Raw genomic sequence first — 59,940 nt, 5'->3', positions numbered from 1 at the left:
CTGGCAGAGACTAGGACTCAAACAACAGAATAATCACACAGAGGAAGTAGGCAGCAGGTATGTCTTGGTATTGCTCACTTGGAGATACAAGAGGTTTGAACTAAAGAACTACTGACTACGACGAGCTACCTATATACACATATTGAAACTGAGATCGAAACTGAGTATGAACTAACTAACTAATCAGATAATTAAAGGTATCGTACGATTCTATATATAACTATGATGTCATAACATGTGCCGCAGCCGCAGTAAGACTCTGGAACATTCCAAGAGTGTCGCGAGGCATGACATCAACATCTTCGGCATTGTCCGATAGATCACGTGATTCTGGTAATTCTACAATAGACGCAATAATAGGAACTTCTTCAACAGTAAACATATTCTTAGGAACAGGCGCTGTGACTGGGCGCTTAAAGGACTTAGAATTAAGGAACGAATAATGGTTGTATTGGAACTCGTGACAGCAGGACGTCAACAAGTGGAAGGGCAGAGTTGCCCAGAGAAGAAAGAAACACGCCATTTTCGTCACAAGGTCGACCTTTAAAACAAAAGCAGACATTAGAATTTATTTTATGAAGTGCACAACATCACTCACCATCAAGACCTTTATGATAATTTCGATAAAACTGATTTTTGGTCCATAAAATTCTGCATTGACATCAGCAGGTGGAGACAATGGCCTAGGGACTTCATTGGCATTGAAAGGAACATCATCTTCACACTGCTGGTCATTTTCCTGGGTCAAGAGTTCAGGAGAAGGTGGACAGGGAGCTAAGACAGGTTGTGGGATTATTGGATGTGCTGAAAGCCTATGTTTCGTCCTTCCAGCAGCAGTCTTGAAATATCGCTGGCAACTCGGATGGCCGCAAGGAAGCTGGAGGGTACTGTGGTCCGGACGAGGACGGGAGTTTGTTGCATTGGCAGGCATTATAACAGAGTGAAAATGACAGAAATAAGTGTCTTGGGGTGTAGGAATGGTGTATGTGCAGTGGCAGGTACTTCACGTCCTCAAGTTGATTGAGAAGGCCTGCGAAAATACAATGTTTATTTGGTCATGAACCATACAAATTTCATTGAAAGTCAAATCTACTAACTTGGGCTTCTCCCATCACCAACCGTATCCCTCACTATCTGTATCTTGCTTCTACCGACCCCAGCAAAATGTCTTCAGCAGCCGGAACCACTGCTCATAGAACACGCGCGAAAAACGCTGATGCTCATCCTGGTCAGGTTGTGCTCAATGCAACTAGGAAATGACATACCAAAGCTGAAATAGCTGCTGACAACAAACGTCTCAAAGAAGACCTCAAAACAAAGGAACTAGCTGCCCTGCAAGGTATCGAGCGCCTCGCAAATATACAGGCCGAAATGGAGCAGGCACAGGCTTCCGAGGCGGTCAGAAAGCCAAAGCCAGTTAGACCACGTCCGGTTGCAGCTAAGGCAATGTCTTCATCACAGCCTCAACCAGCAGCCGCTGTGCAGGGTGGAGGACATGGGGATCAGAGAGAAGGTCAGGAAAAGCAGGGCCAACTGACGGAAAATATTGGGGAGGATGACATGAAAGTTGAAGCATTTGAGGGTGTTTCAAAACTGAAGCCTGGAAAGAAATCACTCAGAGATGCGGTTAATGCGCGCTTGAAATCAATGAATTCGAAGGCTGCTGAGCTTGCACATGTTGATCTCGCAGACAGGAAAGGAAACTCTTTACCAATGTATGTTATCTTCTTAACTCCCATGTTACTACTCTCTGAGTCGACACTCTTCTTCCTTAATTTGATGATGGAATTCAGGTCTGCTGTCAAATCTTCATATAGTGGCCGTATCAAGGCCTGGGCTTCAGATGTGCCAAGTCCTTCAAGTTGTTCATCCGAAAATGGCGGCTCCCAGCGGTTGATTTCTGTTTTGAAAGCCTCTGTCCCTCCATCCACTATATTCTCCCACTCTGTGACAACGGCTACTTCAAACGTGACTAGCATAAGCTCCAAAGCCATTCCAGCAAAAGGTTCTGATGTGTCTGCCATTCCTATCAGTGATCTGGTTGGAGGATTCAGCGATGAAGACATCGACGACTCATATGAACGCCAGGCTGCATCTGAAGTGATGAAGACAGGAAGACAACCAGTTGAGGTATGTTATTTTCTACTCTAATTCATCAAACTAATGCTTTTCAAAGCCTATCCTCCAGTTCAACAATGTTACTGACTCGGAGTCTGAAGACGTCGAACCTGGCAGCAAGATATGCATTTTTTTTGGTCATTAAAATAATATTTGACCATTCATTGTCGTTTGGGGATGCATAGTTACATCCTGGGCCAAAATTCAGTGACCATCCCCCACTGTCATCTCAACTTTGTATGTTACAGGCTGCTTGCTACTTGGCTGCAGAAAAGTCAAATGGCATTCCCCCACCGGCTACTCAGCCTCGCCAACCTCACACCACCCAATTCGCAAGTGGTATGAAATGGAAATTGGCGTCAGGGCCCAGCCTCGAGACCGTGGAGAGTTTTGATGACCTGGAGGAGTCTTCACTAGCTAGCCTTAGCTTTGTCGGTGACACTGGAATGTTGATTGACTCAGACGATCTGCAGGGAATGCAGGAACCCATAGTTGTCGATATCAAGAAGGCCCCACGAACGACATCCTCAGTGCGTTGTTTTTTCACATACAGATCAGACTTAACTTATATTCTCCAGACTACTGTTATGACTACTGATGCTAAGGTACCACCTGCAAAGAAGGTCAAGACCATGTTAAAGGTCAAGACCGAACAAACGGACCTGTCAGACACTCCCTTGGCGTCCACACAGGTGGATGATGGCCCTTGGGTTGAAATGATCAAGGCTCGGTCGTCCTACCAGAACACAGATCTTCCTCCCGCTTGTCAGGACAGATGCTGGCCAAAAGTATTTCTTCCGACCATCTATTTGTGGGCAGGAAGTCAGCCGAACCTTTGGAACATTAGTGATGACGCCCTCCTGGAAGCTATTAACCATATCTTTCAAGTTGTCTATCCAGAGGTCAAGTACGCACCCTCCTTGCAAGGCTCTGTTTTTGGTGTTGTATGCTCGTCTACCATTCATTTTTCCCCCTCTCACGCACTTAATTTTAGACCAATCAATGCCTCTCTGAGTGGCACAGCAATTTTGGCTCTACCGCCATTGCCATCATCATTGACTTTATGGCTTGGAATGATGATGCTAACCCCAGTGACCTCGCTGAGTATCTTCTTTCAGATTTCGCGTTCCTTTATGAAGACCCGGATGTCATTGACAAGATGAAGACTTTCCGGTCCCCGTTTATGCTCCAGCTGGTGGCCACCGGCCACCTCCAAGCAACAATTGGCCATGCCAATGTTCCGGCACTTAACACTGAGGCTCTCACTGCGAGTGGAATTAGTGGTGTTGTTGGGATAGCTGCTGCTGCGGTAAGTTTTTCTTTCTTTGCTCAAAAATGAAGCTAATTTATTGCAGTTGGAACATGCCCTCAAGCTCATCAAAGACAATGTAATTAATATCGAGGATGTACTTGCAGCTCCCCCGGCACAACACAAGCTCATGGTCAAAACACCGAAGGTGTTGAACAAGGCCACCGGGAAGGAGACCTCGACTGCCCATGCATTTTCGGTAAACAATTGGGGCCCAGCTACACATTCATTTTCAAAGTTGGCTTGTCTGAAGGGCAAAGATATCATGAGTGATATCACCTTGATGTCCTGGAAGCTTCTCAAGAAATCCAAGTCCGAACTTGAAGACTTCATTTCTGACGACAACTCTGAAGAACTCGATGTGTGCCTCTTGGTTTGATAACTTAGCTTTCAGTATTTTCTCATTTTTTGCGTCCAAACGACTCCCATTAACAGAGCTTGTGCAGATCGTCCTCATGGTACTACTCATCCGGTGTTTACCCTAGGCTGCTTTTCTGTTGGTTTTGGAGCTGTGTCTGCGTCTTTCTGGTTTGCGTTTTTGCTATTATCTTGCACTGCGTTTCTCTTTGTGTCTGCTTGGACTCAAATTTTTTACTACTTTATACCATGTTTTTACACATTTTTTTGACTTTTAATAGATGGCGCAATGGTTTCTAAGATGCTGTTCTCTCATTTATAATGTCTGAAAAATGGCCATCAAATAAGTATAAAGGAAATTTAAGTCGAAATCAGAGGACGAGTGGCCTTTTGTGACTTTTCTCGCATTGCTCTGAATTTTCATTTTTGGTCCCTTAAATGTGTTTTAAGTTACTATTAAGTCATAAAAATGAGTCTGTTATTTTCCTGATGTAGCTGGTACATTATATGAAGGTAATAGCACTTACATCTCAGTATCTGGGAGGAAGACTGAGATGCCTAATTCTACGAGAGACTGTTTTTATGTGCAGGTAGAGCACGAATGAATGAAAATTAATCTGAGACCTTTTGATATGATGTTTGGCCGATGATGAGCAAATGTCCGAGAAACGATGCACTTGCACCTAATCTGATGTGTCCGATGCGCCTCTCAACACTACTCTTGTGCTGTCCATCTCACTTTATGATCATCCTTGGGAGCTGAAAAACATGCTGTCAAAGGCCTGTTTGCAGTACAATACAGCAGGAAAGACTTACAACAGTCCTCATCTTGGTTTCACCCACTAGGATTTGTTGAATGGCTTGTTGTCGTCCGAATCATCTGAGTTGAAGAAGACCAAGAGAGCTGATGGCAAGGCATGAGATGTCAAATAGAGAGTGCAAGCACAAGGGGAGAAGGGGCAGGCATGAGGGAGAGCTGACATCGGGCCCGAAGCTGCACATGTATCAAGTTTCATTCTAATATAGCAAGAAAAACACTCACAGTATAAAGTCTAGCGCCCACGCAGACTCGGATGAGCGTCTCAGTTCTGTTTCCAGAGACTAAGATGTGAGTACCTATACCATACCTTATTGTAAACATATGCTGACACGACATAGTCTTACCTATCAGGTACATGTTTTGTTAATAAAGAGTTCTGTTTCCAGAGACTGAGACTCTTACCTATCAGACTCCTCATGACCCTCTCGCTCGTTATAAATGCCTTTATGGCATGTATAATATCTGTTCTCAAAGTTCTTGTCTTCACTATTATTGACCTGCATCCTTGGAACAACAGATGACTTAATAGTAGATCTAGAATAATAAACTAATGTTTGGTTAGAAAGAATGCAAAGCAGCATGCAAAGACTTGCCTGCCCAAAAGCAGAAGGGTTCCAGAAATCCGGCCGAATCCGGACGTCACGTGACGGTAAAACGGCGTAAAAGTATCTCACACTAAAATTGAAAATTCCAAAAACAACCTGATACGTCTGGGCAACGGTATTCATGATAGTGAGTTCTCTCGCATAAATCACTCACTTAAACCGTCTCTGGCAGCACTCCACTCTGTGCAATTCAGAAATACAAATTTCTCCAGTCTTGAAAGAACAACCGGTTCATTCTGCGACCTGGTGTCCACTGCCTCATTCATTTTGGCCGGTCGTGCCTGCCGCGGACGTGACATGACTTGCAATACCAACTTCACTAAAGATTAATTGATATTGATCTGTAAGTATCGGCGACTAGTGCTGTACTTCCCGTTGATAAGAAAAGTCAACTGATCTCTTGAAAGTGCGGACAATGTGCCATGATTGGCAAACATTTCCCGCAAACGAGCATTAGTGAACTTCTCTTGCAATGGAAGTACTATGTAGTCAATGCCGGGACAGTTGCGCATGCCAAATTCGACAAGTGCGGACAATGTGCTGCGATTGGCAAACATTCTCCGCAAGCGAGAATCAGTAGACTTCTTTGACAATGGAAGCACTAAGTGTGTAGTCAATGCCGAGACATCGAGTAATGGCCCTGCCCCGCGATCGATGAACATTCCTAGCAAGCGAAATCAAGAAACTTTTGAATGTTTGTAAAGCCATTTGGGATTCGCCGCCGTGGGAGTCGCTAGGCTGAAAAAGCGACTGATCTCATTGTAACGCCATCGAAGAACATTCCTGGCAAGCGAGCACAGAAGTGCCAGGGCGTCGTATGTAGTCACCGCCGAAAAATCAATGATAAAATGCTAGAAATGGTGCTCGACTCCTTCGGCAATGAAAGTGAAAGTGTTGGGATGAGGTAAATTCATCGACAAACATTCTTCATAGGAGGAAACGAGGAATGATCGATAGCTCCTTTTGCAATGACAGTTCCAGAGCAGCGGTCACGAGCCAGCGAGTTGCCATCGCGCTATGGTTTGGCACCAGCATTGAGCTGCTCGCACGATTCAGGAGTGCGCGTGGTGCTCGGGACGGCAGAATGCCGTGCCCCGTCACCGAGTCTACACCCTGAGGAGTCCGCATATAAATGATGTTGCGACCACAGGTTGAAGACCAACTCACTTCTCGTATTCTCTTTCTTGCCTCACAAACAACAAATCTCATTCATCATGGCTATCAGCGGTGTCCTTGTAAACGTGCACGACCCTGCCCTCGTGTTGGCGATGACCAAAGACGGCAAGGTCGAAGGTCAGAGCTTCAACCATACCGAAAATCAGAGGGTCAGTAGACGTCCAGAGATACGTCTAGAGATGAAGTTCCGACCCTAACGCTGACGAGTGACATCATCAATAGTGGATCGCGCAGTTCAAGTATGACAGACCAACGGAGACGCGTCTGTGGTCGGTCCAGAACAAGGATACTGGAAATTTCTTGTCGTGGAACGTAGGTGTCTGCGAGAAGCGATTCAGATGCCAATCTCACCACTTTGCACCAACTTGCAGTCGAGCATGCAAGTCCTCATGAGCGACACTCAACACTGGTGGAAATTGGCCGTCGTAGGCGCGAATATCGGGTGCGTATCATGCGTGATTCAGGCCAGGCCTATCGACTGACGATGAGGTGCAGATTCCAAGTCCCCCATGCGTCCAAGGATGATCAAAGCTACTACACTTTGGAGCTTGAAGACAATGCATCGGTGACGTGGCCCGTTGACCGTGGTACCATACTGTTTTCTGACGCTCGTTGCAGGTCACCCTCAAGAAACAGGCGGGGGAGCTCATCAGCAGGCAGCTGTGGCATACCCTGGATGAATGAGCGTGCGCCTGAAGGATTTCGTTTGGCTGTCTCGCGAATGTGTTAGTCTGTATGCTTGTTGACGAACGTGACATTCAACTGTCGCGGTGAATGGACCGCAGTTCCTGTTTTTCGTGTCTTTTGTACACGTATGCATTGTTGTCTGCCGCGGCACATAGCACGCGTGTGGTTGGTTCCGTGAGCGCGAGGCAATTCTCAACCAGCAACATTGAAAAACATGCATGTCTTCGATACTCGTACGTGCCGTGCGTCTGATGATCCGAGTGCGGTATAGTGGGCATTGACGGGACGAGGCGTGCGCTAACTCAGAGAAGGTGTGGTACATCTCTAGATGCTCTGGATGCCGCATAAATTAATAAGCGACCCCGCGTGCGAGAGAACGGGAATACTCGCCCGCAATCCACTGTAATTTTTGCTTCCTGATCCTGGTATATCGCGCTCTGCGAACGTTGTCTTACGCGTAGAAGTGTCGATTGAGAAAGAGGATGTATCTTGACATTACATAACATTCTCGGCGAGGTCATCCACGTGGACGTCCTCTGGCTCTGTTTTGAATTATATGATTAGCCTGTCCGCCTCAACTAGCTCCCCCGATTCTTGTTCCTTCCTGTCTTCTACTGCCGTTCTCTCCTCCTGACGTGCGCCACGAGTTTGCAAGGACGTCGGTAGGCAGGCGCGGGCGTGCATCAAAACATGAGAGGGACGACGAAGACATAGCTGACGGTGGATGACCGGAAGGTACAACTCTTGCGACTGAGATCTGACGGGGATACGTTCTGTACGTATTGCTGAACCGGACCAGACGAATGAAAGGGACGGGCGACTCAACAGGAACAAAGTTTATCACTAGACTTCAATATTACAAAAGGGAGGCAGAATGGTAGACATAGAGATATCCAATCACCCGACATCGAACTTCAAAGGTCGGCGTAACTAGATCTAGAATGTGCAAGTATCTCGTGGTCAAGAGATGAGATTCCGCGTTTCTCACAATGTGAAGTGATTCGCATGACACAAATCTTAGCCTGCCTAGATTTGATTACTGTTCTCAAACTTCCAGGTTAATGCTTTGACCAGCCGCACCTATAAAGCGCGTGAGCACAGAACTGACGAACAACCAACCCACTCTGGTCTGAAATATATAGCCCTTTTTACGGTAAGTTTCACCTCACCAACAATATACGATGACACTGATGCGGTCTAGATGAGTTTGTTGACGATTATTATCCTGGCATTTACGGCTGGTGGTCCTCTTTGTGCACGAGCCATGCCCAGCCCCGAGACCACCTACACCCCATGCATTTGGAGAACGCCGTGTGGGGAAACGTGCGCTCAATTGTATACAGTGGACACCAGAGTCTGCAATAGTACCAATGGCACTCTCGCAATTCAGTCTTGCTGTGCATACTAGTATCGGGAAAACATTGTAACGCAAATGAGGGGTCCGGGTATGTCGGCGGCGAGACTCTTTATCAGAACACGTACTAAGCACAAAATAGAGATGAAAACACACACGTTGCAAAGTCCAATAAAAGATCTGCGAAAGATTTCTCGTAGATTGTATTCTTAATTGCTCTTGTAAGGACTTTTCTGTCATGCACTTGTTGATCATCGTCAAGAAATCAAACTCGTTCTTCATGAATGCTGTACGGACCTAATGATCGTTTCGGGAAGGGACTACCCTGCTCAAGACAAGTCCGATACCAAAATTTAAACGGGACGACACCCATCCAATATTCGTTGTTTGGTGGTGAAGAAAAACTGTGACTTTTATCTCACTTGGTTATTCCGGGGAAAGGAAATGAACACTACCTGAAAGATAGCCAAATCTCAGAAGCACGCAGTGCGGTGTGGGCCGGTGTTCAGGGTAGTGCATCCCAAGTTCGTGGGATCAACAAATACAATGTCTTGTGGATGTGTACATGGTACTGTAAGCGATGCAGAATATGTTTTTCCTGGGATCCATTCGCCGCAGGTCAAGAACAGTGCGGGTCAGGGAGCTTGAAAACTACCGCCGGTGTTTAGAAACGACCTGGAAAGAAACGATGCTACTCACACCGAAAATGCCACGAGCGAAGTTTACCTGGTCGCTCAAGCCCTCATATTTTGCATCAGCTGCAGGACGACCCTACCTGTCAACCTTGTGAAATTGGGAATGTGAACGCACGTGCATGTTTGTATGCACATCCGCAATCTGATCAGCAACGGTGTTTAACGCCAGCAGGCGTCAAACGTATTGATACCAAATTTTATTCAAGGCAAGGGGCATAGAGGGTGATAGTCTGCCTTGATGGGAAAGGCAAGCTGCACTGCCTACATGTCCTCATAATGCTAAGTATGTTGTCTGTCCACAGGGGAAAGCCACGATAGGTACCAGGGACGCTGTGATTGACACGGTACAAAGTCACAAGTATGCAACGTTTACTTCCGACCGGCTCTCCACTCTCCAGTCGCATACAGAGCTTGCTTACCAGCGAACACGGTTGGAATGGCAAGGATACCTCCGTACAGAAGCACCTGACCAAGCTTGAGATCTACCCAATACCAGACAAGTAGCACTTCAAAGGCGCCGAGGAGGGCAGTAAAGGGTATGATACTGAGCGAAAAGAGGTTTGGGACCTTGACGCCAATTTTACTCCACTTTGATAACAAAGTCCGTCAGCTGAGGATCGATTTGATGCAAAAAACGTACCAGTCCGATCAACACGAGCCAAGGCGACAGTACAGTCGCTGCAAATACGGCAGAGACAAACTGAGGAGGTGACTTTTGTTCAGGGCGGAAGGTATGCTTGATGGCGGGGAGGACATGGAACGACGCTTCATCCGGGTGTTCAGCAGGAGTGTGGGAGGCAGGTAGGTAGAGGTCAAAAAGGTCGTATTGTGCAGGTGCGTGCACGAAGGAGCCCAGAATAAGCGAGACCTCAAGGGGGTTGTGCGTAGTTGGCGGGATGGACGCAGGTGGGCGCGCCATGTTCTAACATGGCGATTAAATCTAACTCGTTTAGCAATAGCAAAAGTGATGCAACGCACCAGCTCAAATTTAGCCTTTCCTCCTGGGGTCACACGAACAGGCTGGATGCCCTCCTCGCCCGACGCCTTGTCATAGAATCGGAGGAAGGTTTGGTGCGGTTGAACTCCTTTGCCCTCATCACTTTCCGTTATCTGGAACGTAAGCTTAAGAGTGTCAGTTGGGCCAAGAGTCAAAGGCTCTGGTTTTTTGGTCAGGGACAGGCTGTATGGCATATGAGTTATACTACAGCAGGAATGTGATTAGTGCATACGTGTCCGAGCGCAGCTGGGTCGCATCTGGCGTGCTAATTGTGAAACGAGGAGACTGAAGGGACAAAGAGGCCGCTTGGACAGTTGCTGCAAGAAGCAGCCAAGAGAATTGCCATACCATGGTTTTGGCTAAGATGTTGCAGTCCCGGTTTGGATGACGTGTTAAGTCTTCAAGCTCAGCTAAGTTCTACAAAAATAATAAAATCAATTTATTCCTGAGAAGCAAAAAAGACCCCACCGTGGTTCGAACACGGGACCGCACGATCTGCAATCGTGTGCTCTACCACTGAGCTATAGAGTCGATACCGCACTTTGCCCACCTGAATGATTTATTACCGTCTTCAAGACTTACATAATACTGACCCATCAACACAGGACGCGTCACTGACTCACCGCGTCATTGACTATCCTTTGCATCATGCCCGACGTCGAGATTGTGAAGGCTACCGACAAGAAGGACGAAAAGAAAGATGAAAGGAAGCCAGAACCACCAACACCGATGCAGGAGATTAAAGCTAACATCGCGCTCATCGACCGTGCTATCAATGACCTCGAAACCCGGCTCACTCATCGCGTCTTACGTTCACTAACTGCGCTGCGAAAGCGCATAAATGACAAGGTTCTACGCGATGCCATCGAGGAGAATTATCCCAAAGGTGTGTGGTGCATTCACACCTTCTACTCGTATGTTCAACTTTGCGCAGACTCTGCTGTCAAGAATTCTCTACTATCATGGCTTCCTCCTGCTCCTCCTGTGGAACAGTCGATGGAAGTAGATACAACATCAGGGACAAATGCTACTGCATCTTTGCCTCCTTCATCGAAGCCAACTTCTGATCCTGTACCAGAAGCTGAGATTTATTTCCGTCTGCTCATCATTCATCATCTCCACACGTCCAAAGACACATACTCCAAGTCCATAAAGCTTTCTCACGAGACTGTCGACAAAATGCAGGCCATGAACCGTAGAAGTATGGACCCAATAGCTGCCAAGATATGGTTTGCCGTGGAGCGATCATATGAACTCGGTGGAGAGTTGGCAGATGCCCGCCCGTGAGTTCAGGTCCATGTAAATTTGGCATGGTCTTGACTTGTCGTTTTCCAGAATGTTCCTCGCTGCGCAACGCACCGCGTCTCTTCGTCACGATGATGACACGCAAGCCTCGCTGATTAATCGCTTACTTCGGGGTTATCTCCACTATAATCTTTACGACCAGGCTGACAAACTAGTGTCCAAGACTACTTTCCCTGTCTCAGCGAGCAACCCGCAGTATGCCCGCTACCACTATTCTCTTGGGCGCATCAAAGCGGTGCAACTGAATTATACTGCGGCACACACGAACCTGCAACAAGCTATCCGTCGTGCCCCTGCTGCAAAGACTGCGCCAGGGTTCTACCAGGTCGTGCACAAACTTTTTGTGATCGTTGAACTTTTAATGGGCGACATTCCGGACCGGGGTCTTTTCCGGCATCCGGTATTAGAGAAAGCCTTGAGTGCTTACTTTGACATCGTGAAGGGTAGGAAAATTTACTGCTGTCCAAAGCAATGCAATTGCTGACGCGTCCCCCTAGCTGTTCGGACAGGCTCCTTATCGGAGTTCCAGACAACTTTGAATAAACATGCTGCACAATTCGAGGCCGACAAAACTTATACCCTGATTGTCCGGCTCCGGCAAAATGTTATCAAGACCGGTATTCGCAGGCTCTCTCTATCATACTCGAGGATTTCGTTGCGTGACATCTGCTTGAAACTCCACCTCGATTCCGAGGAAGACGCAGAGTATATTGTTGGTAAGGCCATTCGGGATGGTGTGATTGAAGGCAGGATCGTCCATGAGAAAGGATGGATGGAATGCGGAAGTCAGAAGGATGGCTACGGCCCTGAGGCTAGCGATATGTTTGGCAGACGAATCGGATATTGTTTGGATTTGCATAACGAGAGTGTCAAGGTAAAGTTTTTTCCGTTGGAAACTTTCACGTCGGGCATATCTCATACTTGGATCTTGCAGGCTATGCGCTACCCACTTAATGCACACCGTAAGGAGCTTGCTGCTGCGCAGGATGCGCGGGAACGCGAAAAAGAGCTTGCCAAGGAAATACAAGAGGGAGATTTGGATGACGATGAGGGTCTTGGAGATTACTAGAGAATTCCATTCCCCTTGTAGAAATAATGCAATGCGCTTCAATGACTCGCTTTGGAGCTGGTACTAGTAGTGTTGGAGCGGCTCGCTAGCAAGTATATCCCAAACATAAGTCGTACGCGTACTCCAGCCTACTCCAGCTCCACGGCAATATTCGGGCTGAACTTACGTAAAGGCTGACTGATATCAACGTAGTCAGCCAATCAAAACTCGTTTATCGTTTACCGTCCCTTTTGCTCCGGTCTTAATGTCCGCGGCGCTCGGAGGTTTACAACCAACGACCTTGTTCCGTTGATCCCTTGGGCCTTTCGGCGAAAAAACCTGGTGAGGCGTTGTCTGTGCCTCGAGAGGCAGTAGCTGTTTAAAATTTTCAGTGCTCATTTCTCGCAGCCGTCTTACCGTGGTACCATGTCAATTGTGAGGCGTTTGTGGCAGCGAATATTGAAGCCAGTATGTGATAGACCGGACCAGAACGCGATATACGTTCCGCTACTGACGTTTCCCTGTAGACATATTTCGTTGGAAAGGACATGGAAGGTACGTTCCTGCGACACAAAGCCTCGTCCTGTGTCTCTTGATCCGATAGTTTAGGCAATAAATATTTTGAGTATCCAAATGCGAACAACGGTACGATTGTCCCGGAACCTCTTTCAAGTCCCCACTTATGGTCTACTTGTTATGTGCAAAGGACGTTCCAAACGAACAGTGAAGTACAGGAAAAACGAAGACATGTGGGCGTACGTTGCTAGCGGAAAACGTTTGCCAGGTTTGTACCCTCCATTTTAATCGTTACGTTCTTGTTTCTGATGTTGCCTACTCCTTGTTTATTGTGTGCAGTGCAATGGTCAGCATGGCTGACGCACACTAGGCCCGATCCACCGGGCATTGAGGTAGGTTTAACCTGATACTCTGCTAAGATTTTACGTGAATTTTGATATATACTGTCACAGGAACTACAAGCGGATCTAGCACGTCAGCAACGGGTTAAGTTAAACGCAGCTATTCTAGAAGCGAGGGATGAAGCAGAAAGAGCCAATAGGGAGCGACTGGAGGCACCCAGCCACCATTCTGCAGCTGAAGCGCAGTCTCGAAACGTGTCTAGGGATGACAGGCTAGAACCGCCAGAATCTGATCGACGACCGAAAACACAGACACGGGATCCCTGGGCTGAGGCATTGTCAGGATCCGATGAGCCTCGATCATGGGTTCCTATGACTCGGAAAAGGTAGCATGCTTGTTCAGGGTTATTATTTCAAAAGTTTGAGGCATAGTGACAGGAGTCTTGCCAATGAATTAACTGCCTCGTTGCCAGATCTTTATTTTAACCGAGCCGAATCTGTCGTATTTGCCGCCTGCCTCGTTCTTGTTTTTTCTACCAGGATTTCTTCGCATCACACTCCTCAAAGGCTATTGTACGCAAAGGTCAGATATGTCTTATCACAAGGAGAAGCACGCCTATGCTGTGGAGTTCGAATACCTAGACCTTCTATATCTACATGCATGATTCTATCATCAAAAGCACAACGCAAGTTCAGAGCTGGAAAAATCTGCAAGTCGTCCGGTCTTCAAGCGGAGGAAGTTTATATTTGGGTGTGTGCACTTTCTGCTATGAAATGGGCCTTGCAGGTTTATGGTGACTTGGGCTCATATTTATTATGACAACCTTGCAGAGCTTTGTGTTATCTGGCGCAGGCGACATAGGAGGTCTATTGTCAATTTGCCTGATGTCTCTGTGTGAGAGGACTCGGTCAATCATTTGGCGGATATCACTCATTCCTAGATTCTTTTGATCCCTCTTCCACGAGATATCAGTAGTAGGTTTCCAGTCGGCTTTCATGCTAGACTTTGAGTGAGAAGCCATCTATGGCTCGAACCCCTGATTATCAAACGAAAGGACGAGAACATGCTGGAAAGTCAATCTTCCGTGAATCTGAATGACTTGCCGCAAGGTTACACAAGTAGTTGATTGTGCTAAAGAGCCCGTGCTAATTGTGCCTAACGACAGGCACACTGGTGGAACGCCGCACTAGCAACCCCACCCCCGCCCCCACGTCCTCAAACCTCGAGTTCTTGTTGAGAAGCAACTGTCTAAAGAACGAGTGTTGGCACTGCATAATATATTGACATTATGACTGACATGTGTATCATGATTGTGAGAGAAAAACATAGGGTTAACATATGGCATGGCCGGGAACATTGCATATCTACATGAGAATTGTCAAGACAGAACCCTCGGATACTAGTACTGATCTTTCAAGGAACGAAAATAGTATATTGGAAATGGTATTATATATATGTACGGTTGGGCACAAGTCACTTAGGCTTTGCCTGGCCAGCTGGGTAATTGGCTGGGTTGGGCTTCTTTTCTGGAGGTGGTTGGGTAGTCTTGCGAGGCCTTGAGTAACTACTTGTTAGTATCATGGGACCGGATTGGTTATAATAGTTGAACGTACGGGGCGATCGGTGGAAGGGTGTTCTTGTCTTTCTTGTCTTTCTTCGATGCGCTTCTAGGGTCGGCTGGTCCGCGCCCAGTAAAACTAAATGACAGTGTGAGATCCTGGGCCCCGCTTGTGAAGATGTCTATTTGGATGAACGAACCCAGTTGAAGGACTCTGGATCGATTCCTCTGATTCTGGACTAAATTCTTCCTCTGATGAGAGATCGGAGTCATCAGACTCTGAGTCAACGTCTACATCGGTTGGCAGCCTGGAAACAATGAATGATTTCATTAATGGTTCATACTAGGAGGTGGATCATCTTACCCTTTCTCCTCAGCGATAAGATCTTCTGTGATTTGGTAGGAAGCCATTTGGTATTGATGATCGAGCAGTTCGAAATTCAGCTTGTTATATGGCGAAGATAAGGTATCTAACACAGGAAGAACAACACTGGTATTTGCAGCATGGCGTACAAGTCTACTACAACGCGAACGTTCATTGGTCCAGTTATCAAGGTCCCGTGTATTGCTGTACTTGCTGTAGATCAGTCTGGGGTAAGTGCCTTGATATCGTAACACGACAGAAACCTCGACACTGTGTTATGTATGTCCCTTGATTGACCGGACATGTACAGTGGGTACGTCGTCGAACCATTAATGTTTTCCCAAGGGTAATAAATACTAGAGGAGGAAGCGGTGCATACAAATCGGTGCACTGAAGTGACTTGGGCAGTGCGCGATTTCCCGAAAACGAAAACCTATGCAGATAGTACTTTAATTAGTAAGTATATAGTAATTTTAATACTCAGGGCTGTGCACCGGTAACTGGCATGCTTCGACAAGCCTCAACTTCTAGCACGTTTTTAGAAATTAGAATCTGGTCTTGATATTGTTCGAGCGAATGTTGGAAGGCTGTTGCACACCACTGGACCAGCTACGAGTTCTGGAAGATATACACTGCATAGTGTTAAATTGAAGTAGCTAGATGTGAAGTGAATTTTCTCAAGGAACACATCAAGTTTCGAATGCTAGTCATAATCAACGTGTCGTCACCTTTCTTTCGTTGTACATATTTGAGATAACCGGAATACATTGTTACACCTGACGTATGGGAGTCGTAGCAGTCACTGCGAGTGATGGATACCTAAAGCCTAAACCATCCCTCACCTTCGCCCTGGAGGGCCTGGTGGGTAATGCGCGGGAGGAAACTGAGATGGATAATGTGCGGGTGGGTACTGTGCGGGGGGACGTTGCGAAGGAGCATGTTGCGCAGGAGCATACTGAACAGGAGGACGTTGTGCGGAGGCATGTTGCGCAGGGGCATAATGAGCAGGAGGACGTTGAGCGGGAGCATGTTGTGCCGGGGAATGATGCGCGGGGGAATGTTGCGCGGGGGAATGTTGCGCGGGGGAATGATGCGCGGGGGAATGATGCGCGGGGGAATGATGCGCGGGGGAATGTTGCGCGGGGGAATGATGCGCGGGGGCATACTGAGCAGGAGGACGTTGAGCGGGAGCATGTTGTGCAGGAGCGTGCTGAGCAGGAGCGTGCTGAGCAGGAGCGTGCTGAGCAGGAGCGTGCTGAGCAGGTGCGTGCTGAGCAGGTGCATGTTGTGCAGGAGCGTATTGTGCAGGTGAATAGTATGAAGGATTAGCTTGACGAGGTGCCTGCATACTGGAGCTTTGATGTTGAGGAGGAGGGTTTGACCAGGTGTTAGGCTGCATCTGTGCCTGCGGCATTCGTCTCAAATGCTCATCTTGCCTTCCTCGACTCGTGAACCTGATGAGCGATCAATCTCTGCATCACAAGCCAGAGTGAAGCGGGAAAATTTGTACCTCTCGTGGTTTGAGGAGCTGTCTACATAGTCCTTGGGTCGTTCGTCTTCGGAATCTTTCGCATCTTTGGATCTGCGAACCCTGGAAGTAGTTTCGTCGGATTTCCTAATAATTTGGATGAGATATTAATGATGTGGGGTAGAAACCAATAGATACCGTTGTGGGTTATGCTTGCGATCTTCTGGGTTGGGGTACGACATAGCTAGTCAAGGACGATAGGTGATGAGGGCACGCTGAGACAGATCCAGGGACACCTTTTATGAGGCTAGGGCGGCAGAAGTTTGCGATAACGGTCAACTCTTAAGCAACCTTAGCTGGCCAACAGGACCATATATGAACGAAAGAAGCTCTGATAAGCCCATCAAGTGATTGATGAGCCAGCCACTGGCATGAGCCGCCACTATCATAGTATATATAAGAGACGCCAGAACTGACGTTGCTCTTACTATTCCATCAGTTACGCCTGCCATGATGATGCTTGGAAGTGCTGTAATACCTCACCTGACGTGATGTATGCCCTAACACGTAGTAGATTGGTAGGATGTGACTGTAATTGCCGTATCCTTGGACGGTCGACCGGTCAGATGTAATATCCATGATGGTTTCCGTAGGCTCGAAAAATCATGCATATAACCTTATTAGGCAGGTGAGTGCTGCTCAAGCGCTCAGCGCTCGTTTCCAGTGAGTTTGCAATCATGTATACGACAATTCCATTTTAGGCCGCTAACACTGACATAGTCAGCCTTGCTCGCCGTGGCAGACGCCGCGCAGTGATACAAAGGTACACCTTTCGCCAAATATGCTAATGTCTCTTTCTTCCACCTCTTCTTAGATGATACAAAGTGCCATGTATGACCGCTGGCCTCACCAGTCTGCCCCCGGTGCCTCCAAATTATCATGGCATCTACCTCCAACCACTCCTTGACGAATAGAGTTGGTACGCTTCGTGGGTGTCGAATGTCAATGGAGTCGCTCCCGCGGCAGCTAGCGCCTGTCGTTATTGAAAAGTTCTGCCTGGTCTTGAGGTGATCTAGGACTGGACGACTGAGTAAGCTTAAGGGGGGAATTATCGTGGTATGGATTGACATAACTCATCGTCCTTATTGGTAATTTTTTGAGACTCCGATTCAGCCACTTTTCTCTGTCAACCTTGTCAAACAAGCGACAACATCACAACCGACTGGGGTCTTTCGGAGATCTGAATCTGCCATGTTCTACAGCAAGGCGATCTCGGAATGAATGTTAAATTATCACGCGTCTAAGATGGCCTGAGGCTTCTTGGAAGGTCACTGCCGTGGCACAGGATAAGACATCCTTTATAAATGATGAAAACAACCTCCCTATGGTCAACGACATCCGATACCATGAATTACACTACAGGATGCAATGATGTGGCAGCGCCTTTGTCCATGCATTCACCAGTAGGAATGCTCAGACCCACGACGTCAGTGGCTACTGCACGCTATGGCAAATCGCCAAGGTAAGTTTGTGCAACTCGCAAAAGCCTATGCACCGACCTTTTATTGATTTTCTAGCATCTATTCCTATCACACTGTCATACCACCAGGATCTCTCAGCGCTCCCAGGTTAGTGGTTTAGCATCCGTTTGTACAAAACTGAATAATCAATATCTCCCTCAAGTACTCTCGACACGCAAACGAAATGGAACTCATACCCACACCCAGAAGGCCAGCTGTACTTCCAAGCAAGACTTGCCAACTATGTCGTCGTGACAGAAGCCAATGTTTATAGGCAAGAGACCGAGAGCCAGGTGTCTGGCTGCCTCAAGTTTATCGATGACATAATCTCGCAGCAGCAGATTATTATACCGCCCTCGTCAGAGCTATTCATAGAGCTTGATGAATTTCCACTCTCCTGTGCCTACTACTTCGTAGACCATGATACCCGGCGTATCTTCTGGATTGAACAGACTTCTACAGAACTGCTTGGTATGGGAACGATCGTCTCCGACTCCCATCGCGGTATGTATCCGAATTGTTATCTGTCGTTTATCCTCACATGGCAGCAGACATCGCCTTAGAAAGGCTGTACTGGGTCCATGTCGAATTCTTCCCGATGCACATATACACACAGTTGTCACCTCAGATGGTAGACGATTTAATCGGCGTCATGTCTCATGGTGCAGCAGGTATTTATTTTCTTATTCATCAATTTTCATATTCTGAACTCTGAATGAAGACCGTATGACCTCACGATCATCTACGTTTCCATACACTGCAGAGAGATGTAGTCAGCTGTTGCAGCTACTGTCTCTGCAACGAGGTACATCCAAGAAAAAAATTAAGTGTGCCCAATTTCCTAACCGAAGCTTTCTCTCAAGGTCGTGCCCTTGATGGACACACACTATGCTTTGTTGGTGGGTGGGACTCCCCAGTTTCTGTTCTGAATCGAGCTCACGAATATTATAGCTCGTCTATGGGGCGCAATAGGTTTGTTGGACATTCAAATCACCTTGGCATATATACTGAGGCACAAGCAGAAAACCAGCGGTTTTTGACTTACTATGGACAAGAGCATGCCCAATTAGATAGGCTGCAAATCATGACGCCCGAAGAAGATATGGATCACCAATGGGTGAAAACAATTGCAAACCTGGCTTTGTGGGGAATCCCCGATCGATTTTTTTTCGAGCTTCATGATTTGTTTGCAAACGAACAAGTGTTTGTGGATCAATGGCAAATTTTCATGACCACATGCGTTTCAGAGTGGCATACGGCAGTTATTTGGGTGCGCACATTTCTGATCAACTGTGGTGAAGCTCAATTCATGGTTCGGTTCTACAGACTTTCCCAATAACAATGTGAGAAGCCTTGATCATCGGACATTAAGGGCGCCGTCATGACCGTTCTTTTATAGTGCTACCATTCTCTCTTGCCTCTTATCTCGTGCTTCTTTGTCATCTGCCTTACCGGCTATTCTCTCAGCGTCTGGGAGCCTCGCCGTAGGATCGATCCTACTCCTTAAGCACCACGGCCTAGAAGACGCCACCGCATCATTTGCTGTTCGCATCATTCTCTTTCTTACGTTCCGCAGTCTAGTTAACCATATCTATTTCAGGCGCGCTACCTGAGAGCCGCAAAATCACGCTCAATTGGAATGCTCCCATCTGCCATCGTCTTTAGTTTGCCCAAAGGCCTCTATCTATGGAGCATCGTCTTTATGGTGGCCCACTTTCTCTTACTGGCGTCTCACGTGGTCGGCGGACTCGCAATGTTTGGAGGCGCCTGCTTTTTGATACTACTTGTGTGGGCTGCCCTATATGTCACATCCCCAGATGAGTACGACCAGAGTTCTATACTTAGCAAAATCCTGTGTCGCTGGCATTCAATCCAGGGAGATCCTGAAGGGGCAGGTTCCCTCGCTTGACGGTGGCACCTGTCCCGGCCCTTCCCTGTTGGTCCTACTAGTAGGGTGGGTCTCGAGAGGTGCAGTGCTCGCGACAACACAAATACTTGTATGATATATGATGTACATGTAGTGCGAGCCAATATAGAATTATTTTTTGTAAGTCCGCATAGACGAGACCTTGCAAACTGGCGACATTTCTCCATGCTCACATCACCCCTAGACTGACTTCACTGCGGTTGGACGGCGTCCGTGATACCAAGTGAGGTGGTGGGGCTAGACCATGGCTCAAATCCTTCATGCGTGATTCACGAGCGTGCGCCTGTCGAACATAGGCATACCTCTGGAAGTGATTCAGAGCTTGCAGAAAAATCACTCCGACCTATAGAACAAAAACAGTGAGTGATCTTACGCGAGAATAGAAAGATGAGCAAATAACGTACGGGGTTCTGACGCAGCTCGTTGAAAATATCGACGGTGGCTTCCCGAATAGATTCTTGATGGTGGAATAGGCAAAAACTCAGAGGCTGTAATCCTCCGGCATGTGGTGGCATACAAGCAAGCAGCTGCACCAGAAAGTATGGATCACTCAAACAGTCCAGAATGTGAGAATGCTCACCTCGACTATTTGTTCATATGTCCGCAAGTTGTCTGCTATCGAACGCACGATGAGCTCGACTTCCGCGTCTGGCAAGTTTTTCACCAGCCGCAATTTCAGAAGTTGATGAGATAGGTCGAATCCCTGGATAGCAGCGGTTGCCCGATATTTTTTGAAATCCTACACAGTACGGAAAATATATCAAAATGTCCTCGAGCCCCACACCCTCTAGAGGAGGAATTACTCACCTGGACGCAGTATTGATAGGACTTGCTCCTTCGCCAACCCTCAATCCGACTTGCGTTCGCAGCAAGCTCCTTAAATGCAACTGCCTCATCCGGAAACACGATACCGCTGCCCAGGGACCCGTCTGAAAATGGTGCGCTACCACATCCAAGCTTCGTCGATCCCACAACGAGCTCCTCGTACCGCGACGCTAGTCGAACGAAGCGCGACACGTACTCCGTAAATCGCATCCGCACCAGCGTCTCCCCAAAGTGCGAGGTGATCGCTGAAATTAGCTAAACACCGAGCGATGTTAGTTGCCGACGTGATCGAGGCAATGCGACAATTTTACTAAGACCTACATCCTCAATGAACATGTTATCTAAGCTGTCTTGCTTCGCTGCAAACTCGCTCTTTTGGTTCCCGTCCTTCCCGTCTCGAGTTGCGATACGCTGGATATCATCCTCGCTCCCGGTCGAGTTTTCCGCCTTTATCGGACGTGGCATCATTGGGTTGACAAGTGCAGGCGGTGCCATCGTAGTTGGGAAAGATACGTGTATGTCCTTGTGCACGACAACACGACCTGTGCCGATGTCCATCAAAAGATCCCAGAGTCCACTGGTTTCGAAGATAGGATTAGTCACGCCTGCTATGTATGCCGGCCTGCGAAATAAATATCATTGATCAAGGTCTTCCACGAGAAAAAGTGTGGAAATGCATACGTTGAAACCCAGTCCTCGCCCGCAAGTCCGGCATAAGGAAATGATCGCTCAATGAATCCTCGTAGTACTGCACCACATCCAGAGCCCAGGGCACAAGCAGAAAGGACATAATTGGCGACCTGTCCAGCAGGGATATTATGACCAAGGAAGAGGATGCGTTTGCCAGTAACAAGCGCGTTGAAGAGAATTGTTATTGGGTGCGTGAGAATTCCGTTCGTGTGTAGATGTGGGTGTAGCGGTCCAGAGATTGTGATGAGTGGCGAAGAAAACGTTTGTATTAGTTGGATTAGGGAATACTTGAGAAAACACCTATTCAGAACTATGTATCAAGTGCATTGTCATCAAGAGACGCACCTCTCCGACTTCCTCAGGAAAAGTGGCCAGAGGCAGTTTGATTGGCAAGGTATGTCCTTTGTATGCAATGCTTGTCTGAAAGAAATGGGTATCTTTGGATATCCCCGATCGCAAATGTGGGTCGGATGATGTGGGTATTGCGCCACCGCTATAAGCGTGGCTCGAGTTCGAGCTTGTATCAGTGCTACGCCGCCCGCGGCTAGTAAGAACACTGCTGCCGCTCACTGAAGCGCCACCGACGCTTCCTGGGCCTGCACCTATTGCAACACCCACTTGACTATCAACTATAACGCTGTCATCATTCACCCATACTGCACTCCCACCAAGGCTGAACGAGCTGTCCGACGGAGAGGACGGGTGGGTAGGGTTATGATCAGAGGTAGCTGTTGTAGAGCGTGCGCGAGCACTAATGAGAACCCCGTCTTCAGATGAATGTGAACCGTTCGATCCTGTCGTCTTGTGTGCAGCCTTGAGAGGAAGTGGGGGTATATGAGTGAACTTCTCCGCAAAGATGTCTTTGCGCTCTGAGGCGCGCATGATTAGTTTTTCACATCGTGTAAGCGCAGGCGCAGCACTGATGTTCATCGAGTTAATCGCATCAAATAGGCGCGTAAGACATTCTTGGGATGGGTTTGCAAAATAGTCGTCGAGTGCAAGGAGGAGAACGGGCTGGCGCTTGGTGAGCAATCAGTCAAGTGATATGAAATTCAGATATACCTTGAATATTTGGATAAATGGATGTCGTGTGCAAATAGCCATCGCTTTCACTACGGCACCTCTGCGATGCGATGCATGTAGATGGTGTGCAACAAGTCAAAACTACCTACGCACCTCCGAACCGACTTGTCATGCTTCGTCCGCACCAGGTTGAGGACATATAACAGTTCCGGGCGGTCATCCTCTCCATTTGACTGATTGTCACTCGGTTCCGTCTCTAAGGCAAGAACTGGTGCAATGGTATTGAATGGCGTCTGGTTGAGGAAGAAAATGGTCCAATCTTCGAGGTGCCTCTCTGCTCCATCTGGAAGCATAAGATTTGCAAGCAAACTGACATGAAATAGTTAACCGATACATAGTTCGGGTCAGGTCAAGTCGAAATTCACCCCTCGTCTGTTCCCAGCGGCTGAGGAAACTGGTACGTGAGCTGGGCACCACTATCAATGTCAAACTCGGCGAGAAGAACAAATGAACAATGTGGGCCTTTGCCAGCCATGTCTAATTACTGTCGCCGGCAATGCTGATTTGCAGCAGGTTATTGACTGGGTAAGTATGTTGCTGTCGGGAGGGTTGGGCGAAGAAGTACAGTATTGCTTAAAATTTACCTTTTTTAGAATGTTGATATGTGCCAATTGCAATATTGATGATGTAGCAATGTTCAGAAGCTACTAGAATTCGATAATTCGGTAAAATGATGTTAATTATGACCAGCATGATAGAAGGAAACTTGTATAGTGGACATCCAAGGTTAACTAAGGTCACGACGGGCGCGAATATGATATGGCACTTCTCCTCGAATCACTAACTTACAAAATTGTTTGGCGGAGAAGAAACATCAAGATATCACATGCTTAGTAGTGGGAAATAGGATGTATGCAGGCAGTCACATCAAGCTGAAGCGGCAAGAGTGGCTTCATTATGAGACTTGACAGTGGTGGGGCGGTGCCATCAGAAATTCGCCGCCGCGTAATATCGTTTTGGATTTGCTGAGCGTGCTAGCACTGCAATCAGACTCAGATATTCAATGACGAGATTGTATGCTCATCATGAGTAAAATCGCTACAATAAGTTATCTGAGTTAGTTGCAAGGGAGGGATGCCTACTACCAGTCTGTTCGGGACTTGTAAACCATAAAAGGCAGTAACCGGACGCAAGCGGTTCTTTTGTTGATCTTCCAGGCTCTACGAGTCAATCATCTGCAGGTTGTCATAGATCTTAGCCACTATGACTCGGACTTCGTCAGTACGTCTTCGTGAAAGTTAAACACATTTATCGCGTCTCTTCCGCAGACTTTATCACCCGCCACAGGAGCTCATCAAACGCACCTGCTGGCATGCGAGACTGTAATCAGCGTGCTATACGTATGCAGCCAGCCAGGGGGAAAAACGTGAACACAATAGTCAGTGTCCTAATTTCAATAGCAAGTTGTTGTCTCCTTACCAGTCCAAATTCTAAGTCATTTCCTACCACCAGAACTAGTAATGTGTGCTATCGTACAAATGCCAAGGTTTAGACTAGTGCCAGTTGGGGCTATCTGTTCAGCCTTCCATTTCCAAATGACGCTTACGGTAAGATCCACGAGTTGACCACTCCTAGCGCTCAGATAAGTGATATTGCTGATAATTTCATCAAAATTCGGTGTACAACAGGCCAAACAATCAGTGTCATAATTAATACAGGCTTATACAGCTTGGCACTCGCTGTCCACCCGCAAGCGTCTATCAGACTATAGGCAAACAGCGTGCTATGGGAAACGGCGTTTGCGTTATCAGGGTCTAGCTCCTGTCCTCATGGTCAGACGATTACTTATGTACTGACGCAAATCGAGCTCCGCTCCAGCTACATATAAGTATACGTTCATCAGATTGATTGCGCTTCCCTGTCCACTACTCTGTCTTCGATTTGATTTACTGCTCGCTCTGCTGCACGACGACATAACTGTACGCCAAGATGACCGAACGCGTAAAAGACGCTCCCTATGGAACACCCTCTACCCATTCCCGGCAAGTGCACTCATACTGAACATGATAGATATGCAAGGTCTCATGGCGGTACAGGGAATATGATGAGAACGTTCCGGAACTCCATGACGAATCAATTGAAGAAGATTCAGAGGAGGAAGAATTTTCCCCAGAAGAGGTTACATTCGAGGCCTCTGAGGATTTCAGGTAATTTTTTTTTGAATTTCGGTGCAGTGTACGATAAAGTGACACATTTCCTAGGTTCAGTTCCAGAAGCCCTGCTGATGCGAGGGCTGTATCTCCCAGTCATGCCCGCCAACTTCAAGAGGCTAGGGAGCAGGAGAAGAAAAATCAGAACCAGCCCAATAAGCAACCCGTCTCTCAGAAGTACGTGGTTTTTATTATATCAGAGCTGCCATTTGACGGGATCAAATATTAGGGAAACAGCTAATCCTCCTCGCCGCGTCGATCCCAAACGATCTGGCTAGTAGATGGTGTAGATGATCAGTGCATCTGCAGAGAAGGCGCAAAGAGAGATAACCAATGTTACTCTCTAGAATGATGTGATCATGAATCCTATGAAGTTGTATACTATGTACATGAACCACGAAATATGGCACAGACGAAATCAAATCTTGCTTCAGAATCACGCGTTCAAATTTAGTTTCAGAGCCGCAGGATGGTAGGCGAGCTTCCATCACCACGGCGCCTTAACTTGTCACGATCGGAGGAAAAAAATCACAGCTGCTATCTGTAACTTGCTAGATCCGTATGATGTCTGGGAGGACCTTGGGCCTTCTTAGAGTGGAGTTCCAATTGTTCCTGATGTGAGCGCTAATGAATTCGCACGCGTGCAGGCGGACATGAATAATACGTGTTCAACTTGGGCATTGCAAAGCGCCTCCAATCACTAGTACTGTCGTACGGACTGCCGTAGCCAGGCTCCACGCGAGTTTGGGCAATTTCTTTACGTGTGTAGTCAAGTTTATGTTTATCGCTTATAGGCAGACAGGCGAAGATCGCAAAAGTACTTGACTAGTCCAAAACATAGGCAGTCTGGAAGTTTTCTGATGATTTCCGTGCTGACGGAGGTAAAATTGGTTGTGAGCAGAGAAGGCTAGATTAGAGCTCACCAGATTTTCTGTAGAAATGGGGAACTCCCATGCGCACTGCAAATTTTGTCGCTCAACGTCGAAAACTGACTATTAGCAGAAAACCTCCTACAGCACTTCTCGTCGAATCATCAACTTAGATTGTTTGGCGGAGAAGAAACGTTTATAGTCATCAAGATATCACATGAGTGGGAAATAGGATGTATGCGTAGATGCGCAGGCAGGCACATCAAGCTGAAGCGGCAAGAGTGGCTTCATTAGTATGAATCTAAACAGACTTGACAGTGATGGGCGGTGCCATCAGAAATTCGCCACCGCGTAATATCAAATGGAGCGGTTTTGGATTAGCTGGGCGATAGCACTGCAGGTAAGTACACTGCATGGATATCATCAGATCGATGTATCAGTGCATCAAGTGCGACTTTCGAGAACGATACAACAAGACCAGTTCGAATTGGGCAGAGCTATTGACAAGGTACCTAACGGACACAGGCGGCGCACCATATCGGACAGTAACAACGACGCCCAATCTCAACTGAGCCCCGTCAAGCTAGCGACAGTGTTGTTGATGGCTTCAAACATCTCCGACAAATGTGCACGTATGCGATCTTCAGGAAAAAATAACAATAATTAGTAATCGTAACTAGCGAACGGCACAGCCTAGAGCGGGGCGATACAAATGGCGTGCATACCAAACGTCGACCTAAAAACGGGGTGAGATGACCTGCCTTGATTCTTTTCGTCTTTCAAAAGTTTCTGAATGCCGGCTTGCAGCGTGTCTCCTGCGACTCTGTGTTCGTGCACGACCCTCGCGGTCGCCCAGGCGTGTGCAGTCATCGCGGTGAAGAGGATTTTTCGTCTGAGCTCTGTTTTTTATTAGGGGATCGCGTCTACGTGACTATATGCGCCCTGAACATCGAATTTTACCTTCTCGGAAGCACAGACTCTGCTCCCCTTTCTCGTTGAAGAGTGCTGTGATGGTTGATATGAAGTTGACTGTGGTAGATGTCATTTGAAGGATTTCTTGTAGCGAAGGCTGCTGGTTCCGGTCATTGCTTGACTCTGGTGGTGAGCGCTGGACTGGTTCGGGTGTTCGAGGACGCTCGACAGACGTGTCTTCAGCGCCGGTCGACATGTTCTCAATGACTTGGGCCTGTGACGAACTGTAGGAGACATCCATGGTAGAAGTTGTAGAGAGCGGGTCGACCAATTATTGTATTTGCCATCGGCCCAGTGGCGCGGGAAAGCTGAAATTACCGCATATAAGTAAGTGACTATCCCAAGACTATCCGGAATTTTGCCGATCACAGATATCAGTACTTGGAACTTCGGAATCAGACCTGCGGTAGGCAAAACTTGAATTGCAACGTGGAGCGGAAAAATTATTGAAGCTCTACAAAATCTCTGCAGAAGTTCTACTACTCTGGAACATAGTTGGCCAAGATGGATTGTTGAATTCTGTCGTCATGTCATGACCATAGCGAATAACCGACTTCTAACATAACTGATCTGCATTTCCGAGCTACGCAGTTACCAAACCCAATTTCCCTCGTTCCAAGACAGCTTTGAAACCAAAGTGTTCCTCTACGCCGAAGTTCTCCGTGGGGTTGTACATCGTATGGATAGGCTTTCGCGCGTTGATCTCCTTCAAAACAATTTTGGCTTCCTCATCAACATCTCCGAGCAACCGATCCAATTCGCATTCCGTCATGACGGGTGCATCTGGAGATGTTAAGGTAGGATCCAATCTATTGTATTGAGTTTAGTATCGAATAATTCAGTTGAAACAGACGAGAAACCCTTGCCTAGTTCTGACTGCAGAATGCATCTCAGGATCAGTGGGTGCAAATAAATGACGGCAGAAGTCCATGGTTTTCTGGCAGTCGGATTGAGCGTGTTATGGAAGGTGACAGCAGAACACACGTACCTGGAGTTCATCTTCTGTTAGCGCCTTGCCAACATCTGCGGTTCCTTGTATCACTGCACTCAAGTCTTGGGATTCGCAGTGACAGGGGAAAATATTGATTCTCACCTGGCCTGATAAGATTAAAGGCTCTATCAAAATTGTCCTCGTCCACATCGTTCATCACTGGTTTAGACTGATTGCGGATCTGTTTGTAGGTCCCCAGGATGACGAGAAGAAACCTACAGCATCCGATACATTAGTTGATATTGCCCGAGCGACCAAGTTCACGTGCCTCGTGTAAGAGGTGGCGATCTTTGAGGTATGCCACTGTTGGACATCCTCTTCGCTGCAAAGCCCTCGAATGGATGCAGCTATCGTGATGGCAGCCGAAAGTCCTCCTGTGAAAGCCAGATGCACGCCAGAGGAGAAGAATGGGTCAATGAACGCTTGATGATTGTCAATTGCGAGTATCACAAAACATCAGAAAAAATACCTCCAGAATCCCCCGCCAGGCGGAAATGATCCCTGGCGTAAAAGGAAGCCGAGTAACTAAAATCACTCGCAGATTTAACAGCGTCCAGTGTGCCGTTGTTTCGAAGAGTGCCATTTCCAATCAATCTGAGTGCTCCAGGAGCTCTGCGTAATTCTTCCTTATAATGAGCCAGAAGATTCGAACCGGATGTTCCCGAGGCCGCACGAGAAGCCTTCTTCTTGCGGTTGCTCGACTCTTGATCCATCACAATGCCCACAGATGTAGTCCCATCATGAAGAGGGATGAACCAGGCCCATCCAGACTCGTCTGCACACGTTCAGCTCAGCATGATGACTTTGGGTAGATTTCATACCTTCAAGTGCTTCGACCCAGATAGCATTCTGGCGAGTAGTATTTGGCATGTAAGACCCAGTTCCGGCCCAGTATCCCCAGCATGCGACGTTGTGGAGAGCCCGGTTATAGCGTCTGTTCTTGAGATACTTTGTGGACATGATCCCGTTCCTTCCTGATGCATCGACTAGGTAGTGGAAAAAGATTCGGCCCTGTATCCCGGTGCTTGCATTCCTCCAGTCGGCTGAAACAGGTCTTTCTCCATCGAAATGAATTTCGGCGACTCTTATGTTGTCGAACATGGTTGCCCCACACTTCGAAGCATGACGAAATAACAGATCGTCAAATTCTGATCGAATCTGCGAAATGGTGAGATAGAAAAAATGTTTCCGATATATCACGGACCACGTTCCAAGACCCATTGTTTGGGTTAAGCGCAATGAAATCTGTATCTGGAGCGAAGAATTAATGTTAACACGACGGTGAACGAGGGCGACCGAGGCTCACATCCTTCTCGCTTGAACTGGTTCAACTTGATCGCAGCACCGGGCTATAAGAAAGAAATCATTTAATGTACTGTATTCTGGTGCATTTAAAATCATCCGCACCTTAATTGTGAAGCCATAGTTCATGATAGATTCCTCTGCGTCAACAAATGCCAAGAATTGGCGGACCGACGGGAGCAAGCTCTCGCCTATATGGTATCTAGCACAATTGTGTCTTAGTGACCGTATATGCAGATGTCATATATCACAAATGCTGACCGAGGGAAGTTCGCAGCTTCGAGAAGAGTAACTTCAAAACCTTCTCGAGCTAAAACAGCAGCAGCATAACTTCCGGCGGGTCCATCGCCCACAACAAGTATTTCAGTCGAGGTTGGCTAGCCAATATTTCAGCCTTCGCAGCAGAAAAATCAACATATTAACCACTTACAAGTGATTGAATGGCCATTTTTATGAAGGGGAATGTATGAAAGGGACATATCGCTATACCTTTATATGTGGTATATCTTTTGTATAAATAAACTTTGGCACCACAGATTCCTGCCGGCCGAATAGGAAGCTAGGCCATCATCTCCACTAAGAGACGAGACAAGTGCACTGTCTTGGTCACTGTCCGTATCATGTTGCCTAGTTCAGTCAACCATTATTACCACCGAGATGATCTGGCTAGGTCAATACGCATGACCGACGGACAGAGCCAGGAACGGGCCCCAAATCGCCGTTTATGATTGCCTTTGTAAACTGTGAGTATGGCAGAGAAGGATCTCTTGCAGCCCATGACTTTACGGCAACAGGCTCTACTATTATATCACGTGATAATTTGATTCAGACTGCTCCCGGAAACGCCGGATCATTGATATTGTTCAATGTTTAAGGACTAGTCTTTCTCCGAGTCTAGTCAGGAGGCAACTGTGTCGGGTATGTAAACGGGACGGACGGTCCTTTCCAAATTTCCAGTATATACGAAATCATACTCCTCCGCGAAAGTTTGAAACCGAGTCTGGAGACTCTGGACCACGGCACTTTGACGTCATATGACAGGCACCCGACGACTACTATGGATGTTAACTTTGCAACTAGTATGGCGGTTCAGTTGCCTCCATACTGTATGATGGTGTCTGCCGCAAATATAAGTATGTTGGCAAAGATTCATCAGGAAACCGGCGAGAAGAAGGTTTTTATAGATATAAATGGCAAATTCAGATCACATGTTTACTGAGTTATACCTAAAGATAAAGCAAAAAATAATCACAGCATGATGGCATCGAAGGATAAGAATTTGCAAGAGAAAAATAATCCTGACGAAGATATACATCTCTCGCAATTGTGACATATGATAGATAAACTGTTGCAGGAAGTCCAGCTGCTCTCCAGAATAGTGGTCATCCTTTGCCTCAAATGAACTTCATGATGGCCGTTGGCAATGCCAACCAAGCAGCAATCATGCACTACAAAATACATGTAATGATGATACCAAATGATTGTCAGTCATAGTTGTGATATGTCTAAGATAATGTATTGCCAAACACGAGCAGTATGGTTACCTACTGTCTAAGCTGAACTTTGTGATGGATGTTTACATTGACAACGAATCAGTAATCATGAGTTGCAAAATCAACAGAATACTGATATCAATTGGTCGTGCTTCAAGCAGTATGGTTACCTACTGTCTAAGTTGGACTTTGTGATGGATGCTTACACTGACAACGAATCAGTAATCATGAGTTACAAAATCAACGGAATACTGATATCAATTGGTCGTGCTTCAAGCAGTATGGGTACCTACTGTCTAAGCTGGACTTTGTGATGGATGCTTACATTGACAACGAATCAGTAATCATGAGTTACAAAATCAACGGAATACTGATATCAATTGGTCGTGCTTCAAGCGGTATGGTTACCTACTGTCTAAGCTGGAATTTGTGATGGATGCTTACATTGACAACAAATCAATAATCATAAGTTACAAAATCAACGGAATACTGATATCAATTGGTCGTGCTTCATAGTTTTGCCAGTGACTTATATGTCCAAGATAATATATTGCCAAACACAAGCAGTGTGGTTACCTGCTGTCTAAGCTGGACTTTGCGATGGATGTTTAGTCGTGCCTCATAGTTTTGCCAGTGACTTGTCTAGCGCAACTTGAATGCCTTAGCAAATAAAAGCAGAACAGTCATTCACATAGTAAAGTTACAAACAAATCTACAGAGTATCCATCAAATATGTCACATTCAAGCTCTGGTATTGACCGAGGCTCGGATCATAAACGCTACGATTGCAGAGGTTGTGGTGGGCGTATAGTGCATGAGTCAAACTATCTACTGGACGGAAGCAAGAATAATGACCGCACTGCATGAAATGGATGGCAAGCGTTGCAAATGAGGTATCAGTCGGATTCAAGAGACTGACTGCAGACAGGAGTGACGGAACGCTGGGAGAGTGTGGCAAAAATTATGAAGTGCGCTACAGACGCGGGTAAGCGAACGAGAAAGGGATTCAAACATGAAAGATACGTGCCAATCATCACTCTAAGTAGAAGTAGCTACCCAGATTGCGGGTATCAAAAGTGGTATTGTCACTGTTCTGGTCTGTAAACAAAACGGGTCATAAGATACGACAATTTCAGGAGAGTACGAGCGACGTTTACTAGGTCGAAGGTGACGTCGATCCCCTTGTCATCGTAGTCCAAACCAGTAAGCGAATCCTCTCCTTCTGTATGACAAGGGACCTGGCACAGCACTCGTTGAGCAGGACAGTGAAGTGTTTGGTATTGAGCTGGAGCGTAGCAAAGACTGTCGAGTGAGCTCAATGAAGGTTTGCGTAGGAGAGACGCACATTTCAACACCATCGAGGGCATGATCATAGCGGAGAACAGTAGAAATAGTCCTGTACTTCGCGCCCGAGTCTAGGAGTCTGTCTCTCCCTAATAGAACGCGTTGGAAAACCGGTCCAGCCCTGTGCATGGACTTCGGTCATGCCCAAGCGAAATAGAGGTGGTGGTGGACCTACCCGCTTGAAAAACCGAGCTGCAGGCGAAGAGTTTAGCAGCACCGATAGCAGCACCTTAGTCGTGGGTTAGATAGGCAAACTAACAGAACCAAAGAACTTCCTTACCCTTTGTCCACTTGAACCGAGCAAGATGCCAGCAAGGAGTGTACAATTAGGGAGCACCTGAGTCGACGGGGCTTATTCGGTATTTTGGTTTCAAGGAGCATCGAGATGGTGGTCAATGCTAGATCCTCCGTCTGCACAAGCTCGTCGATGTCTTTATGGAGGAGGAAAACGTAGGGAAGGACTACAATAAGGTAACATCAGACGCTGAAGAGAATGTTGGCGTATCCTAGAAGAATTGATAGGCGTAATCAGACACAGGCGTTTGGAAGGAACAATTCGAGGACTGAGAGATGCGAAGACGGTAAATCCCTGAAGCGTAACGCCAAACAATGTGATGCAGGTGTTAAACCATACCAAGTGAGGATCAACGAGAACTGCCAGCGGACCGATTGCTGGTATCAGCGAACGTGTGGCAGTGCAACTAAATTTTTCGCCCTTTTAGTACATAAGTGGCAATGCATGGTACTAGTGCTATGTATAGTACTAGTGCTATAGCATTTGATTCTCTTCATCTTTCATCTTTGACATCAGCCTGAAATGCTACGAGAGATGGGATCCTTAGCGATTCGAAGCGATGTGAAATATTCGTTATCCGTTATCGTTATCATTATTATTATGTAGTAGTAGCATACTAGTATTACTATTCTATGTGTGCTATATAAAGTGTCTGTTAGATCTTGATTTGATTTGAAGGGTGATGCCAATGTTACATGAATGATTAGAGTGGGGAGTTGGTATGATGAGTGCTACTAGAATCTAGTGGGTAGTAGTAGTACTAGGACTGGTGTGTGATGGTATGTGTGGTGTTTGGTCATTACTACAGCCTGTGGTAGCACAAGTTCATCTCTAGAACATTTTGTTAGTTGTGCGATTGATGATTTGGAAAGAACTCACCCTCCGTAACACCGATCTCAATCGTTGCATGATGCGACCGAAACCGTCGGCACAGAAGCGCGCGAATTTCCTGATTGGACCTGGCGCTCGCGGAGCGGTGGCCGCCTCGGGTAATGAAGTCAGGCCCCGCGGCGGCGACGCGGTACTAAATACGTACCATGTTTGCCGCTAACACCTCCAGCTGGGTCTGCGAGATGTGAGTTTTGGGGCTGGATCACAGAGAAAGCACTTACACGACCACTGCCGATTTGAGGCCCGTATATGACGCGAGACATGTCTAACGTTTGAATGTTGGTCGATGCGATCGGGAAATCAGATTGGAATGCTTACCGTGAATATTCCTAATATGGATGTGTCGGTTGTTATTAGTCACTGATCGTGAATTGACAATAACGTACCAGGTAACAGTTGCACCAAACAAAGACAAACAATTTCGCTCAATGCCGGATTAATGCTCCCGCACGTTCTGCGCCTGATCAACTCTGGATGATTTAAGTTATTTATTGAACTCTCGATCTAAACTTTGAATTCGGTCGTATCTCCAAGAGTTAGTGGAGAATTGCCTCAGCATCGTTGGAGACTACAATCACTTATCTCAGAGCATACGTCACTATTACGAAGGTTGTCGCAGCCGCTTGCGATGAAGTCACAGATCAAGCCGAATCTATTATCCTGGCTCCGTAGTACTTCGACATGGTTGGACAATGGTCCAGATATCTCGACAGGACCAGAGCGTTTCCAGAACCTGACGCTGCGCGACAATACGAAGATAGGAACCTCGTCTCCTAGAGAGGATGGACGTGAGAGAGAGCCCAGCGTTGAGCGAACCTATTCAAAAACGGTGCGAACTTGATTTTTCCTGTCTCGGACGAGCTGAACAATCATTCAGGGGAGGTCAGCTCTCAGCCAATCTCACTCGGACCAACGAACTCCTTCGCAACTGGTCGCAAGACCCTAAAGATGTTCGACGAAGACTCGTGCACCAAAACCATGACACGTTTACCTTCTACTTTCATGCTGTATCCGCACATTTTCACGACTACGTCGATCCAATGAGCAATAAAATTCGAAGCTATTGTACTACACGTAGAATTTGCAAGGCAAACGATATCAAAAGTTTGAAATAACGACCCCATCAACTTGGCTTGAGGAAGTACGAAAGATCCATCTCAACATCACTGCTGGGCACTGGAAAGACGAATCGTGCATACGGGACTTCGAAATCGGAAGTTGACGAGACCACTATGGGCTCGAGATCCTGCAAGGTCTTCATCCGCTTCGTTCCCATCGCGTCCGTAATGAGTTTCGGGACTTTGTTCTTGGGATCCATAACCAAGACGTTTGACTCCCTGAATACATGTGACAATGAGTAAAGATCAAATTGACACGAAGGACTGACTGTAGTGAGGGCAGCTCACGCGCCACCTGGAAGAAGGGGGCGAAGCGGTCTGGATGCATATACATCTCGTCCAGGGCAGCTATAATTCTGGGATGTATCTCAGGCGCTTTCAAATTCGTCGAGTCAGACGGCATCTGCAGAGTAAATGCCTGATACATCTGATACAGAAGCACAATTTTCGTCATTGGTACGAGGAAGAATAAACCGAGGAAAAGCTTACGAGGGTAATCAGTACGCCAACGATTCCCTTTCGTAGATAACCCGTCCAAGTTTGAATGGCGTCGGGGTATAGATCTGCTAGTCTCGCATTGCCTTCAGCTAACTCGGCAATGGGTCGTAGTAATGCAGCCCAGAGGACCTCCCTGAAGGCTTGTGTTCTAATAAGGATGCAGATAGCTTCTTGTACCTGACGGATGAAAAGTCTTTAGCTCTGATTATGTAGCCTCCGTGGTCCCTTACCAGATTTTGGTCGTCTGAATTGAGCGAGACAATCAACTCAAGAATCTTCTGCATCTTACTATCCTCATCGGGCGCAAACCCAGCCAATACGGATGTGCTGCCTCGTGTGATTTTTCTAAGTTCTGAAGTTACGTCAATCTGGAAGTCCTGAAACTGCCCATAACACCTGAAGTGAGTGAAGGTACTTATACATCGGGACGAGCTTACCCGGTTGCGCAAGTACGACCATCTCACAATGGTCTGGCTCCCATCGTCGTTCACGATGATCACTGATCACGCCGTAAGGTAGTGACATTTAGAATCAGAGGCAGATACTCACGTGGCTCTTTACTTAGCTCATCATAAGTTTTTTGGTTAAAGCGGAGAGCTCTCAAGAAGCTCGTTGTAATCAACTGCCTGCAAACTGCCTCGGGAATAGAAAATGGGTTGACGGGCGTTCCGACAAGGAAACATCCGATGAAAAGGTATCTTGCCAATTTAATCGAGCGACCCCATGATGACGCAGCCAATAAGGGTTTGAGCGATAGTTTTTGATCTTTGTTGAGGGGATCGCCTCGGGTAGTGCGTATCCAAGGGAGGTCTGGGTGATGAGGCTGCGCCTCACTGAGGGACTCAGGGCTAGCCAGGGCCATGATATCGAAGATAGAGCTGTCGTCGTCCGGCAAAGTAGGTGTGGGTAAGATATCGAATACGGTAGGTTCTAAGATCGTAGGCTCATATTCGAAATCTAGGAACATCGTTTCGGAGAACGCAGCAGGAGGAGGGAATCCGTGTGGGTGTGTTGCTGGGGTAAACTGAACACCGAGCAGCTGATCAAGCTATGTAGTACGTGGTATGATGAGTCCGGTGATGGGCTAGTATTTGGGGGGTACTCACCAACCAGATGGGAGAGATGCCCCCATGTGAGTTGGGCGCGCAAAAGTCGGTCCTGCAATTATTGAGAAAAGCAGAACCGCCATTCTAGTACATTCATCTCAAATGTGGACTCAGCAGCATGATAGAGCTCTTACCTCTATCTCGTAGATAGAAAATCGTGTAGCGTCGTTTACAATAAGTAAAAATCCAACATGTCGCAGGATGTCATGGGGTGGATGCGTAAGAGCGAGATATTCTTCAGGCCACTGTAGACGAACACCATGAGATGAAACATTGACTCTAAGGACGATAACCTCACATATATAGGCGAGAGTTGATGCGCATGCCCAACGTATCCCATGAATAGGAATCGGCCAAACAGACCATGGAAAGGCTGTAAGACAAGAGTTAATTCAAGCATCTACCAATTGGCGATGGCGAACCTCCTCATTCTGCAGAAAGAGGCCATCAGCGATGATGAGGATTATCCGCAATGCATATTGTACTTACACTAACAGGTAGAAGTCTCAAAATTTGGTTGACCGCGTGCACATAGGTGTAGATAGGACCGGTTGTTGGCGCTGTTGTCAATTCCATCTTGTTAGGATGGAGGGACCAGGAAGATGGAGGGAAAAGTATCAAACGAGGCTCTAATAAGGATCCAGATGTGAATTTGTTACGCCCACTTGCTACTTCCAACCGCTGGGCATCATTGACGCCGCACAGGGATCAGCGAGGGCGTACCAGGAACCAAAGCAAATCAAGGGATTAATAATGTGACAAAGTTATGCCAGGGCGAATAGAGAGATTGGCAATGTGGCAAAGACGTGCCAGGGCAAGTCGAGGGATGGACAATGCGGCAGAGAAGTGCCAGGGCGAGTTGAGGGATTGGCAATGCAGCAGAGAGGTGCCAGGGCGAGTGGGAGGGATTGACAATGCGGCAGAGAAGTGCCAGGGCGAGTTGAGGGATTGGCAATGCAGCAGAGAAGCGCCAGGGCGAGTGGGAGGGATTGACAATGCGGCAGAGAAGTGCCAGGGCGAGTTGAGGGATTGGCAATGTAGTGACTGTGCGCAAAGAGGAATTCAAGGTATCCTAGAAACGACTGACGAAGAATGCAATTATGTTAATTCTCGTAATCAAAGGTATGGTTAATCGTAAACATCTCGTCCAACGCCTGGATAAGCGACTCTGTGCTGGCATCGAGTCCTTGATCGAAAAAACCAAGCTCCTCCGCGCCAACATAATCATGATCGTCGCCCTGTTCATCGTCATCATCATCGTCAGTAGGACCTCGCCGGTGCATGCTTTTGCTCAGCGTTTCCCTACTTTCCAAGGGTTCATGTACTGTCGCCTGCGTAATAGGACAGGGCCTTGGCTCATGTGAGTATACATGACCAACCCCGAGTCCATAATGGAAGCGCATCAGAGTGTCGCGATCAACAAAGCTAGTGTGTTCATAAGATTAGCGATCATTATCATCAGGGCATCTGAGTCCATTCACCTGTTAACATAATACTCGTGCCAGTCATTCTTGTCTCCTGCCAATGGGGAAACGCCACATTCACCCGGATTGCGTTGGCGTCGAGAAAAAGCCGGGACGATGTGACATGCTCTAAGAACGACTCCTGGATCCACGAAACCAAATGCATTCTCGTTTATGAGAGGCCTGAAGTGAACACGGCCCAGAGTACAGGCGTCCCACGCATGATCTTGCACAGATTCGTACCACCGAACAAAGAGAAATTCGATTCGGCGAGATTCGTAAACGTTCGCGAGGCGAACAACGTTGACATGATGTATGCCGATGACTTTTGCGTAACGATACTCACCGCCGTGCTCATCATCGTTTGGGTGTTTCAATAGCATGATGTTACAATGCGGAGTCCGTGGGTTCACGACGTCTTGAGCCCTTCGGACATCATAAGTGGTGTAGTTGAATCTTGCGAGATTGTGGTGATAAATTCGATGACGCTTAAAGAAGATGGAATTGCATTGGTCGTAACGATGCGGAAATCCAGCAGTTTCGGGCTCGAGGCGATCGAGGATATGCTCCTTCAACCGAGGAAGGAAATCCTGTGTGATATCTAAGCATAATGATTATCGAGTCAGAAGTTATTTACCCTCATAACCGGATCTCCCGCGTGGTCGCGAAGGTACTGACCAAGCTCGTCGTACGTCTTCTCGCTTTGGCCGATATGATGGTGTAGCTGGGGATTACTTGCCATTTCATGTGCCTCTACCCGAGGGCCTCTCTGTGATTGCCGTTGCTTGATACGGCGCAAGCGAGCCTCCCGGCGCTCGATCTGAGTCAGTTGGTGAACGTATGCCCTTCTATCAGTGCGATGGTATCTGCCTTTCGGCGTACGATGCTCTAGTTCTCCCTGGTGCAAATTGAGAAGATGAATGGACCGCAGTTTGGAACTTACCGGTTCGGTGCTGTATGAATCTGTTGTGCCAAAGTGACGGATGGAAGTGACGTAGTCCCCTAGCGCATGGAACTTGTAAGTGTGAATATTGAATGACTTCTTCCTCCGTGGCTGCTTCGGTCCAGGTACACCATGCGACTGGTCTAGACTCGCCTTTGCTATTTCTCTCCCTTTCCCTTTGTCCTTACCATTCTCGGCCCGTTTGGCCGCTTCCTTCGCCTGCCGGCGAGATCGCGCACCAACCTCACGATCAAGCTCCTGTGTTTGGTACGAAGCACACACCGTTTCTTTAAACAGACGAAACTGTTTGCCAAGATCAGTTGTTGTGTCGTCGAGAATCTTCAAGGTGAGGTCGGAGTGCATACGAAGTTTTGCGAGTCCATGCCAGTGCGACATAGTAAAAAGGAGATTAATAACAATCCTGTTGTGAGCGTCAGGGAACAGGCCATCGAAGACCGGGATAGAACACTCGGACAAAATCAGTCCGCGAAGGTGTATAAGAGTCATTCTGAGCACATACCTGTAGAAGGTCCTCGAAATTTCGTGCAGCCATGTTCGACATCTCGGAAGTATTGGAAGAAAATCGTCTGATAGTTGCCGGTCCAAACGGTGGGACCTGCCTATACCTGTTAAAGTTGAGCATTAGCCCGCTAAGTCATTGTAAGACAGATGTTTGGCGCACCTCCTGTCAACCTCGTGAATCAGGTCTTTGTTCAAGGTTGTAAGAATTCTTAGCAAATGGATTAGGAGCATCCGCCACACTCCAAGTTCAACCTCGTGAAGAAGATCGACAACCAACGCGATGAAGATATTGAATCCAAATGGACCCAGAGAGTCTGAAAACGCGTTCTAATCAAAGGTTAGCAAAGGTATGACGATAAACTGATATTTTTACCGTGTTCGGCACCCACGAATTAGACTTGAGAATGAACTCAACTGCTGCACTATCCACACCTAAATTGTCCTTGTAGATGAGATCTCGGGCGCTGGCAACTAGCTGACTTCTCGAGCTATCGGAACGCGCGAGAGTCGTACGCTGTTGCCTATCGCAACTCGTGCCCAGACAGTGAAGTTTATCCATTGGTATGAGACATCGTGAGCAAGGGCAACCTCCTAACTGTCGGATGGTAGCAACGAGGACCCTAGCTAAAATGAGAATCCAAGTCCTATAGACGAGCATCCACGACTCACTTTTCGGGATAGTCTGCAGAATAAGTAAAAACTCGTGGGTAAAATCTGCGTGCGATGCCATCGCAACAGAGAATCACGATCCCGTGTTCATAGGCCTCTAAGAATTCGTGATCGAGCAAGACTCTCCATTGAGCTTGAAACAATTCACGGTGACAGTGCGTCATGCACTCGCGACCAATTCCCTTGCCTTCGGTATAAGTCCCCGTAAAATCTTTGAATGAATCCGGAAGCTGCAAAGGCTGTGAGTTTCAATGCAGTTCAGAAAACTAATGGACAAACATCATACCTTTTGAAAGTAGGCTACATGATTGCCCAAATGACAGGACGGTCTACAACGGCGATACTTCGACTCGTTTCCGAAGTACATATACACCGGCCACAATTTGGCGTTACCGAATGTCGTTAGCTGCGTGGCATCGGACCAAAACATGAGTGCAGTTACCACGCGAGGTAAGTTACATCCTGCCTCTCCCGGAGATGCCTGAAGTTTGCGATGTGCGTCCATGAAGGCTGGCGAAGTGTACAATTCGCCCTGAATGTTCACTTCGTGTGGTAAATGGGGGGGGTGCCATCGTAGCTCATACGGTTCGTAATGAAAGTGTTCGTTGTCATGAACATTTGCCAGCTTCTCCCGGATAATTGACACAAGAGGACGATGGTGAAGGTCCGCTGCGATATAAGGTCGAACATCCGGCCGAGCTGTAGTCCGAGAGAAAGGCACTTTGATGACCACTGGCGTTTTGCGCCAACCTGCATCATCCTCCTCCCATTCGTCTTCTCCCTCATCATCGACGCTCGCACCTAATTGCGAGTTTATTTTGTCCCAATGCGTATGCTGGACATCACCAGGATCGAAATCTGGACGTCCAACAATATCGAGCAATTCCTTAAAGCTCTGGTGCGACTTCTGCACACTACCATTCCAGTACCAATGTCCGAGCTTGAAAGACGATTGGTTGGGGTATGGGTAAAATGTGTCGTGAGGCTCAGCGAGGCTATCCAGTCCTACTGGAGCAACAGTGGGGACAGAGCTAATATCTTGAAGCGTCGCGGCCTCTTCCGGGTCATGAGATGGGGGGGTTGAAGAAAAGAACTGGCGTACAAGTCCAAATATATTCCTGGCCGTGCGGAAAGGAGAGGATTGCAATGGCGTAGAAGTGGTGGTAGGCACGTCGGTGGAATTTGAGGGCGGGATAAATTCCTGTAGTGGGACAGCTTGGCTTGGAATGCTCGGGGGAGGTTGCGGGAGTATGTCCTCATACTGTCTATAGCGTAGTGGCATCCGAACGTCAACACGTCGGGTTCTGCGCTGCGCCAACGAAGAATCCTCGTTTATCTCTGCAGACGCTGCGCCAATATTGGCAGTGGATGTTGGAATGGGCATATTCCTCTGCAACGAAGAGCCTGCACGTGGCACTGACAGCGCCGGGTCAACGTTGTAAGAATCTGCGATCAGTGTCTCGTTGACCTGGTCAGAAGGCAAGGATATCGGTTGCGGACGGTGAAGCTGCGTGCTTGAAGATTCCATGCTGAGGTGTGCATCCAGCCGGGGCCGTTTTGCGGAGCCTAGGAGGTTCTTTGCCTTTGATAAAGCAGAAAACAGTCGTTTTTTGCCTTTTACACACGATCGCTGATGCTTGGTGTAGGCATTCTCCTGAGTGAACTCGCGCGTGCAAGTACACTTGAAAACCTTTGCTGATGAATGAGCGAGATGCATTCGGAACTGTCGAAAGTGAGCCCAGCTGCCAAAAACCAGATCAAATTAAAAGAACTCGCCTTTTTCCATCCAGGAACAATCAACATGACAAACCTAGGCGCTAGCAGTCATATTCTCACAGGTTAAAACCCTGGCAGCGCTCAGACTGGCGGACTTGGCGGGGCTGTCAGAGGGCGGACGGACTTTAACTGTAGCAGGAAATGGCTATGTGATAATAAAAATCTCATAAAGGGCGACGAACCCTTGTTGCACTGATCAACCCAATGGACCCATCTTCACCCTCTTCTACGATTACTGCCCCACCGGACTATCATGAAACCGCTTTGACGCTCGCCAGACTTGCTACGGAGGCTATGACTTGCAAATTTGCCCTCCTACATTACGACAGCGTGTCGAAAACGATGATCGAATGGTACTGGTGAGACGTCATCAAAATCTCGTACAAGTTTTGAGCGTTGACTTACCTCTAAAAATGCAGGCCAGACGATGAAGAGGGGAAAAAAGTTCCGCCGTCGAACTTCGAGAAGTACCGCGACGAACGCAAATTCCAATACCCGTGCTGCCTATGCGCCTTCAGCACCAGAAGAGAGGCTTACACAGAGGCAGCAGTGTACCCTTGGAGGGATAAGGCCACCAATAAACTTTATTGGAATGCAAGATGTACATCTGATACATGTGGGTATCGAGGTCAGCATTCCTTATTCCTGATGAGATTCCAAACTGAACATCACCCAGTGAAAATCGACATACACTATCATCGATCGTCTCTGGTTACCTTCATATACCCTCTTCGAGGTATGATTTTGCTTCATTGCGTCGCCATAGTTGTATTGATGGATTGTCCAGGAGAGCACGAGAAACCGTGCCTTATTCAACTGGAGTGGACCCGGAGGGAACAAAAAGACTTAATGGCGAAGCTCGACTCCTCTATTGGCGATGGCATTACGGCGACAGAGTTCCGCATTCTCTTTAGACATTGCAAGCTATGCAAGCGAGTCGGAGCAAGACCAGTAATGAACCACCACATCCTGGCATGTTCAGGAGGGGTGCAGAAGCAACGACTTAAGCAAAAGTCGAGACTATTCGTTATCGATGAAACTACTAAGTAGTGTTAGTGTGCTCTGTTTGTAGCAAAGTTCCGATTATTGCCTCGTTACGCCTCATGTTTGCGAGCTGAGTCTAAACTAGACCATATCGGTAAAATCCCGGTAGCAATACTTTTGTTGCTGACTCTTATGCATACCAAACCATTAACCATTATGACTTCTTCAGTTTGTAAAACGGCTCTTTCCCGAGGTCGCCAGCACATGTACAAGGCAAGTCATTTGTGCAGAGCATAATAATTCTGCCATCCGCAACTGTGGCAGCTCTTCAGGACCTCACAAAATCCCACAAGGCCATGCCCCTGCATGGGTGGAAAGGGTACGTGCCTCGTGTCCTCCTTCCAACCGTATCAGCTCACTCACACCCTAACAAATAGAATGCCGGAAAGCTGGCACCATGAATCCAGAGCCATATATGGATACGCTGACGCTGTTGTTCACACTGTTAGTATGCTTCTGGACAACTTGCAGTACAATCAGAGGATGTGAGAAGGTGATATAATGGGCTTTATCAATTCCTTGCGGGGCAGTGGTCCTTCAGCAGAACGTCACGGAACGATTACTAATACAATACCCTCGATTGTGAATCAAGTACGGAACAGTCTCGCTTTCGTGACTGCGCGTGGTGTTCACACTGTCAACTGTGCGTTTGTGTGAGGCATTCCTCGCGAACAAGCCTTTATCCGGATTTACACATGTTCGTCCATTCGTCTACGTCCCCGCGGGGGACATTAACCGACTTCTCGTCTCCGTGCATTGTCTCAAAATGAAACGGGAGGCTGAGAAGTGAATTGAAGCAATCGTCCGCGATCATCCTCAATACAAGGTCCGAACCTCGTCTGAAAAGTTTGAATTATACTACCTCGGTCATTGACTGAGAAGAAGATGTACTCCTGCCGTACTGCACGTGCTGCTTAGTACTGGACTTGTGCATATAGCGGGCGATACACGACTTAGTAGGCAATATCTCGACCGGAGATATGATTGCATGGTCCGACTAAAGCAAACAACGTTACGTTGCTCTAGAGTTAACGTTCAATGCTCAACTTCTGTTCATCATTGTTTGATGATTTAGATGATAAGTGGAACAAGAAACGCTTCAAGGAATAGAATTTGAAGAGATCGGGCACTCAGCACTCAGCTCATAAAGAGGTCTCCAAGTCAGGTACGGGATTTCTGGGACCAGGATTGGCCGTCATCGGCACAATTTTTAGGTATACCGATAATTATTTTGTGAGTTTGAAACTCGTGAAAGGGGATCAACCTCACTAACAATCATCATCATCACCGTACAGGAAAACACATTGCTCGTACTCGATGTACGAGCTCAAGCGCTCATGGACGATCTGTCACATCCATGTTGGCGTATGAGTTTGTGACCAGCCAGAATCGCAGATAGACCCGTGAGTGGCTATAGCAGGTAAAGACTCGACCTTAATGAAGGGCGAGCATGCCATCTCTAACGAGCGATTGAAGCTAGGTACGAAAATGGCAACACGATTAGCTGTATCGATACTCACATGTACTCACAGCTCAAGCGCTCACCCAGGGGCAGGAGCAGGGAGCACAGGTTTACAACGTTGCACGATCATCATGACGTCGTTGGCTCTCTAGAATCAGGCGAGCCTTTTGAATACCGGACTTCCAAATAAGACAACCCACGTTCCGATCGAGGATCGGTAGGCCCAACTAGAGTACGGCAGGTAAGCAGGCCATTTTAAATACTTATTTCATTTTCTGAGGGGCGACACGCTGGAGTAAAATTAAATTTTGATGCCCAGTGAGGTGAATCTGATGCCCTGCCGTCAAACAGCATCAAACAATTCGCTTAACAGTCAAATGAGAATCTTGAGATGCATCGGTTCACCCTTGTACATAATTACTACGACGTTTCACGATGTCGCCCTCCTGTCTTCCACCATTCAATTCCTCAGCTATTCGTACCGGCATGTCTGAACTTTCAAGTATACTCACCGATCCCGAATGGCTAGATTTTTACATAAGACTCATACCAACGGAGGCGGCCAGTCCATCTTTCTGAAATATCAATTTGCATGTCCTGAAGGTTTTCAATGCAGGTCCGGACTGAATTGTATCTGTTTTACTTCTTGCTCAAAGGTCGAGTCTATCTCGGTGATATTTGGCAAATCGTCGGGGAGCGTTTGCTGGAGGCGCAGAGGGAGGAATCGTTACGAAGTATGATCGGGGACAATACCGTGCGTGGGGTTGTAGAGCGAGCCTTCATGGAAGAGAAGAGAGACAGATGTCAGCTTGAAGTGTCTCTGTGCAGCCAGGCTATCGACTGTGTGCAACAGCGACGGATCATGCGTGAGATTCTTATATTTTAGCATGCGAATGAGTGATCTGACATTATGATACTACCTAGCAATGGCGCGCGCCATGCGCGCACCATTCCCGCGCTTCGCGATGTATACGCGCGCGCGCGTTCCTGCGCTTGCGCGCCCTATAGCGCCAGCCATTCAGATGCATCCATCCACTGTCCACCAAGCTTCCTAGTACGTATATTTCCATTTCCTTTATTAGCATAGTTCCACCTTTATTTTTATCATAGTTTCTCACTCATATATATCCTTACATACCTACTCGGTAGCGCTTCGGCTCCGCATGACCGCGCTTAGGTGCGCTATATAAGCGCCAGCAGTACATACTACACTTTACCTTACTTTTCCCTGGAACTTACTAGTTATCACCCACTATTTACTTAGCAGTACATAGTAGAAGTCTATTGGTCTACACTTTGCATCTATCTTTTCTTATATTGCTTTATATCATCACTTAAGCTTAGTCTCTTTTATTTCCGCTTACACGCGCGCGCTTTCCCGCGCTTCGCGCTAATACGCGCGCGCGTTCCCGCGCCTTCGTACCTTGCGCGCTGGTGTTGCAGTTCCAATCCTGCCCAATGTCAGCCTCTTCTCAGCAGCCTCAAGATGCGTTGCTAGACCTGCTGCGCCCTACTCACCAGCTACAGTGGCCTATCTGACAGCTGTGAAAAAGAAGTGCGAAGGTTGGCTCAATAGACAACAAGCCGGCCTCTCCCCAGCTAAAAGGTTTCCATCATTCAAATATTACTCGTGCTCAAACGGCTCTACTTCTTCGGTCGTTCACCAACCTACTACATTTGTGCATCGTCTAGAATGTCGAACGTCAGTCATAGTAAATGTGAGTACTGTCATCAATCTGCTTTGCTTGGCTGCGCTTACTATATGTTGAAGTCCATTGACCCCTCGTTCTGCCTGTTGAGCACGTGGGTTCCCCCTGAGGTCCAAGATACCTTGAATGAGGCACGCAAAAATGAGCTATCCGCTCAGGCTGCACTGATGGCGACGTACCTTGATATTGATGGCTACAATTCCCACCAGCGCAATACCGACTCGGAGCTGCTCTACTTGCGGGCGAAGATGCATCGCGCCAAAGCAGAAGTGGAAGTTTATGAACTAGCCATTGAAAATGCGCCTGCGTCCAACTCCCCTGACGGTGGTGTGCCTGTGTTCTCTTCGCATGCTAATGCCCCTGCAACTTCATCATCATTACGCCCAAACCTACCACCACTTCTACCCGAGGACGTTTGTCGCTACAAGGAATATATCAATGCTGAATCGCTGGGCGACGGCTCTTCGGAGTATTCATTGTGATGGTCCTTACACTTAGGATTTAGGTGTTGGGCTGGGTACACGTATTTTTATATGTTTCCGTGTACCATCATTGACATTGTAAAATTACGTGTAGATTCGTTTAACTTCATATCACGCGACAGCAGATTACACACGGGGGGCCCTGGAGTTTATCATTATTTGAGAGTGCTTTGTATGTTGTACAAAATGTGATATCAAGCCCGGTGAAAATCGACAAGTAACAGGCCGATATGTGGGCTGACGTAGAAAGAGATAGATGAAATCTTAGAAATTTGCGAGGTTTGGATGTCAGACTTAGAAAAATTCTGCAAAATTTTGGCACTGTGTGCCAATCGTGTTTACTCAGTGCGGTTGAACCACGCGCATCTTCTCATCTGACCACCATGTCATTCGATCACACCGCGACCCCGGCTCAATACGCAAGAGAGCACTTAGTAAAGTTGTTGTCAGAGAGTCCTGTACCCTGATGCTCTCCGTTATGGTATCGGCAAGTACAGAAGATTCTGATTTAGGTCAGCTCAAGCTACACAAGATGTTTAACACCCAGATGTGGTCTGCGCGACTTGAGTCTCGCATTCTCCTATTCTTTTACATAGATGAGTCTGTGTTTCCAATATCTAGTTCGGAGTCAGATGATCAGACTTTGTGACATCAGCAGCGAAATTCATTCTCAACCCATCGACAGTCAGCAACTCATGTACTTGAACATGGGTGAAGTAGTGGGCAGGTCGAGTGATGAATAGAGGAGGATGAGGACTGCCGGAGTTCAGAGGGGGTTGTATTATATCAAATCAACATGCATGCCGCATCTGCAAACCAGAAAACACCAACATCAAAAACAGATTCTATTGGTCATTCGTACTATAACTTTTTCTCTATCTTTTCCGGTACGCTATTCCCCAGGACAGCTCGCAAAGCGCCACGTCCCAACAATTTCGTTTATTGCGGATGAAAAGCAAGCCACCACTCAGGACCGCACTTGCACAGACACCATTTGCAAAGCCGAGTCTTCCATTGGTAAGATTATTGAGCATGACGGGGTGCGAGATTGCACCCAGAGAGCTCCCCGTGGCGACAATTCCCATCTCAAAAGCCCTGCGTCGCTGGAAGTGATGCGATACTACAGCGAAGGAGGGAACATTCGTAAGGCCTATTGCAATACTAAAACCGATGCCTTGGGAAAGGAATATCTACACACATAGCAATACAGTCAGCGAAGTTGCGCATTAACAGAAACGGGACTTGCTTGATAATACTGATCTGGTTTCGCCAGGGACAATATAAAGAGGAAGGAGCATTGGGAGGAGATAGCCGATTTTCATCACAGGGTAACTGAAAATGTATGATCAGAGATGTCTTTATGGGGACTTCTTGCACACATACAATGCGCCTCGGTCGACCATCCTTCCTGATACGATGCCAACTGATAATGCCAAGAACGCATTAACACTTCCTACCCAGCTACACCGCAGTAGAGGTCAGAAACACTAACAGCCAAGAAACTACCTAAACAGATCTAGAGCTCACTGACGCGATTGCAGATGGTGTGGAATTGGTTAGGTATGTTTGAGCATAAAAGTCTGCATATCGTGGTTGTCAGTCCGTCCACGTAAGATAATCCACACATATACTTGCCCTGGAAGACACCGTAAGCGTTGCCATGTCTGGAACGTGTTATTAGTTTGGGCCCACAAATGCAAAGTCCAATTTACCCAAAGCCACAGAATTGAATCAACACACTTAACGGTCGCAGTTCATGGTGAGTATGCAATGATCAATAGGTGGACAGAAGCACTTACGCGCCCAGCACTGTGCCCCAAGCGGTGAAACCACCTTCGGGAAAACTTAGCGCATCCGAGGGGTCGACAAGGCTGGTATTTCCAACGGATTTCGAGACGCTCTCGGGAGCTTTCTTTGCAATCTCATCACTGGATGAAGGTGTGGACATGGGCAATGAGGGCCAATTGAGCGATGGATGGGGCATGCATGGTATCCTATAATAGAGTTTAAAATATGAATTTGATCCGGACCGACCAGGAGGCTTGTAAGAATATATATGGGATTTTGTTTGGCTTTAATAATTTTCGAGTTCTCATGTGCCTTTTAGCATCTGAACCATCCTCTTTGCATTTTCCGTCAGTTAGTCATCGATATCTTTGCGTACTCGCCAGCAAATCCATGCAAAGAGATAATTCGTATGTAACAGAAGTAGCAGATATAATCGTAGCTGTCTGCATATTCACTTTAGAAGGACTCGGTTTCCTCACCGAGGGCATGCGATCTCCAAACACTGCATGACAAAATCAAATGGTTATGGGTGCAACTATGTGCGTATCGTTATCCCGTCTTATCCATCCAGTGCTCATCTAATTTCTTCCATAAGGTACCTGCAAAAACGAGCCGCGGAGCACATACCTCCGATTTTAGGCCATGGCCCAAGAAAGCGCTCTATGGACTACCCACAGGCTTTTGTGTACCAACCTACCCCATCGCGAAAAACACTGTCTTGACATTCTGAAGAAGAAACCAAACTTTTTGACTGCGACTTGTTCGCCTTGGTATCCTGAGACACAAGTCGATTCTATCGCGTGTGAGGTCACAGCCTTCCTCTTTCAATGACCGTCGCATATTTTACCAGGTGTTTCCATGCTTTAAACAATGTTTTTAGAGCACAAGTATGGAGGGCCGTAACCCAAGCTGTGCCCACCTAGAGAAAATTGGCGTGAGAAGACCATCGAAGTAGGGATGAAGACTGAAGAGGGGATTGACGAGAGGTCCGGAGTGGGTGATATTCTTTGTCTTCCCGCTATACGGTTGATCATCCTCCAATAAAGCTGGTTTGATCGGGTCAAGGTTGACTACCACACGTTTGAGCCACCCGATGAGGATGCTTTCGGTCAGGTATTCGAATATAGAGGTCTGTCGCCAACAAGTCTCTCGACGAACGTACCCAATGATATAGATGGCTTACAGGCACATCCCATATAGCTATGTTGAGACTAGTCAGTACTCTCAGTCACGGAGTCAAGTGGATGTGCCCCTCCAAATCGCGGACAAAAGTAGCATGTGGTCCAATGGCCCTCGCACCTGCTCGTCGCGCTCGCCCAACGAACAGTCTTCGATGCCATCCAGGGACTCAAAAAAGTATCAAACAGTCTTTCAACCTCCACCTGTCTCAACCACGTACAACAAATCGTTAACCCTGATATTATCTGGCAATTTCTGAAGATCGCACTGCAGCGCGTCAAGGTGAGTATGGACAAGGGGCGTGAAAGTATTCGCAAGGCCGATAACGATCACGCTAGGACTATATTCATGAGCGCTGCAGAGCTTTCTGCTGCCCTGGTTGCTTTTGACGACCACACGCAGGGTCAGTATTGGAAGGAAGTGCTAGGGGCGAGAACGGAACTTGCATTGACGCTAGGCAACGCGACTGAGATGGCCATGCGAGAGAAGCACTGGCAGCAGGCATTTTATTTCGGACCCGGTGCTGAGAACATTCCAGCCATCGAGCATTTGGATGCCAATATTATTGCGGAAAATGAGCGGCACGTCGAGCAAGCGAGGATTGCGAATTTTGCAAAATAAAAGCCATCTAGCATTAACATGTGAGTGAGTTTATTCGCGTTCCTTTGCGAGTGATTCACTGAGTTCAGGAAGCTCACCCAGGGACTAGCTGGCCTTTTGTAGAATAATTCCACGCTACAATGGAAACCTGAGAAAAGGTCGTGAACAGGGTGTTGAGAGTAATGTATTGATGCATGCTTCGGCTTTGCGAGCCTGTAAAACTCAGACAGCACCAAGTCGTGCTCCGACAACACTGGGCTTGCGTTTAAGCTTCTCACTAGTGGGAGGTTCTGGTAAGGCTTGCGAGGAGTCTGACTTAGCATCCTTCGGTTTTGGCTTTGGAGCCGGTACACCTGTGATAATTGAGGACCTCGAAGTTGACGTATCTTTCTGGTATAAATTATAAAAAGCAAAAGGTACTTATTTCTCAGTCGAGAGCGGGCCATGCGCTTATGTAAGCGTAGAAATATTCATATGTAATCATGTACGCTGACCAGAATTCTAAATAAAGTAATAGCAAGCGCAAAGAGTCACTCACACGCAACCACCACGCAACAACCCGCTTGACAAGTCCACAAGCTGAATAACATGGTACGCTGAATTATTCCGACACGCACAGTTCTAAGGCAGCTATAATATTCTAGGCAAGAGGTTCTCAGCAACAGCTGACAAAGTTGCTGCAACGTGGGATTGGTATCTGGCCGACGCAACTTCCACGCTATGCTGAAGTTGTAATGCTGTGAGTACCCATTAGCTAATACTTGAATTGGAATAACGTTTTCTGCATATTATAAGCGCAGATAATGGATATGAGGATACCTCAGTCCGTGTAAAGGAGATCGATAACCCTCCGTAGGTCGCCTTTGTTATCACTTGATAGTCTCGATTAACGCTATCAACAGGCCCGCAACGTACGGAAATTGGCAGGAGTTAGTCCACCCGTTGGGTGGTACATACTATCATCACAATACAAAGGTGAGTGACGGCCGGTTGTATAGGTGATGCGCTCAAATGAAAACTTAGAATGCGCTCACGCCAATGAATCTGAGGCTTTATCTAGATTTACACAGTCTCGAGGATTTTATCGATGCGTCGCGAGCTGCTGCGAACGAAGATAGATGGACACTTGTCGTTCTTCCAACGATCTTCATGGGAGAAGAACGATTTCAATACTACTACGTGGTCCCCGACCATAACATTATTGCTTGGCTAGAAGATTTGAATGGCGAACTGCTATTCGGAGAATGCATTCAGCCAAGCGAATGGCGACACAAGAGTATGTTATTGCCTTTGTCTTTTCTCAATTTTGATTTTGATGACATAGGACTCGAACTCGAGGCTCAATACTGGTAAGCGGCCGATGTTACCCTGATGGACTGAGCGTTTATCACTGCTCAGCAGGAAACACTACGAATTTTTTCCGCATCAGTTCCAAATGGAAACTTCACAAGTGAGACGTATACGTAGAGAACTTGTTTGCTACATTGGAGGTAAGCCTCTAACGCTGCACCAACTGCCAAAATCACCCAAGCACAAAACAGAAGCCACAACTTTGGGCCAATCCTCTGCCGCTTCGATATTCTGGACTTTTGACCAGATGAATCAGATTGGTGCACATCTGGCCACCATTGGTACGTTCTCGTGTCTGCGCTGCATATCATCTTGACGACCCAGAAACAGAAGGTCTTGCCGATAATGGGATTGTAGAGGAAACTGGTGTGGTATTTTGTTGTACGTGAGCATAGGAACGCTGGGCCTTTCAAACACTGATTTCCCTTCTAACAGGCAGGATATCGTACATCCTACGTACGTGGTTCTCATAATCAGACATCATTAACTTATCAGACTGCGTAGGGCATCACCAGTTTCTGAACCGCCACAACCAACCTGAAGCTCGACTCATTCGAACTCATGCGGTGAGAGAGAAGCACAGGAGGTGTAAACTTCTTGTTTTCATAGGCAACGCTGCAGCTATGGTACTATGCATGCCGATCACTATTGATCGCATCAGGAGTACTTCCGTTGATGGTATCTTAAACGGGGTAGAAGTTAATTCATTCATCGACGATTTCAGCAGTCAAGCGAAAGGTCAAATTACCCTGGTGAGTGCTATGTAAATGAGAATACCTCCCTATTTATTTTTCGCCTGACAGGCAGGAGTCTCTATGGCCCTGGATATCACCATCCTTGCCATTCCGGGTCTAGGCACGACGCAGACTTCACAAACTATGTGCTCCTGCTCTTTACTCTTAGGTGTGGGTTGTATCTTCGCGGGCACAATGGTGCAACACTTTGGCCAAAGAATGAGATCCATGGACTTCGCGGTTCGAGTTACACCATCTTTCTGTAGCCTAAGCCTGACCTTACCAATCTCACAGTCATATTACCTGCGACACAAGACGAAGATGTTTATTGTCATTACAGGCATACCGACTTCTTTTTGCGTACTGAGGTAAGCAAACTTTGATCATAATTGCTTGCGTCTCTCATAGAATTACCGGCAGTGTGGCGGGTTCCATTCTTGGGTTTCTCGCGGGTGTCGCCACAGACTTCAAGCCCTCCGCACCGTTGATGATTGCATCTCTTATTACACTCGGCGTTGTGGTGGGTTCGTTGATTGTTTTGGTGCTTGCTAGTTATGGCCCAGGGCCAGCTAGGATACGACCCCAATGATATCCTTGTCTGGATATTCTGGAGGATATTCTCCAGAGAGAGTACGCCAAATATATGTTTGGGAAAACGTACTCGTATGTGCTGCACGAGTGCTCTCAGTCTAGTTCCTCAAACTACAGCTGTACTGTATCTCTTTGCTCGCGACGAGGTCTATGGTATCCTGCTCATTTGCACAGAGCACAAATATCTATATTTTGCTATCATAACTCTGCATCACAACAGCAAGGATCAACGACGCTAGAAAGACGGAGTCATTGGCGTCCTATGCACAACAACAATAGTTTTACACAGGTAATGTTACGATATGTCTTCTCTCACTATGTCTCCAAAATCGTATCCGTCATCGCCTAAGTAAGTAGTCAGTTTATTTGAGGAAATGTTGCATCTGACATACTTTGAATGGGGGAAGGGGCGTCCCACTCAATCTGACGAGGAGGGTATGTGCTGATTCCGGTCGGTGCATATTCCTCCAAGATTTTTGCTCGATGATGTTCCTCCAGCCAACGCAATCTGTATGTTTGGTACTGCTCTTGAAGTCTTGAGCAGCCCAATTCTGCGAGTCGTAGTTGTTCCTTCAGCTTGGTTATCGACTCTTCCTCTCGCCTTTCATAATTGTACTCCGGCAGATGAGGAGGAGCCTCTTCTTTCTCTGTTGAGGGCAAGCCCTTCTCGATATCCGCCTTTCTGTTGTGATATCAGCTTTGAGAATCGACGATGATTGTGCCCACGCACCCTATGCCAGAAAGCCCCTCATGCTCACTCCTTCGGTTGGCATCGCCTACTATTTCGATCCTAAGAAACAGAGTTAGCAAGTCCTACCGCAAGTAGGTTCAGCTGGGTTTACTGGAGATTCAAACTAATGATATTCCCAGACAGATTAAACATCTGAGTTTGACGCAAGGACTGTTGCATCCTTGGGTGAACTTAGGCGGCCGTATTCTCCGGTTGTGATATGCAAGAAAATCCAACGGCAAGGGAGATTTTTTCAGACTCATCAATTTGCTAATGCTTTCTGTAAGGTGCAAGTTCATCGCCACCGATTTCATGAAGGGTAATTCAGTCCCGGTGGGAGCCATCTTGTGTCCCCGTCCAGTTATCCCCTGGCTAGCGGCCAGCGCCACGGCCAGCAATTAGCGGGTAATCATGTTATTCCCTGCCTGCGCCATCAGCCACGCCCTTTACATGAAACGGCCAGCAATTAGCGGGTAATCATGTTATTCCCTGCCTGTGCCATCAGGCACGCCCTTTACATGAAATCCCACGCGACTCAGTGCTGGAGATAAAAAGCTGGTTTCTATCCCTTGCGAAGCCCAAGCTATCTTTTCCTCCTCGCGCCAGCTCTCATGACCACCGGAGACACCACCTCCAGCGTTCCGAGCAAACGCGCTACATCAGCTCTTCAAATGGGGCCCCGCAAAAAAGGGTGAGTTGTCCCTAATGTTTGGGACAAATTTTCCAGACTTATCCCGCCGCCCAGCTCTTTATCAGACCCCCTTATATCACATGGGCGTCACTTTGGTCGAACTGTGTTCGCGCTGTGCAACTACCCTTCTCTACTGACCAATGGTATCCTTAGATTGGAACAAATGGAAGAAACTCCTCTGGAAGACTTCTCTGCCGAGTGAAAAGGCATCATCTTCATTTGCTAGTTCATGGACTGACTCGTTTGGCAGAGAACGACGAGAGCATCGCGTTTTCGAACAGCTTTTGGACTCTTATCCTGGCCTGTTAGAGCGACTTAGGAACGGATCCGAAGAAGAAATTTTGCATGTTGGAGAACTAGTGCGTTGTTTCTTACGTTGCCGGAGTTCATACTTACAATTTTAAGATTGGTAAGGGAGCGTCAGGCGCGAGAGGTGACGACACTAAATCATTGAAACCTGCAATACTCGATTGGATCTCCCCAAAAGGAGCAGCGATCCAGCCTCCGTTACATAGGAATTCGAAGATCGATCGAGGATTTAACCATGAACTTACCGGGTCATTACTTTGCCCCGCTGGGTTGAACTGGCACGACGCAGAGTATGTTTTCATTTTCTGGCATCTACAGTCCTAACAACTCGAAATAGGACGAGAGAGAACCTTCGCAGTGGCGAAATCTTGGTCTGCGGAGATCAATGGCCCGTTTTTTTGTATGCTCACCATACCTATGACGCGGAGGACCCATGGTGCGGTCTCCTCAGGAGTCGCTTGCTGACATGTGTAAGTGGGCACGCACAAATTCTACGTAGTCCTTCACTATATCATTTTCAGGCTTACAAGCATGTATTCACATCCCCGAGTTCGGTCGACAAAGACCCAAAAGCCACGCGATCTGGAAATGCTCGGCTTCATGGCATGAACCGCGTCACCGTTGCCTCCATAGCTTACATTGCTACTCAGGTTCGTAATAGCATATCTTTATAGCTCGATAATCTTGACGTACACACAACTCCAGGTCCGATTTGCCCTAAGCTCATCCTCGGTATTCTCACGAACCGACACATCCACAGACTCTGAGACATTTTACCACAGCCTCCTTGACCTTTTCGAAGACCCGGACGAATCCAAGGAAGTCGACGAGCTACTGACATGGTGGAATCGGTATTATTTTAACTCTTCGACATTTCGCTGAGCTCATTACTATGTACCCAGCCAGGTTTTCCCTACATCCTCTGCAGCTAAACGGCCTATTAGCGCCAATAGTGCCTTATCCAAAATCCGAATCAAACGCCTTGCGGCCAAAAACACCTCTGATTCAAATGTAACTGTAGCCTCCACATAGTCTTCGTTTAAGCACTTTATTATGTACTAAATACAAACACAACCTAATACCAATATGTTTTGGCCCTCGCAACCAAGTTAACATGCTGAAGAGAACAAAAATAACAGAGTCTGTGGGGAAAGCACAAGCTCACTTAAATTGCAATGGATGGCCAGACCTCGGCGGTTGCTGCAGTATGGTACTGCAATACCATCGCTCCGCACGCTCGAGTCGAAGGCCGCTCGAACCGAGACAGCCTGCCCTTGTAAGATATCACCTGGCGTCGGCATCTATGGAGAGTTTGCGGAGACAGCACAAACTCGCTCACCTTGCAACGGATGGCCAGACCTCGGCGGTTGCTGCAGTATGGTACTGCAATACCATCGCTCCGCACGCTCGAGTCGAAGGCCGCTCGAACCGAGACAGCCTGCCCTTGTAAGATATCACCTGGCGTCGGCATCTATGGAGAGTTTGCGGAGACAGCACAAACTCGCTCACCTTGCAACGGATGGCCAGACCTCGGCGGTTGCTGCAGTATGGTACTGCAATACCATCGCTCCGCACGCTCGAGTCGAAGGCCGCTCGAACCGAGACAGCCTGCCCTTGTAAGATATCACCTGGCGTCGGCATCTATGGAGAGTTTGCGGAGACAGCACAAACTCGCTCACCTTGCAACGGATGGCCAGACCTCGGCGGTTGCTGCAGTATGGTAATGCAATACCATCGCTCCGCACGCTCGAGTCGAAGGCCGCTCGAACCGAGACAGCCTGCCCTTGTAAGAGATCACCTGGCACCGGCATCTATGGAGACTTTTCAGAGACAGCACAAACTCGCTCACCTTGCAACGGATGGCCAGACCTCGGCGGTTGCTGCAGTATGGTAATGCAATACCATCGCTCCGCACGCTCGAGTCGAAGGCCGCTCGAACCGAGACAGCCTGCCCTTGTGAGATATCACCTGGCGTCGACATCCATGGAGAGTTTGCGGAGACAGCACAAACTCGCTCACCTTGCAACTGATGACCAGACCTCGGCGGTTGCTGCAGTACGGTACCGCAATACCATCGCTCCGCACCCTTGAGTCGAAGGCCGCTCGAGCCGAGACAGCCTACTCTTGTAAGACATTATTCGGCGCTGGCAATTATGGAGTCTCTGTGCAGGACAAAATAGTAAGCCAACATTATATACGATGAACATATGTCGTCAAGATTGGGAAGGATGACAGCACACTGTCATTGGTTACTCACATTGTGTACTCAGCGAAGTTATCCCATCCAATCTAGCGTTATAACTATATATTCCACAGCAACGATGAGGAAGGCTTTGTCGAGATTACGATGGCTTGCATGCGACAGCCATATTGAGACAACATGGTAACGCACTATCATGGTTCCACATCCTTGGACACTTGGCAGCATTGATCCCACGTAGTCCAGCCATATATAGCTTTATCTGACGTTCGCGTTCATCTAGAGATTGTGAAGAAAAAATAAAATGCCGAAAGTTACATGCCATGACCAGGGCAGGGCAAAATTGTAGTGTACGACAAGTAATACTCAACTAGGTGATTGTGCGGTATTTTAACAACATAATATTCCTTTGTCATGCTGGTGGGTGTTACAATATAGGCCATCTTGATGATCAGCTGGTAGATAAATGTAATAAAACCGTCACAAATGTGTATTTGGCGGGTTGTATCCAACTTAGTCCAGGTATACAAAGCTTTCTCAAACGAAATACAATTATGATGCATATTATACAAATTGTACTTCAGATAAAGCTTTCTCAAATTTTATCATTTTCGCGTCGGTTTCCTGATGCTTTCTCACAGCCGTGACAAGTTGGCTGATAAATTGACTGGTCTGATTCTAGAAGAATACCTGTACCGCCATCGACGAATGTTCAATCCTCCCAACCGAACAGAGAGGTCCTCGTGCCGTCACATCTTCCTGGTAGAACTTTGAACGAACATGGAAGTGCCAGGGCGTGGTAGCCTGACGCTGCTGGGAAACCAATAGTTGTCTCGTACCGCCGCATCGATGCTCATTCCTGGCGAGCGACAATGAACAACTTGAATGACGTCAAGTCCTTTTGCAAATTGCAATGAAAGCTCTAGTGGAGTGTTGGATCTTGTTACAGCCTGAGTGGCTCATCATGAGGCGGTTGGTTGCGATTGGGGTACATCGGTATCGAAACACTTATACGATTCATGGGTACCTGTGGCGCGAAAATTACACACAAATGATTCCACGATCACAATTTTTAGCAATCAACTCATTCCCATCTTGTCCTACTAACCCCCAAAAATGACAAACAGAATGAATAGCAGCGTGTAAGATTTGTTCTTGCGTTTGACATGGCTCTCCACATAATTGAAAGCCAGCAGGTTCAGTTTGTACGATTTAAGCGTACTCTCCGATGAATTCATGTCCTGTGTGACACTGCAAGACGGCTGTAAACTTCGCGAGAGGTATGGTGATGTGTTTGCGGGATTTGAGAGTGACTCAGTGTTGGTGGAAGTCTATAGTACGCGAGGGCAAAACGCCACTGCCACATCTCTGTTCCAACTCTTCCTCCAGTAGTGCCTCTGTGTAGGTTAAGTGCACTGCATCATCCCCTGCCATCAGTGTCCACTGTGAAGATCAACTTCTGCGCGAGAGATGGTACTGATTTTAATTTGGAGTGCATGTGTGAGGCTGTCGCAGTCAACAGCCGACACTAACAGACAACAGGCAACAAGTACGTGGATGAGCGTATGGGATTGAGCGGTATGGTAAGAGATAAGATACGAACAAAGGGGCAAGCAGCTCTATATACTATACGGTGCAAACACCGAACAAACAAAAGACGGTGTCCAATCAAGATGCGATTCTGTCACGTGTCGTAAGCCTCAGGGCTTACACTCTTCCCCATCATCTTTTTGATCTTTCTTCCTCCCAGACGTCCAGCGCTTCACAATCCTCAACATCCCGCCATGATAGCCATTCATCATCCGCTTTGCCAAACCCAACCCAGCGAACCAAATATTTCTTTCCGCGTCCCACCTTTCTCTCATCAACGATCCGTTCAATGAAGTTCTCGTGCTGACCGTCTTCCGTCACGACCGGCCCTGGTCGAGGTTGTTCGCGAGATGGGAAGAGGTCTGCGTCGTTCTGGCGATAGGGACGCAATTGACTGATATGAAATGTTGGGAATATGTTTGGCGAATTTGGCAGGTCCAATGTGTACGTAGATGTTTCTGGATGTGTGTCGAGCACGAGGTACGGTCCGTCGTACCTGGGCATAAACTTGGCCACCCTCTTGTCTCCTTTCTGGATATATTCGCGTCTGCGATGCTTCGTGGCCAGCAACACACGGTCTCCAATCTTGAAGGTTATTGTAGGTGCGCGGCTCTTGTTAACATGGGTCGCTTGCGAGGCTTTGGCCGCAAGCAAGTTATCTTGGGCCTCCATGAGGTCATGTTTGAGCTGTGAAAGCAACGTGACGGCCCGTTGTTCTTCTGGCACGGTAGTCACCTGTGACTCTTTCTCCTCCGTAATGGGGGGCAGAACGCGCGGTGATCGTCCAAGATGCAGTTGAAAGGGTGAGAAACCAGTACTGGAGTTAACGGAATTCATGATGTGAAAGCGCACGCGCGCCAGCGCGCGCACCCAGCCCTTGTGATTTCGGTCGACGTAGTATCGTAAACATTGGTTTACTGTCTTATTGGTACGCTCGCTCGCACCATCGGTTTCTGGATGATACGCCGAGGACATCTTTAACTTAATACCAGTCAGTTTATGCAACACCCGCCAAAATTTAGACAAAAAGATCTTATCGCGGTCGGAAACAATTTCCTTTGGCAGTCCGTTTTCACAGTACCAGTTGTCGAAAAAGAGCGCTGCAAAATGTTCTGCGCTAATATTGTCCTTGCACGGTACGAGCCTAATATCAGCATTTAAGCAGTCAGTCATCGTAATTAGCATGTTAAACCCGCAGTCGTCTGGAAGCGGACCAATGAAATCGATAGCTACCGAGTCTCCACGATCTTCAGGAATCGGGAGAGGATGCAGAGGGCCAGCTGTCGCGGTTGTCTTCGATTTGTTTCTCATACATTCAGCGCAGGAAGGAAGGTAAGACTCCACCAGTTCTTTCCTCATATTAGGCCAGTAATATGACCCTCGCAGGAGCGCGTAAGATTTATCCGCGCCGAAGTGTCCAGCCGCATCATGAGCAGTGTGAAACAACAGCTCACATAGATTGTCCACTCTCGGTACCACCAAGCGGTTCCCGATATAGAACAGTCCTCCTTCTCCTTTTCTCAGTCCTGGCAACGAGTCTATCAGGCCATGTAGTCTCCGACACCACGGGTCTTCTCCGTAGCCCTTGACAATCCTCTCACGTAAACCAGGCTCGTTCTGAATTGTCAATACAGCTGCGCACATATCACCTTCACTTCGCCGTGACAACGCATCCGCGGCTGCATTGTCTTCGCCTTTGATGTAGTGTATGGTCAAGTCGTACTGCGACATGTATTCGGCCCACCGCGCTTGCCTTCGAGAGAGATCCCGTTGTGTTGCGAAGTTCTGTAGCGTACAGTGGTCAGTGTAGACCTCGATGTGCGCACCTAGTAACTCCAGTCTCCACTTCTTCAGTGCGTGTATGATAGCAAGCAACTCCTTTTCATGTACGGGATAGTTAGGTTCCGCAGTCCTTAATTGCGTTGAATCAAATGCCACTGGTCGTGCTGATTCGCGCGTCGGTCCCCAGGATAGCATTGCGCCAGTTGCGTAGTCCGACGCGTCGCAAGTCAAGTATATTTTGTTGTCCCCTGGATTGTCGTGGTCAATTGTTGTGAGGCACTTCGGACTCACCACAAGCTGTTTGATGGCCACGAAGGCATCTTCGTGTGTCTTGGACCACTGTGGGAATTTCAGTTCTGCAGCCTTTGTCGTGAGGGCGTTGAGGATTCTGGCGTGTTTGGCGACGTTTGGCAGGTGTTCCGCCAAATACCGTACCATTCCTAGGAACGATCGAACTTCGGTGGCCTTCTTTGGTCGAGGCCAATCTAGAATCCGGGCCACCTTTGATCTGTCTGCTTCGATTCTGCATGCCG

The 59,940-nt window shown here is 47.5% G+C and overlaps 9 protein-coding genes and 1 non-coding gene across 10 annotated transcripts; 6 read left to right on the top strand and 4 right to left on the bottom strand.

Moving 5' to 3' along the window:
- Positions 1-10,577: 10,577 nt before the first annotated feature.
- F5891DRAFT_t140 lies at positions 10,578-10,649 on the bottom strand. The gene has a single exon. It is a non-coding gene; the product is annotated as a tRNA-Cys (tRNA).
- Positions 10,650-32,914: 22,265 nt separating this feature from the next.
- F5891DRAFT_988544 (uncharacterized protein) lies at positions 32,915-36,369 on the bottom strand (the record flags this gene model as incomplete). The annotated part of the gene is made up of 17 exons (XM_041378016.1): positions 32,915-32,989; positions 33,060-33,164; positions 33,217-33,268; positions 33,293-33,336; positions 33,390-33,400; positions 34,063-34,139; positions 34,271-34,408; positions 34,459-34,616; positions 34,679-34,864; positions 34,918-35,070; positions 35,125-35,186; positions 35,237-35,735; positions 35,794-35,877; positions 35,928-36,038; positions 36,092-36,166; positions 36,216-36,224; positions 36,283-36,369. 17 exons carry the CDS (start codon positions 36,367-36,369, stop codon positions 32,915-32,917), a joined length of 1,926 nt encoding a protein of 641 aa, XP_041216769.1.
- Positions 36,370-36,586: 217 nt separating this feature from the next.
- F5891DRAFT_988543 (uncharacterized protein) lies at positions 36,587-37,157 on the top strand (the record flags this gene model as incomplete). The annotated part of the gene is made up of 2 exons (XM_041378015.1): positions 36,587-36,839; positions 36,916-37,157. The coding sequence occupies 2 exons, from the start codon at positions 36,587-36,589 to the stop codon at positions 37,155-37,157; spliced, it is 495 nt and encodes a 164-aa protein (XP_041216768.1).
- Positions 37,158-41,370: 4,213 nt separating this feature from the next.
- Positions 41,371-42,216, top strand: F5891DRAFT_988542 (uncharacterized protein; the record flags this gene model as incomplete). Its single annotated transcript, XM_041378014.1, has 4 exons — positions 41,371-41,525; positions 41,586-41,782; positions 41,843-41,902; positions 41,954-42,216. The coding sequence occupies 4 exons, from the start codon at positions 41,371-41,373 to the stop codon at positions 42,214-42,216; spliced, it is 675 nt and encodes a 224-aa protein (XP_041216767.1).
- Positions 42,217-45,434: 3,218 nt separating this feature from the next.
- F5891DRAFT_988541 (uncharacterized protein) lies at positions 45,435-45,863 on the top strand (the record flags this gene model as incomplete). Its single annotated transcript, XM_041378013.1, has 1 exon — positions 45,435-45,863. One exon carries the CDS (start codon positions 45,435-45,437, stop codon positions 45,861-45,863), a length of 429 nt encoding a protein of 142 aa, XP_041216766.1.
- Positions 45,864-46,738: 875 nt separating this feature from the next.
- Positions 46,739-47,811, bottom strand: F5891DRAFT_1200309 (uncharacterized protein; the record flags this gene model as incomplete). Its single annotated transcript, XM_041368818.1, has 7 exons — positions 46,739-47,053; positions 47,120-47,195; positions 47,247-47,316; positions 47,391-47,443; positions 47,495-47,527; positions 47,576-47,602; positions 47,663-47,811. The coding sequence occupies 7 exons, from the start codon at positions 47,809-47,811 to the stop codon at positions 46,739-46,741; spliced, it is 723 nt and encodes a 240-aa protein (XP_041216765.1).
- Positions 47,812-49,118: 1,307 nt separating this feature from the next.
- F5891DRAFT_1223974 (uncharacterized protein) lies at positions 49,119-49,475 on the top strand (the record flags this gene model as incomplete). Its single annotated transcript, XM_041369476.1, has 1 exon — positions 49,119-49,475. One exon carries the CDS (start codon positions 49,119-49,121, stop codon positions 49,449-49,451), a length of 333 nt encoding a protein of 110 aa, XP_041216764.1. The 3' UTR covers positions 49,452-49,475.
- Positions 49,476-50,164: 689 nt separating this feature from the next.
- On the top strand, positions 50,165-52,103 carry F5891DRAFT_1200307 (uncharacterized protein; the record flags this gene model as incomplete). Its single annotated transcript, XM_041368817.1, has 13 exons — positions 50,165-50,169; positions 50,226-50,282; positions 50,333-50,405; positions 50,454-50,706; positions 50,755-50,779; positions 50,832-50,920; positions 50,972-51,061; positions 51,111-51,161; positions 51,216-51,236; positions 51,285-51,532; positions 51,584-51,754; positions 51,809-51,882; positions 51,935-52,103. 13 exons carry the CDS (start codon positions 50,165-50,167, stop codon positions 52,101-52,103), a joined length of 1,326 nt encoding a protein of 441 aa, XP_041216763.1.
- Positions 52,104-53,446: 1,343 nt separating this feature from the next.
- F5891DRAFT_967595 (uncharacterized protein) lies at positions 53,447-54,867 on the top strand (the record flags this gene model as incomplete). Its single annotated transcript, XM_041376272.1, has 8 exons — positions 53,447-53,526; positions 53,581-53,724; positions 53,777-53,885; positions 53,932-54,125; positions 54,173-54,305; positions 54,357-54,485; positions 54,541-54,686; positions 54,738-54,867. The coding sequence occupies 8 exons, from the start codon at positions 53,447-53,449 to the stop codon at positions 54,865-54,867; spliced, it is 1,065 nt and encodes a 354-aa protein (XP_041216762.1).
- A 77-nt stretch (positions 54,868-54,944) lies between these two features.
- On the bottom strand, positions 54,945-56,233 carry F5891DRAFT_988535 (uncharacterized protein; the record flags this gene model as incomplete). Its single annotated transcript, XM_041378012.1, has 9 exons — positions 54,945-54,952; positions 55,001-55,136; positions 55,175-55,306; positions 55,345-55,476; positions 55,515-55,646; positions 55,685-55,803; positions 55,855-55,958; positions 56,093-56,124; positions 56,228-56,233. The coding sequence occupies 9 exons, from the start codon at positions 56,231-56,233 to the stop codon at positions 54,945-54,947; spliced, it is 801 nt and encodes a 266-aa protein (XP_041216761.1).
- Positions 56,234-59,940: the final 3,707 nt, after the last annotated feature.

The sequence above is a fragment of the Suillus fuscotomentosus genome (assembly GCF_016647785.1).
Source record: "Suillus fuscotomentosus strain FC203 chromosome Unknown F5891scaffold_230, whole genome shotgun sequence".
NCBI classification, from domain to species: Eukaryota; Fungi; Basidiomycota; class Agaricomycetes; order Boletales; family Suillaceae; genus Suillus; species Suillus fuscotomentosus.
The sequence above is the reverse complement of the archived record's forward strand: the minus strand, read 5'-3'. Positions and strand labels throughout refer to the sequence as shown.